This window comes from Miniopterus natalensis, chromosome 2, assembly GCF_054644295.1.
Source record: "Miniopterus natalensis isolate mMinNat1 chromosome 2, mMinNat1.hap1, whole genome shotgun sequence".
Lineage (NCBI taxonomy): Eukaryota > Metazoa > Chordata > Mammalia > Chiroptera > Miniopteridae > Miniopterus > Miniopterus natalensis.
Window position 1 is genome coordinate 25,128,385 of NC_142082.1, and position 72,089 is coordinate 25,200,473.

A 72,089-nucleotide genomic window follows, 5' to 3' on the forward strand; every position below is an offset into this window, starting at 1 on the left:
CACTGAGCCACGCTGGCTGGGCTGATTGGTTAATTCTTGGTACTAGAAATCCTTATATTCAAATACAGGCACCTGATTTTTTAGGGTCACTTTGGAGCAAAAAGTGAAGGTAATTACTATTATTTTTTTGTAAGTCAAAAGTATACCTATTTTTTGGTCAGATAGGCAAATATATTTTTTGGTGTGCTGCAGAATATTAGATTATTTATTAGTTTATATGTCATGAGATGAAAAAGGTTGAAAATCACTGGCTTAACTGAAAACTCCACCCATAAATGTGGTCCTGGGCTAAATGCCTGTCATAGGAAAGGCTATGTTTTACTTGGGAACACAGATCTAATTGGTAGATGACAGTGACTTAAAAGCAGCTGGTGACATGACACTCCCATTTTCCTTTGAAGGTTACAGCATGGTCACTTTAAAGTTGGCAATAAGGATGCCTTTTTAGGAAACGATGCAGCATTATGAGATACTAGAGAATTGGGTGGTAACAGAAAAACATTTGGCAGTACAATTACACATTATCTTTTTGATACTCTCTGGAGTCTAAACATTGGTTTTACACTGTTGCTGATCTGAAAAGCAGCATAGGCAAATGTCTTGAAGCTTTTGCCTTTTGTCTTAAAGTACTGTTAATATGGCAATGGCTCACTACCAGGAGTTTGCTTTTCCAGAAACCTAAAAAAATCATAGATGATCAATGAAGAAACTGAATGAAGAAATATTTTAGTCTGATGGGCAAATTAAGTATTTAAAAGTTACCTTCATTTTTATTTTGAAAATGATTAAAGTTCAGTCATTTGAATTTCTAGCCCCAGCTAAAGAGAAGGGGAGGCGTAAAAATAGGCAGGTGTGATGACTGACAGAGAAGAAAAGCCATTTAAAAAGAAAAAGAGCACACGATTTGAGTCTAAATAGTAGGTAGGTCATGGCCTCTAAGTGCATGGTTGCATTGAACCAACATTCTCTGTGATGAGCTGAAACAGAGAATGGGGCCTGGATGCCTCATTACAGTACTCGGATTCCTCATCTGTAGAAAGCCTCATGGTGGGGGATTCACAAAATGAGAGCTAGTGTTTTCCTGCCTTGTATATTATATATATCTCTACGTTAGCCATTGCATTTCTCTGTTAGAAGGTAGAAATATCTGGGAATCATTTTAGGTTAAGCAAAAAGTTCCGATGTTTAGCCCTGGCCAGGTAGGTCAGTTGGTTAGAGCATTGTCCCAATACGCCAAGGCTGCAGGTTTGATCCCAGGTCAAGGTATATACAGGAAGCAACCAATGAATGAATGCATAGATAAGTGGAACAACAATTTGATGCTTCTCTCTTCCTCCATCTTGTAAAAGCATCTGGAATCAACCATGGCAGAGCTGATTGAAATGACAGACACATTTATTGGGGTGAAGGAAGAAAAGTTTTCATAGTTTTGCACATTGGCAAGTGATTTTTTGTGTGAAAGATGTTAAAATTTTTCTCTTAGGAAACATATTTTTCAAAGTTTATATAAAAAACTGACTAAATCTCTAATCTTTAAACTTTTTTTTTTACCTCTACTGAAATCGGCACAAGATAAGATCATGGTGTGATTCGTAAGTGGTAACTGCATAGGGAAAGGACATCTTTCATTAGTAATTTTAATACAGATGTGTGCTTCATTTATAGAAATTCTTTCAAGCCCTCATCCTGACTTCAGCAGGCATATTATCCTACTTTTTAAAAGAAAATGTTGTATCCCAAGGTATTTATTCACAGCTTCATTAACAAATAAGGTGTTGTACAGAAATGAATTTTTCAGGCACCTTACATGCTCCTTTAAACACTAATTCAAAATGATATATGCATCCCTATGTTCACTGTGGCTTTATTTACAAATAGCCATGATATGGAAGCAACCTATGTGTCCATGGATAGACAACTGGATAAAGATGTGGAACATATTTATAATGGAATATTACTCGGCCATATAAAAGGATGAGATCTTATAATTTGTGACAACATGGATGAATCTAGAGGGTATTATGCTAAATGAAATAAGTCAGAGAAAGACAAATACCGTATGATTTCACTTATATGTGGAACCTAAAAAAACAAAGTAAATAAACAAACAAAACAAACTAACTCATAGACACAGAGAACAAACTTATGGTTGCCAGGTGGGACTGTGGTTGGGGAACTGGGTGAAGGAGTTAAAAAGTACAAATTGGCAGTTACAAAATAGTCACAGGGATGTAAAGTACAGCATAGGGAATACAGTCAATAATATTGTAATATATTTGTGGTATCAAGGTGATTACTAGACTTATTAGGGGGATCATTTTGCAAACTGTATAAATGTTTAACCACTATGCTGTATACCTGAAACTAATATAATATTGAATGTCAACTGTAATTGAAGAACTTTAAAAAAAGAAAAAAATACAACATATACCAAAACTTATGGGATGCAGCAAAAACAGTGCTCAGAGGGCAATTTATAGCTGTAAATGCCTATGTTAAAAAAAAATCTTAATCAATAAACTAAATTGTGCACCTCATGGAGCTAGAAAAAGAATAGCAAACTAAGCCCAAAGGTAGCAGAAGGAAATAATACTGATTAAAGTGGAAATGAAACAGAGACTAGAAAAACAAAAGAGAAAGTCAACAAAATCAAAAGTTGATTCTTTGAAAAGATATACAAAATTGACAAACCTTTAGCCAGTTTAAGAGAGAAGACTCGTTACTAAAATCATAAACAGAAGGGAAATTGATAGACTTTAGAGAAATAAAAAGTTATAACAGGATACTATGAACAACTATACACCAACAAAATTGAATAACCTAGATGAAATGGACAAATTCCTAAACACATACAAATTACCAAAAATGAATCAAAAACAAATAGCTGTAACAAGTAAGGAGACTCAATCAGTAATCAGAAACCTTCCAAAACAGAAAGGCCCAGAACTAGATGGCTCCCTTGGTGAAGTCTACCAAACATGTAAAGAATTAACACTAATTCTTCTCAAACATTTCCAAAAAAACAGAAGAGTAGAAAACTCTTCTTAATTCATTCTATGAGGCCAGTATTACCCAGATACCAAAGCCAAAGACACTGCAAGAAAACTACAGACCAGTATCTCTTATGAATAGATATGTAGACACCTCAACAAAATATTAGCAAACTGAATTCAGCATTATATTAAAAGGATCATACATCACAACCATGCAGGATTAATCCTAGGATTGTAAGGGTGGTTCAACATACAAATATCAATCTATGTAATATACAACATAAATAGAATGAAGGAAAAAAACTGAAAGATCTTACATAAATGAGCCAAAGATGGCCCCTATATATCAGTCCCTATGTTGTTTACTTCTTCATAGAAGGACAATATGGTTAGCTCAAGCCCACGAGCACCAAATCAAATTTTTACATTTGCAATTATTTTAAATAAAGCCCAAACAAGCACATCTGTAGCCATTTAGAGCTTGCCTGTTCTGCATACATGCCCGCAAAACTACACCCAGCATCCACTAGCATAAATAACACATACTTGGGGCTATAAAAGACTCTAGGCTGTTGCTGCACTTCGGACTTCTCTAACCTAGAGACTCCTTGCCATGTTGCTACTACATCACTGAGACATGGGAGCCCCCTCTAATTCCCTTCTCCCGCTCTCTTCCCCCTCTGAGTGGTAGCCTCACACTGCTGTCTGGAAGGGGCTACCCCTTCCTACAACCTGCAAAGCTCAGCTCAAATAAAGCTACCCCAAATAAAATGTGCTACTGCCACCTCGTGGTCGTTTTTTCCTTGACTAGCCCTGAAATCCTAGAACTCATTACACCTGGCCATCTCAACTGAACCAAAAAGGCATTAGACAAAATCTGCACCCTTTCCTGATTTCAAACAAACAAATAAACAACAAACAAACAAACCACTCAATAAGTTAGAAATAGAAGAGAGCTTCTCCAACACGATAAAGGGCGTCTGAAAACTCACAGCTAACATTACCATGAATGGTAAGTAGCTAGAAGCTTTCCCTATAAGACCAGGAGTAAGATGAGGATACCTGCTTTTGCCACTTCTATTCAACACAATGCTGGGATTCCAGCCACAGCAGTTATGCAAGGAAAAGAAACAAAAAGATGCCAAACTGGAAAAGAAGTAACACTATCTCTATCCACAGATGACATGATCCTGTTATGTAGAAAACTCTAGCTACACACACACACACACACACACACACACACACACACACACACACACACGTCAAAGCTAATAAATATTCCGAATACAGTGAGTATACAAACATCAGTTGCATTTCTATACACTACGATTAAACAATTCAAAAAGGAAACTAAGAAAACAATTACATTTATAATAGCATCCAAAAGAATAAATTCCTGAGGGAATAAATTTAAGCAAGGAGGTGAAAGACTTGTAAATGAAAACCATTACGGAAAGAAACTAAAGACATCAATAAATGGAAAGACAGCCCATGTTCATGGATTAGACATAATAGTAAGAAGATACAAAAACAATGAAATCCATATCACAATCCCAATGGTCCTCGCCGGTTTGACTCAGTGGTTAGAGCTCCAGCACGCAGACTGAAGGGTCCCGGGTTCAATTCCAGCCAAGGGCATGTACCTCAGTTGCAGGCTTGATCCCCATCGCGTCGGGGCTTGTGAGAGAGGCAACCAATCAATGTCTCTCTCCATCAATGTTTCTCTCTTTTCCTCTCCTTCCCTTCCTACCACTCTCTCTGAAAAGCAATGGAAAAAAATATCCTCAGGTGAGGATTAAAAAAAAAACAACCCAATGGCATTTTTTTTTTTTTTTTTTGTAGAAATGGAAAAAAACTACCCTAAAATTCCTATGAAAATTCAAGGGACCCACAATATCCAAAACAGTCTTAAAAAAGAACAAGGTTGAAGGACTCACACTCCCCAATTTCAAAACTTTCTACAAAGTTACAATAATCAAAACAGAAAGATACACTTATGAAACCAATGGAACAGAATTCAGAGCCCAGAAATAAACCTTATTTACTGTCAATTGGTTTTTACATGGGTGCCAAGTCTCTTTAATGGTGGAAGGACAGTCTCTTCATGAAATGGTATTGGGAAACTGGATATCCACATACAAAAGAATCAAGTTGGACCCTTAACTTACATTTATAAAAATTAACTCAAAATAGGTCAAAGACCTAAACTTAAGAGCTAAAACTATTCTAACATTAGAAGAAAACAAGTAAAAATTTGCATAACCTTGGATTTGGCAAATTTCTTAAATATGACATTGAAGCACAGTCAACAAGAAAAAATAAATTGGATTTGGTTGAATTAAAAACTTTTGTGTATCAAAGAGCACTATCAAGAGAGTGAAGACAACACAAAGAATGGGAAAAAATATGTGCAAATCATATATCTGATAAGGGTTTAATATTCAAAATCTATAAAGAACACCTACAATTCAACAACAAAAAGATAAACAACTCAATTTTAAAATGGGCAAAGGGCGCTGGCTGATGTGGTTCAGTTGTTTGGGCATTGTGTGGTGCACCGAAAGGCTGCCAGTTCGATTCTCGGTCAGGGTACATGCCCATGTTGCAGACTCAATCTTCAGTAGGGGGAGTGCAGGAGGCAGCCGATCAATGTTTGACTCTCACATCAATGTTTCTCTCTCTTTCTCCCTCTCCCTTCCTCTCTCTCTAAAAATCAATAAAAATATATTTTAAAGAATTAAAATGGGCAAAGGACTTGAATAGACATTTCTCCAAAGAAGATATACAAATGACCAATAAGCATAGGGATAATATGCTCATCACTAGTCATTTGGGAAATGCAAATTAATCCAAAATGAGACACCACTTCTACCTAGTAGGATGGCTATAATAAAAAAGAAACAGTAAAAGGCATTGGTGAGGATGCAGAGAAACTGAATCTTCGTGCTTCTATGGTGGGAATGTAAAATGAGGCAGCCACATGGAAAATGTTTGCTGGTTCCTCAAAAAGTTAAGCACAGAATTATCATGACCCAGCAATTTCACTCATACACACACACATATATATACATATGTATGTATATATGTCTTCAAGAAATTGAGAACAGGGACTCATATTAATACACTCATGTAAATAGCAGTATTATTCAAAATAACCATAAGGTGGAAACCTGTGTCCTTCAACAGATGAATGTATTATATATACATACATATATATATATATACACACACACACACACACACACATATGTATATATATATATAAAATGAAATATTATTCAGCCATAAAAAAAAAGCTCTGATAAAGGCCACAACTTGGATAAACCTTAAAGATATTATGCTAAGTAAAATAAACCAGACACAAAAGGACAAATATTGTATGATTCCACTTATATGTAATTACCTAGAATAGGCAAATTCAGAGAGACAGAAAGTGGAGAGAGCTCACCAGGGGCTGGGAGGAAGCATGAGTGGAGAGTTGCTGCTTAATGGGTACAAAGTTTCTGTTTGGGGTAATGAAAATAATTTGGAAATAAATGCCAGAATTATACACTTGAAAATGGTTAAAATGTCTATCTGTCTATAGCTATATCCACACATACACACACTTTATTTCCTGGAGCAGTTTAGATTTACAGGAAAATGGAACAGAAAGCAGAGTTCCCATATACTCTCTGCTTCCCTACCTCCTCCAGATCCCCATCTTGAACTGGTGCAGTACATCTGTTACTGAAAGTGATGCATTATTACCAACTAAAGTCCACAGTTGTATATATGTTACCACAGTAAAGAAAACAAAACAGAACAAAAATGGATGGGGCATGTCACAGGAGCCAAGATGAAAGAGCTCCCAATGGCCAAAACTGAAATAATTAAAGCCACACAATAAATAATATTGCATAGGATTATAACCTAAAATATAAAATACACATACATGAGTCCATACTGGTAAATGGTTGAATAAATAAAAAAAGACAAATTTTCATTACAGAAGAATTCCAAATATGTGCAGATATAGCCCCCTCCAGGGAGTGGAGCTTAAACCCCTGGTCCTACTGAGGGTCACCTGGACTTAGTGATTGCTTTCAAATAGAGTACAGAAATGGAAAAACAGTAACTTTACAGTGGAGAAACTTGGCAGACACCATCATAACCAAACAGATATCGAGAGTATATGGGAACATCATCTGTGATAAGTTGATATCGTGTAACCCGAACATGATGTCATCAGATAGGTACTTCATATCTGTGGAATTTTTTCCCTAAACACATAACCCCAGTCCAAATCATGAGAAATACATGGAATGAACTCAAACTGAGGGACATTCTACAAAATATCTGACCAGTCCTCCTCAAAACCATCCACATCAGGAAAAACAAAAGATGTCTGAGATACGGTCTCAGTCAAGAGGAGCCTAACGAGATAGGACAGCTAAGTGTAACGTGGCCCCTGGATGGGATGCTGGGGCAGAAAGAGGGCATTAGTGCAAAAACTGGTGAAATCCAAATAAAGTCTGGAGTTTAGTTACTAGGAACATAAAAATGTAGGTTTCTTAGTTATGGCAAAGGTTCCATGGTAATGTAAGATGTTAACAATGGGAGGAAACTAGTGAAGAGTATACAGAAGCTCTCTGTACTCTCTCTGCAGCTTTTCTGTAAATGGAAACTCAGTCCAAAGTAAAAGTTTATTGAAAAAGAAAAAAAAAAATACATATTGGATGCTTTACCTTCTTTATTCCACTATGAATAACTATTTGGTAGGATCAGAAAATATCTGTTGCAAAGGTGTGCTATCCAGTCTCTTAAGGCAGGTCTCCGTTCCTAAATGTAGAGGTATAGTCTGGATTCATGTTAAGAAATAGGAAATTCTTAAGACATGACACGGATGTGAGGAACACTGACCTACTCTACTCTAGGAAAAAACAGAATCAGGACCCACTTGGGAATCACGTACTGTGGTCTGACATAGATGTCTCTAACATCATGTCACTTTCATTCATTTCAATTTCAAAGGTTTCTTCCAAAGAAGGTCTGGAATCTGGAGTTTTCCTTGAGGTTTCCAGTGGTGTAAGCCCCGTTTCTTCTGTAGTCTGTTTTTCTACTTCAAATTCCCTGAAATCCCACGGAGGTGAGATAATGTTTTTTAGCGTCTTCATTGTATGCACATCAAAGTCATAACATTTTAATTTGTCTTTAATGTCTGCTCCTAAAAAGAAACACCATAATAAGAATTAAGAAATTCCATTATTCCACTGTCATTTCCATTATTACACAACACTGCCTCTATCATTTAAGTCAAATGGTACTTTTAAGAACACAAGTATAGCTCAGAAGGAAAAAATGCTGCCATCATTTTCCTCATCTTCTTTTTATTTTTATTATCATGGGAGACAACTGGGAAGACTTCTAGAAGGACATGCAGTCTCAAGCTCCAGCATGGCTCAATAGCCATCCATTCCCAAAGCCCCTTAAATACTGAAAGGACCCTATGGGCAATGTTTTCTCAGCTGTTACAGACAAGAACTGCCTATTGGCATTTTGGCATTGGTATAGTCACAAATCTTACGCATATAAAAACCACGGTGAAGGGAAATATATTTTCCACATATCAAAATCGTTAGAATGAAAATAAGACTTTCAACAGATGTATTAGGTTCAATCGTTTGACATAAACAAAATGACAATTTTACACAGTTCAAACTAATAGGCATTTTGACAGATAATGACATATAAGCCTTCTAAAATTAAAAATAGTACAGTATGGTGACTATAGTTAATACTGTATTGCTTATTTGAAAGTTGTTATGAGAGTAGATCTTAAAAGTTTCAGCGTAAGAAAAAAATTCTGTAACTACATATGTTGACATGTGTTCACTAGACTTACTGCGGTGCTCATTTTGCATATATACAAATACTGGGTCATTATGTTGTACAGGTGAAACTTGTATGTTATATACCACTTACACCTCAATAAAATAAAAAGCAGTACAGGACATAAAATCATAGAGATTTCTAGTAGTGGATGGTACACTTGGAAATCTCCCCTGTACACTTGTGAGGACAGGCAAAATGTCCGTCTTACTCAATATCGTATCTCCAGACCTCACTCAGCTGTATAGGAATTTTGCATTTAAGCCTCACAACTCGACCAAATGAGGAAACTGAGGCTCAGGCATGCCCCAAAGCCACAGGGCTACTGAGTGGCAGAGCCAAAATTTCAATGTAAGGTCTTCAGGTTGCCAGAGCTCAAGCTTCTTTTTTGTTTTTTGGCTTTAAAAAACTGAGTCATAACCAACAAACCATAAAGTGTGCACTGGATGAATTCTCACATATGCATTAACCCATATAACCACCACCAGACTAAAACAGAACACTTGTGGCTCCTAGGAAACCACCTCATGCTGCTTCTAGTGAGTACTTCCCTTTTCCAAGCTAAAGCAATCACTGCTCTGATTTTTCTATCATCATTGATTAGTTTTTTTTACTAATCTTCATACAAATTAAATTAATCAGTATATATATATTTTTTGTCAAAATCTGTGAGATACATCTATATTACAACATGATTCAGTGGTTAGTCCTTTTAATTTTAATTGTGTAGTATTCTATTATATGAGTTTACCATAATTTATTTCTCCATTCTCCTACTGGTTATTTCCAATTAGGTGCTATTAAGAATAAAGCTGCTATGAACAATCTTGTGTGTGAATTTGGGCTTACTGGGGCTGCCCTTGTTTCAGTTAGGCATATATCTGGGAGGAGAACTGCCACATCATAAGGTCTGTATGGTAGATCACTGCCCTAATGCCCCTCAATGAGTCACAGCTCCTGGCACCTTTGCTGCTCTTGAATAACCCCCTCCCAGACTGACTCAGCACTTAATCACATGACTCGATTTGATGAACAGAATGTGATAGAAGTGATTTTGTGTAACTTCCAGCTTTCAGGTCTTGAACTTTACCTCTTGTCCTTTAGAACCCTGAGACCACCATGCTATGAAGAACCCTGGGATAAAAGACCCATGGAGAGGCCCAGCTATGTCAGCTGAGGTCCCCACCTGTGAATGAAGCTATCTCAGATCATCAGGCCTGCCAAGTGCCTGCTGACCATAGATGCATAACTAAATGAGACCATCAAGAGCCAACAATCGACCCCAAGAACTTTGAGAAATAATACATTTTTGTTGGAGTGGTTTGTTTAAGCAGCAATGGATAACTGATATAATAGGTCTGTTTAACTTTAGTGGATATGTTAAAAAGTTTTCCAAACAGGTTTTATCTGTTTATAAAACTACCAATAATCAATTACACACAAGAGTTCCAGTTGCTTCATATCATAGCCAACACTAGGTACTATCAGTATTTCTAATTTTTAGCCATTTTGGCAGGTGTGCAGTGGTGTCTCATTATGATTTTAATTTCATTTCTCTAATAAGTAAAGATATTAAGCACCTTCATTTGCTTTGTAACTATATGGATATCTTCTTTGATGAAGCTCCTGTTCAAGCATTTTGCCTGTTTTTGACTAATTTTTTTTTTTTAATCCTCAATTGAGGATATTTTTTCCATTGCTCTTCAGAGAGTGGAAGGGGGAGAAAAAAAGAGGGGGGGGAACATCAGTGTGAGAGAACACATTGGCTGGTTGCTTCCTGCAAGCGCCCTGGCTGGGGCTAGGGATCAAGCCTGCAACGGAGGTACATGCCCTTGGCCGGAATTGAATCCAGGACCCTTCGGTCCGAGGGCCGATGCTCTAACCACTGAGCAAAACTGGCTACTAGGACTTGACTCATTTTTGACTGAACTTTTTCTTACTGATTTATAGGGGTTTTTTGTATTCTAGACACAAGTTCTTTGACAAGTCTGTGTGTTATGAGTAACTTCTCCCAGTGTATCACGTGCCTTTTCACTCTCTTAATATTAGTGTTTTAATGAATAGTTCTTATGATTTTGTCCTGCTAAAGAAATCTCTGCCTACCCTAAATTCCACATCACTCAAGATTTAACCTCACTGCACCCTCTTTACCTTACAATGTTTATGACTGAGTGTCCAAGTACACCAATTCCAAAACTTAAGACATACTTGTCATTAAAAAATAATTTAAAGAATTATAGAGCACTATAATGTGAATGTAAGCCAACTTAATATTGCAATGAAATGTAAATATGCTATACCCTGCATTATGAAATATTAAGGCCAGAGCCCTTTATTTATTAGGAAAATGTCTCTAAGATTTTTCCATTATGCGATTAGATTAATTTTGTATATCACAGTGCTATGCACATCTTCTGTAATAGTATTTTGCACAAAGCAAGTACTCAACTTTAAAATGGATGAATACTTAATGAATCATTAATTCTCACAGCATTGTTCCAACAAAATTAATGGAGTTTTTTGATATTAATGTAGTTAGAATCGTTAGAAAGATAAACTTAGAACCTCACACAAAAATTTGAGAAAACTAAACAGAGATATATAACAATCTAAAAAATGGAATATAATATCAATGATAATAACTGTAATCTTACCAATATAAGCTTCAGAATCACCAATGTACATTTCAATGCAATGACCAAGCATTGTAACAGAAAATGTGTCATCTCGCCTAAGACCAAGGGCCTGCCAGAAAAGAGTCAGCATGGTTATTACAAGAAAACGTATTTCCTTCTCTTTGTTTCAAAATATTCCTGCTAAACCCATTCAATATACTCCAGGGAATCTCGAGTGGGAGGAGAGAGAGGCTGTTAGTGGGGATACAGCTAAAACAACAGTAGCCATGAGTTAACAATTATTGAGTTTGGGAGACAGATACGTGGAAGGTTGTTATATTATTCTCTGTATTTTTTATGTTTTAAATCCCCTGCTTCCAAAAAAATTTTAAAAGCCTCTGTGTTAAATCACAGAAGAGAAATAAATTATACAATATTCAAATATACATATTTGAAAATCACACTAACTAGAAAGCTTGCTTAATCCACACTTCTTACTAGCTCAGTATTCTAGTTATCACAGTGGCACCTCAGGATATCATCTTACCTGAAAATCTCTAACCAACCCTTTAAAATCAATTATGGATCTATCACTCATGATTTATCTTTGAAATATTACACTTTTTCATTCTTTATCTTTCTCCAAATACTGTTATTTCATCAATTCTAAGGTCCACATTTTTTCAAATTCTAACATTTCTGAACTTGGGATGTCCTACAACTGGTGGTTTCTTACTACTGCTGCCAGCTGGCTGCAGCTGTGATGAGGTGTCCTGTGAGAGCAGCATAGGCTGTTAACAGCACAGACTAGACCACAAACCTTATGAGGGAAACACAAGATACATGATTTGTGGTTGTTGTCTAAAAACTTTCTGTCGACACTTTCTAGCAGCATAAGATTTGCAGAGTCAATGTCGTTGGCTAGAAGGAACCTGAGTCAATAGCAGGATGTACTAGCACAAAGACACTACTTTGGGAAAACAGGCATATTGACCACCTGGTACAAAAGTGATTCAGAAGAACCAAATTCTGAATGTGAAGAACTGAATATCTTAACTATTTATTTCACTTATATTTCCTTTTTTATGTAGGTCCTAGAGTGATCCATGATAAAAATCTATATCCTAATATACCCAATAGTGCATGTTTTAAGTAAAAAAACCCTAAGTAATAGGAAAGTATTATGTTAGAGTTTAAGTGGCAGTATTTGTTTTGTTTTGTTTTTGCAGTCATCTTGCTTATTAATGGTGTCTTAGATTTGATGAAATACAGCATATGGATTAAGGAGAGATTCTTTCCTTGTAATGAATGTAGACTGTTTTGTTCATCTATTAAAGCGATCTATGGTAATTAATTATAAGTCATAAATAAAAAGATGAGAATTCCCCCAGGGTTCTCACTGTGTAATATAAATTTCTGTGCTCCCCTCCTAGACTAAAGCCCAGCTCAGACTGGGCTGACACTACTGGACACTACTATGTCTCACTGCACACATAAGACAAGTCTCACATTTGTTTCTAATTTGATGAGTATTGCACAGTATGCTTTTCTCTGCAGAGAAAACAATAAAATATAAGATCACCTAAAGAATTTTAAAATGGTGAAGTAACAAAACATTGCTTAGAAAAATTTTTTTTAAAAAAAGGGAGCAAATGCTAACCAGATTTAAAGTTAAGTACAAACAAAAGACATACTGTATGGAAATAGTCCACAGCATTTTCAAAGTTGCCCATCAGACTATGGATATACCCTATGGCAGAATAGGTAGATGCGTTTTGCGGAATTAACACCAGTGCCTGACGGTGATAATCCAATGCCTCTGCATACTTTCTGTGAGAGAAGGAGTCGGGGAGGGGAGGAGAATGGGAAGAGAGAGAGAAAACAATTAATGGGTACAGTAAAAGCACTAAATTCCTAAGTGTAAGATGAAAATTCACCTATTAAAAACATAAGCACTTTCCTGTATCAGAATAACAGTCTAGACTGTTAACTGGTAAAAGTACTTCATATCCACTTTTGTGTATCTTAACACCTCCCTGACAGTCCTTTCTTCCCTGCCTTGCTTGCTCAGCCCTCGAGGGTAGTCCTGCAGGGATATCAGCAGCATTCCTTTGGATGCTTAGTAGGAGCTTGGAACCAGAACCTAATCCTTGGCTCTTGGGACTGTGCCCTGTCACACTGCAAGGCCTCCTTGTGTGAAGTCAAACCTCCTACACCAGAGGTGGTGAAAAGCAGCTCGAGAGTTTTGCTTTAAGGTCCAAAGGAGTTACTTAGAACAGCATTTTCAAAAGTTCTCTGGAATCCTTTCCCTGTAAAATCTTTTCTGAAAAAAAGGTTTTGTGCTCAATAAAGTTTGGGAAATGCTGCAGCTCATAATGCACAGTAAAGACTCCAAGAAATCCTGAAACAGAAACCCAGCAACCTAGAGTTTACCAAACTCATTTAACCAAAGAATCTATTTTTCAACTGCCATCTATCTGTTTCTCACACCACAAAACTGTTATCAGGAGGAAAACAGCATGCAGGAGGCAGCCAATCAATGACTCTCTCATCACTGATGTTTCTATCTCTCTCTCCCTCTCCCTTCCTCTCTCTGAAATCAATAAAAGATATATATGTGTATGTGTGTGTGTGTGTGTGTATAAAGGAAAACAGTGAGTTAGAATACAGACATAGTTTTAATGAGATCCTACTGTCCTAATTCTTCTAAATTAATTGTGAACACTACAATTTTTTTACTCTAAGAAAGTAAGTTATTATAATTCTCAATATAATTACTAAAAATTATACCAACAGAGGGAATAAAAACTATTTTGGTGCTTATTATATCTGAGCAGCCAAGTTTGAGAAAGATAGAGGATCTAATAAAATAAAAATATGGAAAAGGTTACGCAAAATTAAGTACACTTTTAGTCACAAAGAATATTTCTGAAAATGTTCTACTTCACTTACTTAAGTTTTCTGCAGACATGCCCCAAGTTGTTCAACAAAGGTTCCCATTTGTCAACAGTTACCTGAAACAGAGCAACATCAAACCCATGATTTATAGGCGTCATTCTTCAGCTTGACCTGTTTGCACCGCATGATTTCACATTTGTATGAGAGTTGGACTCTCTCTGGTGCTCGTACAGCACTAACCAGGAGTATTTGTTGGTTTTTCCATCTTTCTTTACTACTAATGAGACTTCCTGAGGATATTATTATTATTATTATTTTAAATATGTTTTTATTGACTTTTAGAGCGAGAGGAAGGGAGAGGGAGAGAAACATCGATTGGTTGCCTCCTGCGCGCACCCCTACCCAGGATTGAGCCCGCAACCTGGGCATATGCCCTGACCAGGAATCTAACCGGTGACCTTTTGGTGCATGGAAGGATGCTCAATCAACATTGGCCAGGGCTATTATTATTTTCAAAAAATATTTATTGATTGAATGACTTTAGGGAGAGAGGAAGAGAGAGAAACATGGATTTGTTGTTCCACCCATCTATGCAATCATTGGTTGATTCTTATATGTGCCCCAACAGGGGATCGAACCTACAACCTTGGGGTATCAGGATGATGCTCTAACCAACTGAGGTACCTGGCCAGGGCCCTGAGGACGTTATTTTATTAGCACAATTTTGTCATAGAGCCCATCTATTTTGAAGAAATTCAAATTTTTATCTCCAGCCCAGAGCTTTCATTCTACCTACTAAATATTTCTATTTAGAAATCTCACAAGCACTTCAAATTCAATGTGCCACCTGCTAAACTCTTATCTTCTCTCTCTTGCTATACCAGCTCCCTAACCTCACCTTCTCCTGATGCCCTGCCCCTCAGTACATGGCACCCATGTCGTCCCTCACCCCTCCAGGAATCACCAAGGTTTGTCAGTCTCCTTGGTGTAATTACAACTTCCCATTAAAAAACTCTTGTCTGGGCCCCAATCAGATAAGTCTGACCATGCTGCCCTTCTTAAACCTTTGTTGTCCCACCCCCTCAGGATAAGGTACAGACTTTAACATCACCTTCAAGGCCCTTAACAGCTCCTGCCCCATTTCTTTCTTTCTTTTTTTTTTTTTTTTTTGGTAATCCTCACCCAAGGATATTTTTCCCATTGCTTGTCAGAGAGTGTGGGAGGGAGAGAGGGGGAGAGAGAGAGAGAAACATCGATGTGAGAGACACACATCAATTGGTTGCCTCCTATGGGCAACCTGATGGGGCCTGGGGATCAAGCCTGCAACCAAGGTATGTGCCCTGGACCAGAATCAAACCCAGGACCCTTCAGTTCACGGGCTGATGCTCTCCACTGAGCCGAACTGGTTAGGACTCTGTCCCATTTCTTGACATTCTCTGTCAACTTGAAATCCAAGCCATACTAAACTAGCTCCACCTTTGCAAATGCCGCTTCCTATACCTAAAATACCCTTTTCCTCACCTTTCCTAGTTAACATCAATAGTCCTTTAGGACTGAGGCGAATGATGTTGTATCTAGGCCTTCCTGACCTGCCCCTCTATGTGGTTTCCCTTTACATCCTTAATCACAGCCCTATTTACACTGTATTGTTGCCAGTTTACTTGTCTACATTCCCCAATAGGTCTGAGGGCAGGAAATATCAAACCAATTCCCTATTGCCTCTCAATGCCTCGCTCAGAGCTTAAGACACAGTCGGCATGCATTTAATAAGTCTGAACTGAATGAATAAACAGACCTGAGCCACACACTCTAACTCCTTTGAGCCTGGCTCTGGGAGGCACAGCTTGTATGAATTAAAACCAACCCTTTGTGATTCTTAGGCATGACTGCTTCCCTTTGGCTGTTTTGACATTTTCTGTAGTTGATAACTAAAGTCAAACAATATTTTTCCCCCTTTCACATATCTTTTTAAAAGACATTCTGACAGTTTAATAGTACTGTGCTTTTTACTTAAAACTATTCCTTTAAATTTCTGTAAGACTCCCAAAGTGCCTTCTGATCATCGAAGAATACAGTTTCAGTTTTAAGTGTCATTTAAGACAGTGTACCTCAAACTTTCCTGTGTATGGGGATCTTGCTAAAAACTGCAGATTCTGATTGAGTAGATCTGAAATTTTGCATCTCTAACAAGCTCCCAGGTCATGCTGATATGGCTGGTCCAGTTTGAGAACCAAGGTCCTAAGGTATTCAATTCTATGAAAACTGGCAAGGTGCTAAGTAGCAACCCTATATTAACAAAAACACATGTATTATCCAGACCATGCCAGGCTGAGCTGTGGAAGAACCTGTTTATATACATACATGTACAAACACACAGAAATACAGTGCTTTTAAGTTCATATGACAAATAAGAAGAGACCAAAATAAACAAAGCTGTGTTTACAGGGCAGGAAGGCCAAGGGAGCTGTGTCTGTCTCAGTAAAGAGGAATTACAGCCAAAGAAGATGTGGACTGTGGGCAAGTATGCCCAAACAGAAACGGGATGTATCTGGCAAGTGACAATCAGATCAGAATAAAACCAAATAGGTATGAATGAAAAGAATCAGGAACCAGAAGAGGAGCAACATGCAAATCCCTTGCCTCCAGAAGTTCACAATATCTAAAATTGTTATCTTAAAATAATACAGTGTATACACATTCATGTTAGATGGAAGGTTAATTCATGAGTGCAAACTCATAGGGTACATCTTTCATACGATAGAACCTAGTAAAATTTTCAAACACTGAACAGTTTAAATATACACTAAGTACAAGGTAAGGAAAAACAATAATAGGTCTGAACTTGAAGGATAAGTAGCCCCATTTCAGCAAAAGGGGGATTACGGCTATATTTACCCATGAATCAAAGATGAGGCTCTATGGGGTGCTAGAGGACATATTCTGTACATGCTATAGTGCCCACCAGTTTCCATTAATCATAACACATTCCCTATATCAAATAATCATAAAATATATTCTGGTTACTCACACATATCAAAACTAGAGCCTCTTAAGAAGCAAACGGCCAACACCTGCCCTCCTCTCAATTAGAAACAAACTCACTTTGTACCATGTAGTAAACAGTTAATTGCCTGACAATTGTTATGATAAATACCAGATTATATGATAAATATTAGGTTACTTTTTTCTAGGCAAGACATATTGTCTATATTATATTGTCCTTGTTTAATAGTAAACACACTCAGGAGTGTGAGTGTGTGAGTATATTTACAAATATTACATAAAATACCTCATTTCCAATTGCTTTTATTTTTTCCAAAGCATCTAGAAACCATTTTTCTGCTGTTTTCCATCTAAAATAGAAGGAAAAAAGATTGTAGGTCATTCAAAGCTAGCAAGTGTAAACATTTGACGAAAAATTTGAATATCTTTCTAGTAATACAAGAGTGAAAAGAGGTAAACCTCTGTAAACAGTATAGTACAATTCAACTTTAAGTCAGATGATAGATGATTAATTAATGGCATTAACATCATAGCAGTTCAAGATGTTGGGAGATATAGTCAATTCTCATTATTCTCTGTGTTCTGTAAAGTCACTGTGCATACCATGTCAGTGCATACTGAACCACTGCTCCCAGTGGAAATGCAGGGCTTAGGTTCCCAAACCTCTGCTCACATTTTTTCACCAAATGTTCAACCTATAATCTGTTTTATATATGCTTGTGTTTAGTGATGTCTAACTTAACATATATTGTTGACTCATTAACAATGAACTCAAGGCACTAGAACTCATGCCTTAACAAAGTTTATCTAACAAATGTATTTTCTCTAAGGTACAACACGGCCTTCTTGTGCTTAGGAACATTAGACAGCATTTCAGCACTACACTCGGGAGCCATTTTAAACAGTGAACTCACCAACAAAAAGCACAAAAATGTGGCACAAAACAGAATGTAAAAAAGAACACTTGTTTACAGTAGGAGAGCGGAAATAAAAAGGCAGAACATCATTTGTTTGACCTTAGCTGGGAACCTGCACATGTCTGCATATGTGAAAGCACCTTGATTGACTCTGGGGTTAAAAATAAGTTGACTGTATATTAAATTACTACTTTACCTTATTTTAAAAGCTCCAAACTTTCTTTTATAAACACTAGATAATCCAATTTTTAGAAAATACACACACCACAACAAACCACTACAGTAGTACTACTTTACTCTTTTAAATTCACGTATAATTTAGTGCAAAGGGCTATAGATATTTTTCTTTTTGAGGCTACAGTAACACCTCAATCGATCAGGAAACTCAGATAAGACCATTCTAATTAGTTTAATTTTGGGATTAACTGGTAACTAAACAGAAAACATTTTTGTTTCAAAACTATGGAAAATTTTTCTCAGATGCATGACTCCAACTCCTAATCAACAAGAAGATAGATGACTGAGGAGTCTGCAGTGCCCCGTGGCATCCTGCGGGGGTCAGTGATTTGACAGAGTTAGCAACAACTGTCCAATCTTAGAATTTAGGAGCTTAATAGTCCACATCAAAGGGAACCAAAACCTGAGGTTTAGCATTTTTAAAGAAATCCAAGATAACACTTTCTATTTCTCTTTTTCTAACTGCCCACCTCCTTCTGCTAAGAGTACACTTTGAAAAATAAAAATCTACTTAAGAGTCACTCTGATCAGTTAAATTCTAGTGATTGAGGTTTTAGTCTATTTATAAAAAAAAGAGAAGGGCTTTTGGCCTTTCAGTACTTACTCTCCATTTTGAAATGCAACCACGCCAACTTCATGCATAACAAAAGGATCTTCTGGTGCAATGCTCAGAGCTTGGCCAAAGAATCTCTCAGCCAATTTTGAGTTATTGGTCAGTCCATACTCTAATCCAATATACAGCATTGGCAAATGACACCTAAAAATATTGGAAATTTTCACATATTCAACACCAAAAGCTATCATTTAGTAGAAGTTAATTTACTGACTTCAAATCCTGCCTGCAAAATAATTTTAATATTGGCAAAAACAGAGCATTTCCTTTTTTTCTGAAACTTCATTTACTAATATTTAAAGAATGTCAAATGGGCTTTTAGACTAATCACCTGCCACTTCTGGAAACTTTCAGCAACCTACCCTTTATTTTCCATTATTCTACAGTCAAACCCCCAAATCCTCTAAGGCAGAATAGCAGCTCTGTGCTGCCTGCTCTCCTACCCACGCTAACGCCACGGCCCAAGTCCAGACTGTACTCCTCGTTCTTCTTACGGAGTCAGTAACATGGAACCGCCATGACTGTGTTTAAGTCCACTTCCTGCCCTGGCCAGTGAGGCTCAGGGGTTAGAGCGTCGGCCCTTCGGTCCAGGGGTTCCATTACCGGTCAAGGCAACGTACCCAGGTTGCAGGTTCGATCCTGGCCTGGTCAGGGTGCGTTCAGGAAGCAACCAATGAATGTGTCTCTCTCACAGAGATGTTTCTCTCCTCTCCACCAACCTCCCTCTCTCCTTCCCACTCTCTCTAAAAAAAAAAAAAAAAATCAATGGAAAAAATATCCTTGGGTGAGGATTAACAAAAAAACAAAGAAACAAAAAGTTCCACTTCCCTTCATGAGCTGCTTCTAACTTAAAGGGCTCTCCCTTGTGTGGATGCCCTTATATCAGTTATTAACAGTTCCATGCCAGAGAACTATGTCATGTTTATTCCATTTTCATATCCTCTGAGACAGTTTTAGGCAAAGTACCAGTGATTACCTTAAAGCAAACAAACACAATTTTTCTTTGCCGATGGATCTAAGAATGTCAATAAATACTGACCGACTGGTTGGTATGTGCTTTGATTCTAATCTAGAATCATGACTCAAGATTCTATGTTCTACAGAAAGGTCACGAAGAACACTTTAAAAGTATTTACCTGGAGGAAGTATTATCTGAAATGGCAGAGTAGAATCTACTCCTCCATGAAAACAAGAAGAACACTGCGAAAAATTATCAAAATAAACTTTTTCAGAACTTTGGAAGTTAACCAAAGGCTTACAACAATGTGAGGAGTGCTTATACGTGAGCAGTGTTTATTCTAGGAAAACAGCTGAGCCTCAGCAAGAACAACAGATTTTATGATGTAACTTGTCCCATTCCCATCTCCCTTTTCCTAGCTCTACACTAGCCTTGAAAATTAGCAGCCCAGCAGTCAATGGAGAGAAAATGAGCATGGAGATCCTAGAACAGGCCAGAGAGAATTGTCACTAATTGACCCATCTGTCAGCTCCCTGGAAAAGCCCCATTCCTAGGTTGGTTTTCTTTGACCTGACTCATAGCCAACTTAGTGAGATAAGCTCTTTCCCCAGGACATTTGTTGAAAACAATCAGTGGTAACTGTTTAATATTAACCTGAGGCAGCTATAACAGTTGAGGCAAAGAAGAGGCTGGCCAAAAAACTTAAAAGGAAATCTGGGAATGAGATGTGTGTATGGGAACACAAAGATGCGTGTCTGATTTGTAGCCAGAAGTACCAATGGCCTGGGACTTGTGATTGGCATCTGAAGTGGGGAGGGACAGTCCTATAGGACTAAGCCCTTAACCTGTGAGTTCTACATTAAATCTGGGTAAGTCATAAGAAATGAATTGACTTGTAGGATCCAGTTGGTGTCTAGAGAATCAGAGAATTGGTTGTTGGTGTTGGAAAGCACCCTAGTTGGTATTAATCCAAACAAGATTGTGTTAAAATGTTAATCATAGTTCCCAAGATAACCACACACACAAAAAAAAACACTCAAAAATATAAGTGGAAAAAAAAAACGAATTAAAATGGTAATTACAAAAAATATCTAACACAAAGAAGGCAATAATGAGGAACAGAAGAACAAAAAAAGACAAGAGATACAAAAAAACAGCAAAATGGCAAACAAATCCTATCTTATCAGTAATTATATTATGCATAAATGCATAAAACTCCATCAAAAGACCAAAAAATTGGCAGAACAGATAATAAAAGCACAATCCAACTATATTTGTTCATAAGAGGCAAACTTTATTTTATTTATTTAAAAAATATGTTTATCTTTAATGATCCAAGATTTTTGCAGGATACACTGATATATACCCAGAACTGGGTGGAAATACAGCATTTTAGCAGTGCTGCTGCCAACCCAGTGGAGGGGCTGTGGGGGTGGGGGGAGGGTGACTGGATACTGGCTGGAGAGACAGCCCCCCCACCAGGTGAAGCCAATTCCAACCTCACAGGAAGCCTCTGTGCCCTATCTCCATGGAAACCAGCCTAGCACTGGGACACTGGGATGAGGCCCTAGGGAGCCTATACGAATATCTCTGACAGGCATTTCCCATTAAAAACTACCAGTGTCCTCCCCACATAAAGCTACTGCCCAGCTTCCTCTTTTCCCTATCAGCCACCACCATAGAGGAAACAGAGTGACCATAAAATGACAAAAGTGATTGTACTCCCTATTGGAGAAGAAAATGGGAGGAAGAGCAGCAAGGTGGCTGTGGCAAATGAGGGTGCCATCATTGCCAGAGGGCGGAGTGCAACCCCACCCCAGAGGTACCCTCTGTTGCAGTGGGGCCACTGCTGCTGGGCATAGAAAAAGGCAGGGCTTCAAGGGTGCTTCTTCAACTTCTAGAGCTGTCCAAGGTTCAGGTCAAAAGGGGATGGGGCCCAGGAAGGCTCTGCCAGCCTAGGAGGCAGTCACACCACCACCAAAGACAGTACTACCTGCATCCTGATGTGGTGTCAGGGACATGGGCCCACACACCTCCCTTCCGGGAGTGTAAGGCTGTCAGACATCTAGGCTGAGAAGAACTCCAGGGAAGACCAAGACAGGGTGAGGGGACAAGAAAATCTTCTCCAACTTGGCATCAAAACAGAGCAAGTTCAAAGAAACAAAACCCTGATTTGTACAGCAGCTGCTCCTGGCCAGCTCAATAACAGTGGGCCTTCACTCACTCAGGGTTGGCCCAGTAGAAAGCTGGGCAAAGCTGGGGTACAGCCACCCTCAGGGCAGTGCACAAAATTCAGAAAAGTGAATCTACAGAATACAGGAGAGAACAGCAGGGCTAAAGCCCTGCTTCTCTCTGACACATCCTCCACTGGCCCCATAGGAAAAGCATCTTTCAGGCTGATTCCTGGCAGGGGAGACAGCTCCCAGGTAGGTCTCCAGGGAGGGAAATCTAAAAGGCGTCCAGAAGGAACATGTGAGTGTCCTCTGAAGGCCTCCAACTGGGCTCTTCATGTGACACAGAGAGACCACCCACCCCTCACAGCCAGGCTGCAGCAACTGAGCTTCCCTGTCCCTTTTGAGAGGGGAAGGAACCAGTACTGTGGGGCCCAGGCAGAGCACCCTGATTGCAAACAGCAGGGTGTTCAGCAGGAGTGAGTGTCCCAGGCCCTCAGGCACTGTGTGTCTGGATGAAGGAGAGGGCATCCTCCTTGGACAGCCTACCTGGGTCCTGGGGCTTCTGGGAGTCATGTACACAGATGCCATCCTCCCACTCCCAGAAGAGCTGGCCATAGTAGCAGATGTGAAATGGAGCAATGCCATCTGCAGGGAGCTCATAGGTAGAATTCTTGGTTTTCTTGTTATAGAAGAACTTCCTCTTAAAGCTTTTGCTGAATCCCATAGTCCATGGCTCATTCACTGTCCTGATGATACAGAGACCAGCAGGCACAAAGTGCCAGTTGTCCCATCCTGTGTAGCTGAGCTTTAGTTTGCCACAGGAGCCCCTGATGATTCTCATCTCTAACCTGACAAAAATCTCCATTTCCTCCAGCCTGTACACCTCCTTCACCCTGATGGGATTCATGTCAGGCTGACTAGGCTTGGAAACAGATTTCACAAATTTCTCAGCAAGCTGAATTCGCTGATTAAAGTGCTGCCCCACACGTCGCTGCCATTCAGCACAAGGACATCAAGGATGTGGATTGCACTAATTTTCCACTGGGCCTTCCCCTCCCCTTTCAGCTCATGGACAATCTCCACAGAGAGCAGTGTCCTGGTAGCTCTGTCTTCAGGTCCAGCTTGACCCAGCAGTCTGACTAGTGGTCATCCCACGTGTAGATCTGTGACTTCCCCAGGCCGAGAAAGAGCTTTCGCTTGCTGCTGGACACCATGCAGCGGTAGTCGAGCACTGGACGGATCTTCTCTAAGGTTCTGGAGGTGAGCAGCGTGGGTTTATAGCTGAAGATGTCAATCTTGGTGCCCTGGATTAGCTCAAAGAACTTAGATTTTGGGTCTAAGGAAGAAGGAGCAACTCGAGCCTGGTCTGGGATCTCCCAAAGATGAAGGCACTGTTTCCAGATCTCTGCCTGCTGAGGCTCAATCAGGGTCGTGTCTTGAACAAAGGCATGGATTTTGGTCAAAGCTTTGATCTGCAGACTACAGTGGCTCTCATTGGACCATATCATGTAGTCAATAAATTCATGGTCTCCTTTGATCACCTCCAAGGGAACCACAAAGTTGACATCAGACTTGGTGTTTCGCAGCTGGTTGAGTTTAATATTGACTGAGAAGAGGTAATCCTGCACGACATCTATGCTCACCTTTAGGCCCTTGCATACCACATACCTCCCTGAGTTGGCAGGACAGCTGGTAATTGGCTTAGAGAGACATACTCATTCAGCCCAACGCTGAGTGGTGTGAAAAGGCCAAAGGTTCTACAGATGACCTGTCCTCCTGTCTGGACAACAGAGAACGCTATGAGGAACTGACAGAGCAGCAGTTGCTTTCTGAGGATCTCTTGCAGGTTCTCCTGTCCCTCCACCTAGAAACTCCCATCAGCCATCAGAAAGTGGATACCCTTGCGATCTGTGTTATCCAGAACAAAATTCTGAAAAGCAGTGATGTTCTCTGGGTGGGTGATGTCTCCATCTTCATCGATCCCACTTTTGCATTAGTAAGGTTCAAAGAGTTCACAGGAGGCTGAGTAGAAGTCCTCCAGTGTAAAGTTGTCTGGGCCCTTCAGTCATGCCAAAGCTCTTCGCATGCCCCTTCTTTCTCCACAGACGTCAGCAAAGTACAGAAGCTCAGCTTCCCAGTCCTTCACCAGTGGTTTCCCATAAGAGTCCCAGAGATTTGCAAAAAGGCAATCAAATACAAAATCCACATTAGCCGTCTTCATTGCCGCCCTGGTTAGGAAGAAGACTCCTTGGATCATCTCATAGGGACTGGCCCAGGTCTGAGCTCTCTGCAGCTCCTCTCCATCCAGGACATTAAACACGCTCTTACACAGCACACTGTGAAGCAGGTTTTCCCCACAAAACTCTGTTTCTTCTTCAATAATCATCTTTCTCTTTCCCACAACCATCCAATCGCTCATTTCCTGAGTGTCAGGAATTTCACTGGTACATTCTGGGAAACACAACACCTGCTCACAGGCACTAGGCTCTGGTTCATCTCACCAGTCCACATTCAACTCCTGGTCAAAGCCTTGCAACGTAAACTCAAACCTCTTCAACTTTTCTTCAACTTTTCTGATTAGAGGCCTCAACAATGTCCTTCTGACCCTGGCTGTTTTTACCCAATCCTTCCCCCTCCCTTCTGAAGCCCATCCTGGCCATAAGCTTCTGGGAGACACTGTTATACACGGAATAGCAAGAATAAGTTCCCTCCACAAGACAGTCTACTTTGAATGCATCATCAAAAGAGTCAGAGCAACATTGTTTCCTCTGGGTCTCACTCAGACTCACTGAGGCTTGTAGAACATACTTTTGCTGCACAACTGACTGAGGAGACAGGTTCATTATCAGACGTAGAGCTGGGATTCAGGGCAAGCTCTGCAACTCTTTTCTTCTGTTTCTTGGTAGGGGCAGTACATTCTGGATCATTTATCCTGAGGGGAGAGGGCAAGCTGCCAGGGAGCGGAGTGGGGGTGGGGGAGTATCAGGCCATGGCTGCCACCACTGCTACCAGGCCTGCCCCTGCTGTTGTCAAGAGACAAACTTTAGATTCAAAGACACAAACAAGTTGAAAGTAAAAAGATGGAAAAAGATATACCATGCAAACAGTAACAAAGAAGAGCTGATGTGACTGTACTAATATCAAAGTACACTTAAGACAAAATTTATTACTAGAGACAATGCAAGACCCAATATACATGTAGCAAAAACTGCTAGAATTAGAGGGGAAAATAGGCAATTCAAAAATAACTGTTGGAAACTTCAGTACCCTACTTGCAATGATGGATAGAATAATGAGGCAGACAACATGGAAATCAAAGACGTGACCAACACCATAACCCAATTAGACCTAAGGGATAGCTATAGTACACTGCATCCAACAAGAGCAGTGCACCTGGAACATTCTCTAGGATAGACCATGTCAGGTCATGAAACAAGCCTCAATAAATTTAAAAGGAATGAAATCACAGAAAGTATATCCTCCAACCACAATGGAATTAAATTAGAAATCATAACAGAAGGAAATGTCGGAAATTCACAAATATGTGGAAATTAAACACATTCTTAAATAACTAATGGCTCAAAGAAGAAATCACAAAGGACACTTTAAAGTATTTACACAATTTCATTTACCCAAACACAGGGCAAGTTAAGAGAATGCAAAGCTGTTTTGATAGGGAAGTAAAACTGAGAGGAAAGTAATGTTTATCTTGATAAGCTGATTTGAAAATTTAATTAAAGTTTGTCTAGATTGGGGGACATTAAAGGTATTAATCATGTCATTAGTTATCACTGGTTTTTATTCTTAGCTAGCAACTAATAACTCATAACAACTATTCTGGATTTGAAAGAACCCAGAATAGAAAAATAAATAAATAAATAGCAGACCCTAGCATGTGCTGATAATAAACAACTCACAGTAAATTATTGAGATTTTTTTTCTGACAGTATCACAGATTGATAGGTTAGGGGTATATGCAGACACTGGAGCCAAGCTTCAACAAAGCACTGAAAAGGTCTCACACATCTTGGTGGACAGGATGGAGAAACCTGGACCATTAGGGGGATCAATAACTTTAACCTGGAGGGTTATTTCTAGTTATAAGTGTTATGGACTGAATGTATGTGTCCCTCCCAAAATTAATATGTTTAGACCAAATGGGACTGCATTGGTTAAATATGATTATAAGATCACAATGCTGGGACCTTTATAAAAGGAAGAGACACCAAAGCTCTCTCCACTATGTGAAGACATAGTGAGAACGCAGCCATCTACAAGTCAGGAAGACAGCTCTTACCAGCACCTTGACCTTGTACTTCCCAGCCTCCAGAACTATAAGAAAATAAATTTCTGTTGTTTAAGTCACCCAGTCTGTGATATTTTGTTAGGGAGCTATGTCCTTTACAATATTTTCACTGATGACTAGACTTAAAAGTCATGTATCAAATTCAATATAACTTAAAAAAACCTGGGGATCATAAATAATTTAGATGCAGAACTGGGTGCTAAAATTAGTCTGATAGTCTGAAAAGGTAAATCAAACCTAACAAGATGAAATTCAAAATAGATAAACATGTGATCCTACTCCTGAAGACAAGCAAACAAATTAAAGTAGCTAACTTTTATTGAGTGCTTTTTACATGGCAGACACTGTTGTAAGTCCTTCACTGGTATTATCTCAATTACTCCTCACTATAAGCCTAAGAATAAGTATTGCTATTATTCCTGTTTTTCAAGAGGGTACATAACTTGCCAAGATCACCAAGCAGTCTGACTGCAGACGAGACCTCTGAACTACTGCACTCCCACCTCCTCTCCACAGAGATGGAGGCAGCGGGCAGCAGGGGTAGTAGGCATGAAAGAACACGGCAAGGTGTGACTAATGCTGAGTCCAAAAGAGTCAACAGGAATAACAGCAATACTCTACTCCCCAAGGCACATACTCTTAGGGTACACTTACATTAATTTATATATTATATTAGTGACTCTAATCTCATGTAAAGTTTTATGTCATTTCAGAACTATTAACAAAAGAAGTTCTAAAAGTAGAATATATTTAATAGTGATTTCAATCTAGAACATTGGCAAATATAGTCCTGTACTACCATTAAGCCACATCAAAAAAACTTTTGGACATAAACAGCATACAAATAATTTTGCTTATGAATACTTTCATTCTCACATGAGCCTGTGAAAGAGAGCTTCCTTCCTCATTTACTCCCTTAGCCTAATTTCCTAGTTCCCTTTTGTATTGGTTAAGATAACCTGCTAGGCAAAAATCACTACACCACCTTCTTTCTCCCTCAATTTCCATAGTTATTTTATAATCATAAGCCAGTAACAAGATGCAAATAAGATATTTTTTTTTAGTTTCCTAACCAAATGACAGTGATAGTAATAGAAATTTCATTTTATCAGCAAAAAAGAAAATCCTTTCACTAAGTTTAATCAATTTGCTTTGCCATACCCTTTCATCAGCTGTGCTGCTGTGAAGTAAGCAGCCATTGCTTGGTCATGTTCACTCTCAACTGCAAACGAATGTCCATATGCTATCCACGCAGGCCCGTAGGTCTTCTCGAGTGTCGTAGCTTTACTAAAATAAAAAACTTCATATAATTAATATAATATTTCTTCTTAAGTTGTTCCTTTTATGTAAGCTGATGGTTTCAAGGATATGCAACTTAAATAAATGAAACACTAATGTAATTAGTGTTTAAATATATTAAACACTAATATAACATTTGTGTTAATTCATTTGAAATAAAAGAATGTTTACTAGTACAAACAAAATTTTAAGAGATTTTAGGTACTATAGTTGAACCCATTAGCATTCTGTATAGAATTTATAAATACTACTTAACCCAGGAGCTTCATCTCACAACCGAGTAGGTAAATGGTGGTAGCAGCAACCATTTAGGGCCTGTTTTGTGCCAGGCACCATGTTAGATGCCTTATATGCATCATCTAATGCTAATAACTTGCAAGATAAATTATTATTTATATTTTAAAGACAAGTATACTGAGGCTGGAAAGACTGACATCCTACTGAAGGTGGTAGGAGATTCACCCTGGTTCCATGAACTGGACTACTTAGTCTTAAATAGTCTTAAATCAGTGGCTCACTTGTGACCCACAATAGGAAACAAAGCAAACATCACAAAACATGGAAAATATACAGGGTGAGAGTGACACTTCCTAGCATTTTACTTTCTAAGTTTACTGTCACCCAAATGTTCCCTGTTTCATGTAGAGCCCATCACTGAATACGCATATTAATTCAGAGAAGCACTGCTCAAAGAACAATTACAACACACATCGTCTTCCCACTCCAGGAAAGAGCACAGCAAGGTTTTCTAAAACGCTTTACACAACTAACCAGAGAGTTCTCCCTATTTTCTTCCTAGTGCAGAATCCTTTTGTGTCATTTTACCAATTTTCCTAATAATGGGTACAAGTATTGTATCATCCCTATTTTAAGAAAAAATTAGAGAAATTAACTTTCCCAAGGGATTATGGCTAGTAAGTCACAGAACTTGGATTAGAATTCAAGTCAGTATCCAAAGTTTATGCATTTCCCTTAGATTCATTTTCTTTTCTTTTTTTTTCTACCTGCTCTGTAAGCACTTTGAAGATTCATTTTCTATGTTGTTTACATGGAGGAAACCACAAGTATCACTATATTTTAAATCTTTAGTAATCAATTCTTCACATACAGACATTTTCCTGTACTTGAATAATTAAATAATACTGATTAAGTAGCTTAATTGGGCTGCACGGAGTTCCTTAAACTAAAACCACAGTGAGTCCTTATATAAGCCAGTTCACTATGCCAAGAACTCTGTTTTATAGTCACATTTAGTGACCCTAATCTCACGTAAAGTTTTATGTAATTTCACAACTATTAACAAAAGAAGTCATAAAGTAAATGTTTAATAGTATCTGTAAATGAAAAACAGAACTTTTCAAACTACTTCATATTGTTCTGTATTATTTCACATTTATAAATTAAAAACTTAAATAATCATAAGTTCCTTAAGAACAAGATCTACACTACTGATTACTTATTACTTTTATCTCCCTCATGACATCGTATAAAAGCAAAGTACACAGCTTATGCAACTGAACTGAATCTGCCAAAGAAAACATCTGTTCCTTTATACTGCTTTTAAATACTTTCTATTTATTGCATTAAAGCAGATGAGCAAGAAATCTCTTTCTACAGGTTCATTAGAGAGTGAGGAAGACAGTAAATTCATACCTGAGATATCTTCTGGCATGTTCATTCTTATGACCAACCATGAGATAATAGCATCCCACTGCAAACCAAGACACCTACAAAGTTCAAAATTTACCATGACCAAAGATCTGAACTTTGAATTAAAAATATCTAACAAATTAGGCCAGAGGGTGGAATAGGTGTTCCATCCTATATTCTAGTTCAAGTTAGAAGGGAACCAAATCTCCACAGCTCTTCCTCAAGATACCTTCACTCAACTTCCCTACAGCACTGAACACAAGACGAGGCTCCTGAACACACTTATTTCAAGTCCAGCCTGAGTCCTGGCCTCCCACCTGCACTGTGAGTCCTCCCTGGCTTGACCCTGGTTCTACCAGGTTCTACGATGCTAGCTGACATCTCTTGCACTAATTTTGCCTCTTTATAAATTATTTTCACACTGGTCTAGGGTGCAGATTCTCGCCTGAGACTTAGGCGCTGATTCCTGACTTTTGTCTTTTAAGAACATAGTTCCTGATTCCGCTTTCAATTTCTAGGTCTTAGTTCTGATTCATGGCAGTTTGAAAGACATGCTAATTCAATCAATGAACAATCCAGTAAGGTACCTTATATTTGCAGAGTGAGAAAGCTACCAAGCAATTATTAGCATTACTTATGAATGATGGGAGTGTGACTTTGACTTTCAATATTTTATTTTTCTGAATGTTAAGTATTTTAATAATAAGCATATATAATTTCTATAATAAGAAAAAAACAAAATTTTTGTTTTAAGTTATGTTTCAATACACTAAAAAAATACCTTCATGGATTGGGAAAGTTAATGCTGCTTCTATTATCATAAGCACTAGGAGATTCTGCTCCAACACCTCAAAATAAAATGTGTTTGGTTAAACTTAAATGTAAGCTGTCTAAATACTAGTCAAACATTTTCTTTAAGTTCAAGTAAGAAAAAGCACTGTAAGAAAAAAAAGATTTGTATTTACTTACAGGGTTGCTAGGATATAAATCCACCAATTTATGAGAAAGATAGAAAAGTTCTACATTAGGAAAAAAGGACAAAGAATAAAATTATTTATATCAAATGAATTTTAAGATATGACTTCCCCCCAGTTATAACTCTTCACAATCATGTACATGTTGCTCTCACTGCAATGATTTCATTCTTTTCTTTCTTTCTAGATACAAAATTCATTTACCCAAGGAAATACAGGAACTCTAGGGGACAGGTACTATGGCTGTTTCATTCAAATACCCCCACCCCAATTCCTCACCTGGTGCCCGACCACACGCAGGCACTGAGCACTTGCTGAGTGACTGGAAACTGGATGAATGACACATGAAAAAGCACTTCATGGTCCTTAAGAGATTATTTCAAAGCACCTCACCTATCTTAAAAACTCATGTCTTTACTCCAGGGGCCTATCATGGACCATCTCAATCACCCACAACCAATTTGGCTGACCAAACTCTCAAGTTTATTAAATCAGCCAGATGATTTCCTCTTGAGTAATGTGTGAGTCCTTCGCACATCATAATGGTGTTTCCTACATGCAGGCTTGAATTCATGAGACCAGGGCAGCCGGAGCATCTGCATCTCCAACAAGCTGCCAGGAGACGTGATGCTGTTGGTCACAGACCACACTTTGAGCAGCAGGGATTTGGAGTTAGAGTGCCTGGCTCTTTTTCCTTTTGACAGAACTCATTAGTCAGCCTAAAGGATTTAAGGGCGAATACAATCTAAACACAACTAAACGTTTCTAAAACGTTCAATTATGGAAAACATGAGCAAAAAAATTCTGCCCCCTTCCAACTTCTAAAAAGTTACTGATTCTTGACATATTAGTTTGCTTAAGAATTTTACCAAAAAAAAGAAAAAAAACCGCAAAACTGCTACCCAACACTTAAACCACAAATTCCATTGGAGACAAAGAAGCAGGGATAAAGAAATTGCATGTTCTGCTGAGATAACAGAATAGACCACTGGTCGCTTTGATAAGCATTTCTTCTCCCAGTGGTAGAACTCCTTTGTGTTGTTACCCATAATTTCAATTATCCAGGACTTGTGAGACAAAATTTCAAGAGTTAACAGAAAAATTCTCACCGTTTGCTTTATTCAGCTCTACAAGTGTCCCTATATGTACAGGTAAGCAATTTGCATGGAAAGGATCTTTTTCCATCACTCTGAAAGTTAAAGCAACACATTAATACCCCAGAAACAGGACGTAACAGCACTCATTATAATCAGCCATGCTTAAGTAGTCATTACAGCATTATGTACAATAATGTGGGTTATAATACTTGTTTTACTTTCTTAACACCATTATCTCCAGGTTGGTTCAGTTAAGACAATAATTAGGTTATAAATGAAAAGGGAAATTCTGGTTCATTTGGAAGGAATAAAAATAAACATCACATATATCTAAATCAACAGAACTCTAACATAAAATAAGTAGTTCAATTATTCAGAAGAATCAAAAACAATGCGAAACATAAAATAGATCATAAGTATTTGTTGCTTAAAATTTCTGTGAATTCAAGGATTTAAGCAAGCCTAAAGATCCATTAAAAATAGTATGTGTGATTTAGCTAAAGGACAAGTTTGAGTTATGTACACTGGAAAACTGGTGTAAGATGGCCTGGCTAGTTAGTGAACTGGACTAAGCACCAGTATCTACAGGATTTTATTAGTCTCTAACAAACAAGGGATTTTATAAAACTATATGCCAGAATGGTATTTTCAAACTTGCAGATTATCAAAGACTGAAATGAGGGACAGGTATACTCCCCAGTTAATGGAATAACCCTGAAAATATGTATAAACCTGTGTCTGTAAATGCTGTTTTAAAACAGCACCCGTGCCCAGCTGGGCATGGCTCAGCTGTTGAACATCGACCTAGGATTCAGGACATCTGGGTTCGATTCTCGGTCAGCGCACATGCCCAGGTTGCGGGCTCGACCCCGAGTCGGGGGCATGCAGGAGGCAGCCGGTCAATGACTCTCTCATCATTGATGTTTCTATCTCTCTCTCTCCCTCTCCCTTCCTCTCTCTGAAATCAATAAAGATACATTTTTTTTAAATAAATAAAAATAAAACAGCCCCCACTTTGGTACTCTGCAAAGTAGTAAAGGCAACTTAATTATCATCAATTTGTTCAAGATTACTCAGAAAGCATGTCCCATGCATTTCTTAGGTGAAATGGACTGAACTCTGTTTCTACACAAAAATGAGCAGATATACTTACACAGAAGTAAGCTTGTAGCACATTTTAAAATCACAGTTATAATAATGTCTTTCAGCTAAAGACACTACCACATCCAGATTCTCTTGCAAACCATCTACAGAGTCCGGGATGATAGTTTCACTCGGTTTATTATACTGAAACAGAGGAAGGTAAACATAAACTCAATAAGCTATACCAAATCAGAAGGCAGATTCAATTTGACCCAAGTGTTTAAAGGATTTACATAAGGACATGTGAGAGCCTCTGGAAACATTTTTAACTTCAAGACTCATCAGTACTCCTCTCAATGAGTTTAATTTTCTTCTCAATTTTATCACTGAATTCCATGGTAGGAAGTATTTTACAAAGTAGAAGTTCAGGACGCATAAGAAAAAAATCCTCATTTTCATGCAATATCACTCCATTTATCTGATAGTTCAATCTTTTAGTATAAGGAGTCCCTGGGAAGAAGACAGATATTTTTGGAAGCTTTTTAAGGAATCATATCATATATGTTAAATAACCTAAATCTATTCTTCAAATCTATTCTTGCAAATGTGCTAAATTAAAAAAAAAATAATTTCTAAAAATTTAACTACTAAAAGAATAGAAACAAAAATGAAAGAAATAAGATACTTGTATAATGCAAATATTAACTTTGTGTTTTTACTTACCTTTTTTAATTTGTTCTCAAATAGAAAACGTAGCAATTCCTGTTCTTCAGTACAGAGCTTACTAAGAGGTAGTGATTCAAGAAGTTCTTTTTCTTAAAAACATCGAGAAAAAAGAATGTTCTCACAATACTTATGGGGGAAAAAGTCAGCAATGAAAAATATTCTTCTATAGCTCTTGGTCTAAGGAAACCAAACTCCAAAGAGAAAACAAGATCAAAATGTACTAGAGAAAGCTAGAACAGTGGTTCCAGGCCCAGGTGATGAGAACAACCTGCAGCGCTATGCCATGAAGCCTTCCAGTCTGGTCAGCACCAGACTGACAGACCACCAGGCCAGTTTCCCAACCTCAGCACTATTGCACTTTGTGTAGATAAGACTCTGTGGTTTAGACTGTCCTATGCACCACAGGATATTTAGCAGGATCTCTAGCCTCTGCCCACTAGCAATCAGTAGCAACCTCCCACCTTCCCTCCATATCCCCAAGTTATGTCAATCAAAAATGTCTCCGATATTGCTCAATGTCCCCTAGGAAGCAAAATCACCTTGTTTGAGAATCACTGGACTAGGCTAAAATATTTGAATCCATTAATATAACATCCCCATTTTCTCTGTTTCTCTTGTTTATCTACCTCATATCACTGCCAATGCTCTAGGTCAGTGATTTTCAATCTTTTTCATCTCACAGCACATATAAACGAATTACTAAAATTCTGTGGCATACCAAAAAAATGTATTTTTTGCCGATCTGACAAAAAAATATAGTTTTGATTCATTCACACCAGACAGCTATTGTTGTGTTGGCTGTTGTCGTTTTTTTATTTGATAATCTAAGGGAAGAGAAGTCAGTGCCCCTAACTAAATAGTCAGGTATGGCAGGTTTTAAAATTTTTCTTGTGGCACACAGGTTGAAAATTGCTGCTCTAGGTCAATGGTTCTCAGCTCTTATTGGATCATCTGGGAGCTTTAAACCATGCCAGAGCCTCCCCACCAGAGATTCTGATTCAATTGGTCTGGAGTTGGGACCTGCACACTGATGGTTTTAAAGCTCCTCGGGGATTTAAAATGCAGTCAGGTTGAGAATCACATAATCAGACACTGAAATCTTGATTTACATTACCTCAAATCACTTCTCAAAAATATGGTCTCATCACATCACAATCCCTAAAGATTCTGACTGCAACAGAAACTGCACACTATTATATTTTGTAATGCACTTCACATTTGAAGACATTAAGGTAGCTAATAGGTGTACTTAAACCTAAATCTGTACATAGCCTGCTATTGACTCTACAGATTTCAGAGGGGGGAAAAAAACACCAAAGAATATCAATTGTGTTAAACATAAAAACCCCTGAGTTTCCACACCTTCTTGGGCTGTCAACATGTGGTGTGACGTCAGAAGATCAAATGCTTCAAAACAGTAGACATCGAGCTTCAAAGCTTCTTTATAGCTATAGGTAGCTAGGGTTCGGTTATCTAGAGCATCATAGATTTTCCCTCGTAAAAGACAAATAGAACTCTTTATCTGTTGGAAAAATATGAGTCACATACTAAGTCAATACTTTCAAACTTAATTTATCAAAAATTTTATATAATCTGAAGGCTGAGACTTTTTTTTTACATCTAAAAGGATTTTTCCATCCCACTGTCAGACATAGCATAAATAGAAAGATGAAGGCAAATAAAACTTCTCTAACCCATCTTCCCTAGGCTTTCCTCACTTTAACAAATCTTTATAGTCATTGCTACTTTTTTCATTACTTGTTCTTTCTCAAATAGGGTAATGATTTAGAGGCAGCAAAGAGTACACTTACATTGAATCAAACTTTAATACAGTTTGATAGGTAGATTTCAACAAAAGGATCTTAGTAAATATTAGAAAACTGGAAGCAATGTAGCATAGTGGTTAGGAGCATGGCTTTATGGAATTGGACAGACCTGAGTTCAAATCACAGCTCTGACACTTACTAGTGATCTTGGACAAGTGATGTAATCTCTCGTTTTCAGTTTCCTTTTCTTATCTCACTTACAGGGCTCTGTGAGTAGAGGTGACACTCTTTGTAGAGCTAGCACATGGTAAGGTGCTTACACAATAGTTACCTCACTGTTACCATTAACAAGAGAATAGAAATCTGATTGATGTTCCAGACTCTGAACCTCAAGAAACACATAGTGAGTTTAAAGATGATCCAGAGATGGGAAGCTAAAACTGGTAAAGGGATGAAAAAGATTCATCATAAAATCAAAATTTAAAAAATCTTAGACCTATGCAGTATCCAATGAATTTTTAAAGTAATTTTATAAAATAAATAATAATATATTTTAAATTAATGTATTTCTTAGCAGAGAAGTTAATGGATAAGAGGTCTAAAGAAAATAATACCAAGCTTCCTCACAAATGCATTTCTTAGAAAAATGAATGTGCACTTCTTAACACATAACAAACAATCCAAAAAAAAGAGAGAAACACCTAAAACTGTATAGTATTCCTACATTTTTGAGGTGAAAAGTAACCAAGCTCCTTAATAATTGTTATAAAAAATAACTGGAAAAATGGGGGACTCGATAGGTAACAGCTACGCAGTCCATGGTTTCTTTCTGAAGTAACAACGTTCTAACACTGATTGTGGTGAGGGTTATACAGCTCTGCAAACATACTAAAAGCCATGCAACTGTACACTTTAAATGAATAAACTGCATGGCATGTGGATTATTCCTCGAGAAAGCTGTTAAAAAAAAAAAAAAAAAAAAAGAATAACAGTCCAGATTAGTAATCTGACTGTGGATATCAATTATTACTATATAATCTCTGTCAGCAAGGAATTTGCAATTTTATGCAGACAGGACATATACAAACTGAAATACACAAACTGTGTTTAACAGAAACACCAAACCACCCCCTAGAAAGAAACAATCTACGATAATCAAAGTTATTTGGGGGTAGGTACAAACACTGCTGAAACACAGTAAGGGTAGAGGTTATGTATCTGTGGAGAGTAGTTTAAGGCATTGAATATGGGAAGGAAGATCTCTAGTCTGCCTAGTTCAGATTCAAGCAACTGAGTACATAATTATAGCTTCCAATTGATGGCTGAGAAATGCCTCAAAATCTTTTTGAATTTTGGTGGGCAAATTAAATAAGTTAGCAACCAAAGTATTTTAACATGGTTATACTCAAGTAAAAGAAAAGAATTTATCCTTGCTCATTCCTACTAACGTTACTGAAGCATGCTTATTACAATATTACTTACTGAGGACTGTGACATTTCCCAGTCATTGGAGGGGTCTTTCAAGCCACTTTCATCCTTTAAGTACTTCTCAAATAATCGTTTGTTGATTGGCTCCTCCATATCAAGAATGTCGAGAGCCTGCTGATGCTCTTTCGCAGCATACTATGTAGAAAACAGAAATACCATTGGTCAGCACTGACTTCTAGCACTAGATATAGACACAAATACTGTAGATTTTATTGATTTTTTTTAGAGAGAGAGGAAGGGAGAGAAAGAGAGGGAGAAACATCAATCAGCTGCCTCCCATATGTACCCCGACTGGGGATTGAACCCGCAACCTAGGTATATGCCCCGACTAGGAATGGAATGCACAACCTTTTGGTGTACAGGGTGACGCTCCAATCAACTGAGCCACTCAGCCAGGACAATACTATGGATTTCAAAAGGTTAATGAATATTATACCCATTCATTACTTAAATTTAAAATGTCTAAAGTAGAATTTTCTTCATGCACATAATTAGACAATCAATCTTTTATAGTAAACAATATTAAAGAATAGAACATTTCCTCACAAAACACTAATCTGCCAAACTCCATCATTAGAATTCTCACACAAATGTGAGGAATGCATAACATTCACATAGTTAAACTTTTACCAAATAAAAAGGAAACTGAAAGGATACTTACATGGCACCTAGCTGCAAGGTAGCGGCATGATTCATACAACTAGGAAAGAAATTAATCTATTAAAACAGTGATCAAGATAATATGCATCTTCACTCTAAAAGAAAACTATGAGGATGAAATAAAGAAAGCTATTTTCATAATTTCTCTTTTTACTCTTGCAGAGAAAAAAAAATCCAGTCTTTTTTAACCCATAGTCATCATAAACCTACTGTTTACTAGGCACCAAGGATTCGAAAAGGAGTAAAGACCTGCCTTCTAGGAGGTTATAGCAAGGGAGACATAAACACAGTATATAGTTCCTTTCTCGAACTATGAAAGAGGGGCATAAAAAGTCCCAGTCACTTGAAGAAGAAAACATCTGCAGGGGATTGGGTAAATGAGGAGCTGGTCAGCATTGTAGGCACTGAGTCTGCATAATCACCACAAGTCTAAGGACGTACAAGTATTCAGTACGACTGGAGCAAGTGTTATATGTACTGATGGTGGTGGGAAGTTAGAAGTAGATTGGTAAGAAACCATATAAAGGACCCTAGGAGTCTATTAATGCATCTAATTTTATCGTGTAGGAAATGGGAAATCCCTGAGTGATACTGTGAGTGACTTAATCAGATCTATGTTTTAGGAAGACCACCCCTGTGAGAGTTTAAAAGGCGAACTGGTGACAGGGAAGGTGGGAAGTGAGAAAAATGTTACTGAAGAGCCAAGAATAGAGACAAAAACAACAAACAGACAAATTAAAGGCCTGACATGTCTGAGTGGTAATGAGAGCCATCATTTCAGAGCTATTTAGAAAACAAAATTTTTAAAAACTTGGTGACTAGAGGTGGGAAGGAAAAACAAGGTGACTGAGATTAGAAAGAGAAAAACTGAATCCTTTTAAAGTTCATACAATCACTTACTTTGTCCAGTTTTCGTGACCGAAGTGCATGAGCTGCTCTATGATATTGAGCTGTCAGGTAAAGACATTGAGCCAACCAATAAATGTCCTGGGGTTCCTCTGGAGGGAAAAATTACATAATTGGTCATAGGTGCAAGGTAAAGTAGAAAGATTTTTAAAGATAGAGGAAAAAAAATTAGAATTTGTCACTTACCATGAGAGAGTGAAGCTACTTTATCTGCCCAAAATAGAGCACTTTGATACTGTTGCTGTATAAAAAAAAAAGATAATAGCTCTGTTATTTCAACTTTTAAACAGATCTCTAATATTATTAGAATGCTGTATAATAGGTCAACATCTCAATACAATAATTTTTTTATATGTAGTAGGGATCTAGCAATCATATATTTATTTATCTTGTACCTCAGCTAGGTGAGTTTTAGTTCAATGTTACAATAAAAAAACTACTGTAAGATCATTGATATATACAGTTCAAGAAGGCAGTTTTTAAAAAAAACAAACTTATAGAGTGCCAAGTCTATGCCAGCAGGTACTGGCATAAAAGCAGATATATAAATCAATGGAACAGAATAGAGAGCCCAGAAATAAATCCTCACTTATATGGTCAATTAATCTATGACAAAGGAGGCAAGGCTATACAATGGGGTAAAGATGGTCTCTTCAATAGGTGGTACTAAGGCAAAAAAATGAAATTGGATCATATACAAAAATAAACTTAAAATGGATTAAAGACTTAAATTTAAGATCTAAAACCATAAAACTCCTAGAAGAAAACAGGCAGTAAACTCTTTGGCATCACTCTTAGTAATATCTTTTTGGCTATATCTTGGGCAAAGGCAACAAAATGAAAAACAAATGAAATGGTACTACATCAAAATAAAATAGTGTTTTTGCACAGTGAAGGAAACTATTAACAAAATGAAAGACAACCTACTGAATGGGAGAAGATATTCACAAGTGATACATCCAATAATGGGTTAATATACCAAATAACCTAAGGAACTTATACAACTTGACACCAAAACCACAATCCAATCAAAAAATGGGCAGAGAACTTGAATAAACATTTCTCCAAAGAGGACATACACAGATGCCCAACAGTCATGAAAAGATACTCAATATCACTAATCAACAGGAAAATGCAAATTAAAATCAAAATGAGATATCATCTCACACCTGTCAGAATGGATATCATCCATAAACCAACAAATAAGTGCTGGTGAGAATGTGGATAAGTCGGGAACCCTCATACACTGTTGGTGGGCTTGCAAATTGGTGCAGCCACTATGAAAAACAGTATGGAGTTTCCTCAAAAAATTAAAAATAGAACTACCTTATGACCCAGCAATCCTGCTTCTGGGTATTTATTTGAAGAAAACTGAAACACTAATTCAAAAAGACTTATGCTCCCCTATGCTCACTTCTGGATACTTACAATAGTCAAGATATGGAAGCAACCTAGTGTCCGTCAGTAGATGAATGCACAAAATTGTGTGTATGTGTGTGTGCAATATTACTCAGAATAAAAAAAGAATGAAATATTACAATTTGCAAAATGTATGGACCTAGAGGGTATGACACTAAGTGAAATAAGTCAGAGAAAGGCAAATATCATATGATTTTACTTACAAGTGGAATTTAAAAAAACAAAACGAATGAACAAAATGAAAACAGACCCATAGATACAGAGAACAAGCTGATGGCTGCCAACAGGGAGGGCAGGTGAGAGGCGGGGAAAAAATAGTTTTTAAAACAGAAAAAGACTTATCAGCAGGTATCTAAAACAGTAGATAATTTAAAGGATTATTTTGCAATAACTAGTCATTAGAAGTGGTTCTCAATTTTTCTACAATCTTTGCCTCAGTCCTCCTAGATGCAAACTAGGAATTCAGTGGCCACTCTGGGAGGAGGAATGCTTAAATGATGGTTACAAATCTGCTCAATATAAGTGCCCCAGGGGTGGCAACCAGACCTGTCTCATTCCCCGCCTATCCCCAGTGCCAAAGAAAAGGTGTTCAGGAAACATTTGTTCAACCGACTTATGGTAAACCAAAATACAGCCCTCCAAAGCACTGCAAACAATTGGCAGCATCATTTCACAACCAGTCCTGAACAACTCACATTGAACATGCTTTTCTCTCCCTTGGTTTCCAATTTTTTGGGGAGCGCATACATTTTACTAAAACTCATTAAGTGACATCATAGACTGAACTGATGCCGCTGATTCTGGAGACACCTCTTTCCTTAAACACCGCTTACTGTTCACTGAAGGGCAGTACAGGGAACACAGATGTAGTTCAAAGTAGATTTGAGACAACAAGCTTGTTTGTATCTTTCTTCAACTTCCACTTAACAGGAAGTCTGTCTCGTGCGCCTACTGGGTGCCCAGGAGTTAGGCCGGCTGCAGAGCAGGACGAAAGCCCCGGGCCCGGCCGAGCCCGGCACCACCAGAGCCCGGACCGCAGCTACCCCTGCGGACGAGGGCTTTGGGCGGGCTCCCCTCACGAGTCCCGGGGCCGCGCTACCCGAGTCGGTCGCCCACCTGGTCCAGGTACTGCCGGACTCGCTTCCGCAGCCGCTCCAGGTTCATGGCCGCGCGACCGGCAGTCCGGCCGAGCACCCTCCGCCGCTCCGGCGCGCACCCTTCTTCCCGCGGCCCCGGATCCCAGCCCCGAGCTACGATCGCCTCGAACCCGACAGAACCGCCAGGGTCGGCGCTGCAGCCTCCGAGGTTCTTCCGCTCCCGGCCAGACCTCGTCCCGGAAGTCCTCCGCAAACGCGTCCCCTCCGGCGCCAGAAACGGGCGTCGCGTCCTTGGTTCCGCGGCGCGCTCTGGGCCTTGGGTGGCCGGGTTGGCGGCTGACCCTGGAGGCCTTTCCTCCGCGACTCCAACGCCCTGGTGCGCGCCGCCCAGGTTCGTGTCCCCGCCTCGTTCACTGAGTAACTCGTGCTCCGCGGGGCGCGGGCACCCGGGGTCTAGGCCTGGTTTGAGTTCAGCCCCATTTCCCTGGTGTTGGGCGAGCCGCGTGGTTCCGACTGAGCCTCGTTTCCTCCCGCGCGTGAAGGTGACGATACCCCCGGGGCGGATGGCGGGGGTGGAGGGGGCACGTGATGTGTGAGCTTTACCGTCGTCCTCGCGCCCAGGTGTCTCCTTCAGATTGTCTTCGGACAAACAAACCCAAAAGGCTCCTTCCTCCACCTCGGGTAGGGAACACTGATCAAAAACAAGCGAAGTTCTCAAGTGAGTTCTGTGGGCTCCGCCGAACCCCCCTGCCCCCCACATGACTAACTCCCTCACCCCCCGGCCCGGGGCTCAGCAAGAACCTTGTCAGGTCGGTTTAGGCAGAATCTGAAGACAAACACTGGGGGAGGATGTGAGAAGAGGAAAATAAATAGAATTTATCCTGTATGAGCCAAACCAGCCCTGTGTACGTGAACATTGGGCAGAGTTCTGTGTTTCCTAATCTCCAGTCACCACCTAAAATGGGTCTCAGGAGGTTCATGTCAAGGTGTTGGGCACAATATTCCCTCCACTTGCTCCCTCCCACCTACAACCTTGACCTGAATGTACCAATCAGATGTCACCACTCAGGTGTCTGCTAGGGACGTCACTAGCCCAGCAGGGTGACATGGGCAGTGGACAGGTGGCTTACCTTATGCTCCTCAAATTGCCTGTTTCTCTGCAGGAGAAATTTCCACTGCCATCAAAATGCGACAATGAAGAATCATGTGTAGGAAGAGAACAGGACACTGATGTCAGTCAAGTCACATTTTGTATTAGACAATAATAAATTTTTATCCGAGGAGTTCTAAACCCATGATTTTTCTGGTGTGTTAACTCGTCTGAAGTCACACTGGCTGGGTAGCTCAGTTGGTTAGAGTGTCACCCTGATACTCCAAGGTTGCGGGTTTGATCCCTGGTCGGGGCACATACAAAGAGCAACCAATGGATGCATGAATGAGTGGAACAACAAATCGATGTTTCTTTCTCTCTCTCTCTCTCCCTTTCCCTCTCTCTCTAAAATCATCAATAAAAATAAAATATATGCAGTTAACTAGTCTGAAGCCGAATACTGAAGAACAGCTGCATATTGATATTCTTATCCAATACTAAATTTTGTGAAATTGCGTATGTATAAATCTCTCTTTTTCTGGTGTTTAGAAAACGATTTCTTCCTTAAACTAATACATAAAATCCAGTCAGGAAGACAAGGGATGGGCTTTGAGTATGACCAGAATATTAAATATCAGGTAGTGTCTCAAGAATCTAAATTACTCTGAAATGAAGAGAGAGCAATACTTGCTCACTGAGTTGAGAAGTGATGTGATATTGTTACCACAGGAGAGTAATTTAAGATTTGGTAGACTCCTGTTGGCTGAAATTGAAAAAATATTGAAGCTTTGAAATAATTATTAAGAGGCAATGATTTGCAAACATGTCTGTTGTCATTTTACAATGACAATTCTATAAATTTGGAAATAGCTTCTAGCCAAACATTAAATCTCTATTTACTGTGCATTTCTCCATGTCTTGATGTGCTTGCTGCAGGCACACAACTGAGGGTCTTAGCCAAACACCTACCTAAAATCTGGTCAGTTGGATCCATCTGGGCTCTGATGGGCTGCCAGCGCCTCCAGCAGAGGCAGGCAGTGGAAGCTCAGTGTGCAAGCCCTTCCACCTGTTTGGACACTGGCATGGAAAGGATGCTTTGTCTGATAATGCAAGACAGAGGCTCATAAGGAAAAAACCACAAGTCTTCTTGATGAATAACTGTCCTCTGAATTTACCTCTATCCAGATAAATAATGGTTGGTAAATAAATGTTTGTTAATTTAAATGGGAGCTGTCTGTTGGTTTATAAATGTGTAGCTTGTGATACTTACTCTTAAGGAAAGTGAGACCCTGCAAGGATAACTTGCCTGTGCAATGTCAAAGAGCCAATCAGCACCAAACACAGCTAGTTCGTAGACGTTGGACCAACAATGACTTCTGTTGTCTTACTTGTTAGTGATTCTAACTGTGGGGTTTTAAGGCAAATGCAAGTTCTGGGGGAAGTATTTGGGGGCAAATGATCATCTCTGAATCTTCAGAGTATTGCTGATTGTTTGTTTCTGTGACACTATGTTCTGTGACCCTACTAGAGCACTGGCAAATGGATTATTTGTTTGTTTTGCCCAGCCTCTCACAGTTGAGTGTATGTAGTATATTATTTTAAGCATATTTCCATTATGGGATACTATTGGTTTATCTACTGATTTATTCAGTTGGTTAATGTTAGGGCCTGTGACTGGGAGCAGTGCTGTGTCAGTGGGAGTCACAGTTAACGCCTTCCCATGGGGCTTTACAGGAACACCAGTGTCGGTATAAGAAACGTCCAAACCCATAGAGAATTTTTATGAGTTTATTTGAGCTGAACTGATGACAATTGTCAAGGAACAAAATCTAAAAAAATGGAGAAACTGCTCCAGAGAATGGCAGTTTTGCAGCATATTTTATGCATTACAGTCAAAGGAGATGTACGGGTGATTACATGAAATCCATTCGTGGTAGATTGAGGGGCCAGGAGAACACAAGGCAGGGGGAAATCTCTGGGATCGGATAAAGAGGAAAATAGAAAAGGCATAGTTCTTTTACAATGGTGGGTCCAGGATAGTTAACAATTAACATTTACAGCACAGAGATGGTATGCAGGAACAAGGTAACAGTGCGGGTTCTGTGGTCTCATGCTCTGGTACCAGTGGTCGTGCCTTGAGGGGTCTGAAAAAGATTACTCTCTGACATTTCAAAGGTATGTTATCTTAGATGCAAAAGGACAGTAGACAGGCTGATTTAGAGAAAAGATTGACTTTTGTCAAGGAAGCTATAGGCCTAGGGCATGACTACCCACCATGACCCACGTTTAGTTAGGAAGTTTTTAAATTACATTTATTGGAGTGATATTGGTTAATAGGATTATATAGGTTTCAAGTGTACATTTCTATGATCTGTATTCTGCATTGTGTGCCCACCACCCAAAGTCAAATCATCTTTCGTCACCATATATATTTGGCCCCCTTTACCCTTTACTGTCCCCCAAACCCTTCCCTCTGGTAATCACCATATTGTTGTCTGTGTTTATGAGTTTCAGTTTTATATCCCACATATACTAGTTAAGAATATTTATGTTCAGACCATCCTATGTGGTTACTTTCAGTTTCTGAGTTTGTAAGGCCTACCATGCAGGCCTCCCCTGAGCTTGTCAGATTTAGTATATGGCTCCTTCTTCCACAATGGGAATTATCCACTCTCTTGCCAGGGAGCCATCTTGCTGGGGAACTGGGTCTGAGGCTTGGGAAAATGAGCACCTTGACACATCAGCACGGTATTTGCTCTGTGCAGGGGCAGCTTCATCAGGGAAAATGCCCTCAGTTTGGGGGGGGATGATCTTACTCTGCCTGTGAGGTTAAGTCCAGCCAGGTAAAGGGATGCCTGGAGAGGCTTTACCATGTGTCTTTGTCTCCAATCATCACCTTCTGAAACTGCAGTATTAATATGACTGCAGAGCTGCCTGCAGCAAGCCATGTCACCTGGGCATAGCATCTAGTTCATCCTAGCAATCAGCATATCCTGACACGCTGTCTGTAGGACATAACAATGACCTTTACCTCAGGGTAAATATCCAATTCACAAATGTCTTCTCTAGCTGTCTAAATGTATCAAGTTAAGTGAATAAATCTCCGATGTTGTGTTCGGCAGACATGAACCTTATTATTAGCCAAGGGGTGGTCATCAGTCTCAGTTTGGATTTCAAATTCAGAAAAGCAGCTTTTAATATGAAGTATTCCTCTCATTGCTTCATTCACATGTATATTTTAGTCTCATGTGCCCACTGTTGTGCCAGGAGCTGGGGCGGTGACGAGGGAGAGGATAGAGCTGTAAAAACCATGAGAGGCAGTGAAAGAAGCACCTCACTGAGTGTTGCGCCTCATAGGGAATCACAGTGGGCCCTGGGAACAAGGCCTGGCATGTCTAGCGGGGGCGTGGAATGGGAGGAGGAGGGTGTTGGGGGCACAAATTCCCATGAGAAAGTGCCTGCCTTGCACCAAGAAGAAGAGAACGGTGTCATCACCAGATGCGGGAGGCAATGCAAGATGAATCTCTACAAGCACACCTACTAAAATAATCGTGACTTCCATTAATTTCCCTCATATATTTCCTAGTCAGTGTCCCACAATTTACTGCCCCTGGCTCAAGCCCCTTTGTCTTGTCACATCTCCACAATTTATTGTTCTTGGTTCAAAAATGTAATAAACGTTGGGGCTAATAATAGTCTCTTCAGGTTTTCATTTTCCTGTTGAAGACTCCCATGTATGTGTGAGAATATGAAATAAATTTGTAGGCTTTTATCCTGTTAATCTGCTTTATGATAGCTTAAGCCTTAGGCCAGCCACAGAATCTAGCAGGGTAAAAGGAAGTCTTCCCCTTTTCCACAGCTCTCACTCCTACTGCTTCTTAAACATGACTTTGTGAAGATTCTTGGGGAATCTAATATTTTTTTTCCAAACTGAATTTCATCATTTGGAAACTCTTATTATAAAACAACAGTCCATAAAACTTTGCTGGAGAATTGCTGTGAAAGAAGCACTTGGTGATTGGATGCATTCTTCTTGACCAGGCCTCAGTGTTCGGGGTTACTAAGTACTTATTAGTTAAGGACAATGGATTATGTTGCTGTAATTTACACTTTGATGAAGATATTGAGGAAAAATATGAGAAAAAAGGATGTTAATTACAGGAGTTGAAGTATGGGCTTCTTAAAACTCCTCATCAAACTTGTGGAAAGAGAGAAAACCTTTTATTGCCCTTGAGTGATTTGGAAATGCTTTGTGGTTTGCCTCTCGCCCAATGAAGCATCTGCCTTCAAGTTGGAGCTGCAGTTCCAGAAACCACCGCTAGTGGGCGCGACTTCTCCATGCATCCATTGGCTTTTCCCTAAGGTCTGTGGGGACCACCGCTGGCCTGGGGCATTTAATTTTTGTGGCAGTCCCTGGCCAGACAGGTGCCTGGTCAGGCTAGGGACGTCGGAAGTTTGTCATGAGGTCCAGGTCATAGAGCCTGAGAATCAATGAGGACTGCTAGTGTTCTTTTGAATTGAAATTATTAAAGATTTTGTTGATCTTGGTGCAGTCATCAATTTTAATGGAGACTGCAGCCAAGAAATAAAGAGAAGGCTGTGACTCAGAAGGTCAGCAATGAAAGAATTGGAAAGATTGCCAGGAGTAAGGAAGTGGTAGAGACCAAGGCTAAGATCATACACACTCTCGTCTTGTTACTATGTAGGGATGCAAAAGTTGGACAATGAAGAAGGCTGGTGGGGGGAAAATGGATTCATTTGAAATTTGGTGTTGAGGGAGAGCTCTAAAGATACCCTGGATCCCCAGAAAGATGAACAAGTGGGTCCTAGAGCAAATTAAGCCTGAAACATTTCAAGCGGCAAAAACAACAAAACTGAAGCTGGCCTACTTTGAGCACATTATGAGAAAGTAGGGTTCTTTGGAAAAGACAATGCTGTTGGGAAAAATGGAAGGCAGCAGGAAAAGAGGAAGACCCAATAGGAAATGGATTGATTCCATAAAAGAAGCCATAGGTGTGAGTCTCCAGGAGCTGGCCAGGGCTGCTGAGGACAGGACATGGTGAACAGAGTCGCCAGGAGTCGGAACTGACTGAACAGCACAAAAACACACAGGGTTCTTGCTGTTTTAGCCACTGTTTTGAGGGTCAGTCCTATTTGTGGTTTTCCCTAATTTACTAAGGGTTACGTAAAAATTAATGTGGTCCTTTAAAATGTATTATTGTCTGCAGTATAGGACAAATGTATAATTTAGGACATTATAGTGAATGTTGAGGGGAGAAGACAAACACTACACAACAGACCTAGTTGATAAATACCAGGAGCTACAGCAGTTTCTTGAGGAAAACCAGGCCTCATCAAATGGCTCAAACTCAGCGTGACCCAGAATAAGCCCATCTAAGGACCAGAAAGCACAGAGCAATTTGCTTTTTTCAAGTTATCTTCAAACTCAGCCACTCTTGTTTCCTGGTGGATTAAGCCCGTGTCACAGTTTCCAGTTTCACTTCTGTTTCTATACTCACCCTTGGTGTTCTATGCAATCCAGTTTGTGGAACTCACTTTAGCTCACAGGAGTTTGCTTCCCCTGCCAGGCAAGTCTAACCTTCAGGCCAGGCAACCATTTCTGGAAGTAAGAAGTTATAGACCTTCAGCACAAGGAAGGCCTGGATGCTCTATCTGGCCACCCACATCTGCATTTCCAGAATATTCTCTCACATTCAGGACTCTATCTACTTGACAACCAGAGGGGGTTTTCATGTACTCCAAGACCTAAAGAAGGGAGACTGTCCTTTAAAGTGTGCTCCTGTTTCTCTGTTTGGGATACAGGGGATATAGGAACCCTAAGGGCAGCCTTATATGGTCCTTTCAGGCAACTTTGGCTGATTTAGCAGCAAGCAAGAGGGTAAGTAATGTAAAACTTGACAAAATTGGCCCAGAATAGGCTTTGGAGTTTCTGGCAGGCCCACATCTCACTGTCCTTGAGAAAAGGGAGAGTGTCCACTGCATTATGGAGCTCTCACTGGGGACTGGGTGGTACAGAGGAGGAGCCCAGGGGTGCAGGGGGAAGGGGTGTGCATTCTCAGGCCCCCAAGTGCAGGGTCAGGCCCTGCACACCCTGAGGGAAGCACCTTCTCCACTCTGCACAAGGCCTTTCCCTGCCTCATCAGCACCTGCCTGGGCCACAGCGCCCAGCGTGGCATGGCTCTTCCAGGCATGGCTCCCCCTTCTCCTGCCCCCCTTCTCTTCCTCTTCTTTCCCCTTTCTCCTCCCATCCCCCCTATTTCTGTTTATTATATTTATGGAGATTTAAAAGTATTTCAAAGTTTTACCCATTTAAGCTAATTTGATGCACAGTGTAATATGGGACTAATACATTTCTTCACCTGAAAACATACCTGGTATGTACATTACTTTTTCAAGTTATCTTCAAAATCAGAGCTTCTGGATGATCAATTTTCACCCTTAAGGGTGTGTATGGATAAAACCCATTTGCCATCTAAAGACCCTCTGAGCAAGGTCCAGGGAGAAAAGAGTTGAAGTCAGCCTGTAACAGGAAGACTTGCAAAAAGTCTGTTTGCCAATAGAGAGCTACTTCTTGACCACGCGGAGTAACTTGACTGTCTCTATAAAATGCTGGCTTTCTGGGGGGTGGCAGGTGGGAAAAGAGATTTATGTTCTCATGACTAAATAGCAAGGCTTCCAGTTCTGTGATAGATTTTTAAAATTTCATACCATTGGGGTTTTTCAGAACAAGGTTGCCGAGACCAAGCTACTAAAACACAACTCTGGGAGGAGTGTGCTCATTAGGGCGAGGGCCAAGGCACGGAAACACTGACTGTAGTCAGAAAGTGCTGCTGACACCAACCCTAAGTTGCCACCTCGTTAAAAAGGAAGTGCAGATATGAGGGCTTGTAAATTGAGTATGCAGTCTCTGCTAAGAGGCCATTTCTCTATCAAATTTAGCCCTTATCTGGATGCTTTGCACAGTGCTGTGCCCAGTTTGAGGCTTTACAGTAGGAAAGGGATGTGGCAACTGGGTGAGGTTCTGAAGGTGGCCCCTGCAACGCACTGAAGGCCACGCCCACAGGAGGGAGCCAGCTTCCAGCACTACTTTGCTCTACTGGGGAGGGGGTCAGACAGGCTGAGTAATCTGCTCAAAGTCACTCAGTAAGAGAGCTGAGGAGTCAAAATTCACATCCAGGTCTTTCTGACCCCAGGTCCATGATTAAACACCATGGTTTAACAGGGCTGCCTTCGAGGGACCGCAAAGGCCCTGGAGGGATTCCATTTAGATATAGAAACCTGAAAAGAGACTCACTTGATCACCGAGAGCTTTAAAGGGTTTGTGTGTAAAGGAATAAAAAGTACCTTCTTGTTCTCTCTCTCTTTTTTTTTTTTTAGCAGAGAATTCAACCCTAATCTATAGCTTGAATGAAACATAGCGAAGACTAATTAGGTTCCATGACCTTAAGGAGGGGTCCGGCTCTGTGAGGCTGGGACCACATCTGTCTTCCTCACCTGGAGTCCCAGGCTGCCCTAGTGCCTGGCACATGCACAGAGTTTGTTGAATAAATGAATGAATGGGTGTATGAGTCTCTCAATCATATTTTTGAAGCACTGACTCTAAGATAGATGCTCACTGTTGTGGAACAGGTTAAGCATCATCTTACCTGAACAGGACAGGGAAGAAGCCATTTCTGAGACACTCTCAGCTATGCTTTATTACTCTAAGCTAGGCCCACTGATCCCTTTTACATCTCAGGTTATGTATCTTGGAGTCATGTTGTAGTTGAGGAGTTTCCATCTGATTTATTTAGATATTTGTTAAAGTAACAGTCACAGGGTTTTAGGGTAAATGATACAAATCCATCTGGGAATCAAAAACAAATACACAACAACACAAAATATGGTAGCAAAATAAGTATTAATAGCTAGAGAAAAAAAAAAACAAATACAAAACCCTTGAACTGCCCCGGCTAGTGTGGCTCAGTTGGTTAGAGTGTCGTCCCATGTACCGAAGGGTCACAGGTTCGATTCCTGGTCTGGGCACATGCCCAGGTTGCAGGTTCCATCCCCAGTCGGGGCATGTGCAGGAGGCAACCAATCGAATTGATGTTTCTATCTCTCTCTCTCACATTGATGTTTCTATCTCTCTCTCCCCCTCTCCTTTCCTCTCTCTCTAAAATCAATAAAAACATGTCCTTAAAAAAAACCCAAAAGACAAATGATAAAAACCCTTGAACTCCCAATATTACACTGCATAATTGTTTCCAGCTATCAGCCTAAGAAGCATGAAAAATAGTTTTGCTGCCTCATCTGGCCAGCACATTGTATAAATACATCGTGTTTTAGAATGCTGCCTCATGCACATTTACAGCTGTCCTCGGGGTGATAACAGTGGGGAGGACGGTGGCTTGGTCATCGGGGAGCCCATGGTGGCCTTGCTGTTTCCCCATCACTGCTTCTCACACTTGTCTTCTTTTCCCAATTTGTGTTCTGAGCCCTTCTTTTCAGCTTCACATTTTGGGTCCAGGCTTGGATGTAGCTTTGCTTAAAGTTCAGATTAATTTCCTACTGGATCAAAAATACATATTGGCCCACCAGAGAGGCTCAGTGTTTGAGCATTGACCTATGAACTGGGAGGTCATAATTTGATTCCAGGTCAGGGTACATGCCAGGATTTTGGGCTCAATCCCCAGTAAGGGGAGTGCAGGAGGCAGCCAATCAATGTTTTCAATGTTTTTCTCTTATCAATGTTTCTATCTCTCCCTTTCTCTTCCTCTCTCTCTAAATTCAATAAAAACATATTTTTTAAAAATACATATTGGAGCCCGGCTGGCATGCTCAGAGGCTGAGCATCAACTTATGATGCAGGAGATCAAGTTTCTATCCTTGGTCAGGGCACATGCCCAGGTTTCGGACTTGATTCCCAGCAGGGGGCGTGCAGGAGGCAGCAGAACAATCAATGACTCTTATTATTGATGATTCTCACTCTCTCCCTCTCCCTTCCTTTCTCTGAAATCAATAAAGATATATTTTAAAAAATACATATTGGATATAAACACCTCCCTTAGGCAAGGACAGTAAAATATCATTATACTAGAATGCATGGGAAATGGAATAGTATTTCAATTCATTGACAACTCTAATTTCTATTTAGAATTAATCATATAATCTTTTTTATTTTAAAAATAACAGCTTCATTGAGACATGATTCTATGCCATAGAATTTACCCCTTTAAAGTGCTTATTTCAGTGTTTTTGGTATATTCAGTGTTGTGAATCATCATTAACTTCAATTTTAGAAGAATTTTACAGCCTTTCCCCCCAAACCACATACTCCTTTGCTATCATTCACCAATTCCCCTTCCCATAGTCTCCGGCAATCACTAATCTACTTTATGTCTCCAAGGATTTGCCTATTCTGGGCATTTCATATGGATAGAATCTGGCTTCTCTCACTTAGCGCAATGTCTCCAAGGTTTATCTTACCCAATGTAGCATGCATCCGAATTTTATTCCTTTATATGGTCACATAATATTCCATGGTTATATCACATTTTGTTTATCTGTTCATCAGTTGATAGACATTTGGGTCGTTCTTACTATGTGGTTATTATAAATAATGCTGCTATAAACATTCCTGTACAAGTTTTTATGTGGGTATGTTTTCAGTTCTCTTGGGCTTATACCTAAGAGTGGAATTGTTAAGTTTTATGGTAACTTTATGTTTAACTTTTTGAGAACCAGGTACACTGTTTTACAAAGTGGCTGCACCATCTTGCATTCCCAGCAGCAGAGGATGAGGGTTCCAGTTTCTCCACATCCCTCGCCAACACTTGTCATTTCCTGTCTTTTGATTCAAGTCAACTAGCAGGTGTGAAGTGAGGCCTGGTGGTTTTGAGTTACATTTCCTTTATTGGGCATCTTCTCCTGGGTTTATTGGCCATTTATACATCTTATTTAGAGAAATATCTATCTAAGTAATCAGATAATCCTTTATTATTATTATAATTTTGTTGTTGAAAATCTTTCTAAAATGCATCCAAGTTCTTTTACACTAAACCAGTGCATCTATACTTACACCTTGAACTTTGTCTGCTTGTTGGTGTTGGATGTGCAGGACTTTCAGGATGTCACCCACATCCCAGAGTGTTTTTCTTTCTTTTATTTTCCTCATTCCTCCCTGAAGGCTGTTTTGGGAACCATCTGAGGATAAAGTCTGGAGTAGTGCGGCCTAGTTGTGCAGGTGTCTCAGGGAAGGAGGTGGAACAGGGTTTCTTTCTCTGCTATGAAATCATTTGGACTTGGAAAAGGGGAAAATTATGGCTCACCGCTATCTCCTCCAGTGAAGAGTGTCCACTTATCCTTACCTTCTATAGTGTGTGGGGGCTACAACGCACATATCAGTATTTCATCTAAAATGCTAGTTGAATTCTTAGAGTTTTATTTATTTGCACAATATATTTAAAGTATAATCATGCAAACAACCCATCAAGGCACGGCCAATACAATCACAAAGTATTCCCAAAGCTTATATATAGCTCAAGGGGTAAATTGAAAAGCCACCTCAATAAACACAGTGATGGATTTTTGTGGTTTAAAATAAGCCCCATTTAATTTTTTTCTATTATCTTAAATGGTTAAAACCTTTAAGTAGAACCTATTGGTTTTTATTCAAATCTAACTATAAGCCTAAAACAACAAATCCCTCTTGAGAGCTATGCTGAGTCATTGATATATAGTAGACTTTCAATGAGCACTTGACCAATGACACAGGAATATTTTAATAATTAAACTCTTGCCCTGCCGGGCGTGGCTCAGTGGTTGAACATTGACCTAGGATCCAGGAGATCATGGTTCAATTCCAGGTCAGGGCACATGCCCGGGTTGTGGGCTCGATCCCCAGTTGGGGGCATGCAGGAGGCAGCTGATCAAAGTCAACTCTCTCATCACTGATGTTTCTATCTCTTTCTCCCTCTCCCTTCCTCTCTCTGAAATCAATAAAGGTATATTTAAAAAAATTTAAACTCTTTATTCCAACTACTTATGTAAAAATGTCGCTCTATTCCTAGTTCTATACTCTCACAAAAATAATTGAAATAACTTTAACAGCAATCTCTACTTTTCCGTTATCCCATTTATTTCCACACCCACCTATTATATTATAGTATATAATAATATATAATAATATAATATATACTATTCAGCCATAAGAAAGAGTAAAGTCTTGCCATTTGAGACAATATGGATGGACCTCAATTTCTTTAACCATGTATCACCGATGGACAGTTAGGTTGCTTCCATGTCTTGGCTATTGTCCATAGTGTTACAATAAACATGGGGTGCAGATATCTTTTTGAGTTAGTTTTTTTAAATTCGTGTTGTAATCCTGCGTGGCAGATGCATACAGTAAAGAAGGGAAAAAAGAAAGAATTTCATTGTTTGCCAAGTAAATACCAGGCACTTTTATAGTCATTTTTGCAGACACTACTTATTTAACCCTGACATGAGTTCTGGGACAGGGTTTGTATCCTCTCTTTACAAAGCAGAAATGAAGGTGCTGAGTGAGCTTGGAGGCAGCCTCATGCCCCTGCGTCTCCACCATGCCCCCCTGCATTTATCATGTGAACATTCAACTGTTGCTCCTGGAGATCACTTGTGCTTTATTTTTGTTTCCTTCTCAGGTATGTGGGTTATTTGGGGTTGAGGCACTAGATTAGAGTACTACATACTTCCAGTTAACTGAGGGCTCCAGTAAATTCCGGGATGGCTAATGGATTTTATTGGAAGATTTTATAGAAATCTCATCTTGGTAAACACAGTTACCAAATTAGTTAAGTAGTTTCTTACTTTGGAGTTAGGGATAAATGAGGATGATTTGAAAGAGTGAGGATAGAAAGTTGAAATACTTCCTTCAAAATATTTGAGGTATTTTTCAAGTTAATATTTAAACTAGCAATAAATAAATTAATTAAGATTGAGACATCCAGGAGAGCTGGCAGCGGATCCCTCAGCAAGTGGAGAAACTTACAGTGTTCCCTGGGGAGATGCTGTGCGGAGGGAGGGGAAGGAATCTGGACGCTCGGGAAGAAGGGCAAGTCAATGAGAGAAGCACATTTTCTGGAAATTTAAAGGTAAACTGTGGTGTATCCTGTCTGTACTGGACCAGCAAAGGTCCCAGACCCAGCTGACCCGACACCTGGGAGGTGGCATCTGGTCTTTAGACAGCTGGTAAAGGGCAGCTACTGGGATTTCTTTGGGCTACTTTCCAACTCTCTTGTCCTATAAAACTGAGTTCTTTCCTCCCTAAATCTGCAGTTTTCAAATAGCTGATTTTGTTTTTCCTTTTAAAGGGAAGAGCCCTATATAAAAAGTGTCCTGCTACCCTGCCCCTGATGTTTGCAAGGCTGGGAGGAAGGGAGCTAGTTCAAAGCCCTCAGGCCTGGCAGCAGGGAAGGGGGTTTTCTCCTGAGGAATCCCATAGCCCGCCCCTCTGCCTCTGCACCTGTGACCCCCCCCCCCACTCTGAAGCAGAAGGCCCTGGAAACTTATAAGAGGGTGTGGTGGCCGCTCGTGACAGATCTGCCTGTTGACTTGGGGCACTCGGGTCACAGTTCCCACTTGGGAGGCAGTGAGTTGGCGGTTGTTGCCTTACGCTTCCCATGCTTGTCTTCTCGGGAGGAAGGAAAGCACAGAGCAGCGATACTTCCACCAGGAGGCCCGGCGCTGGGACGCCTGCCACCCTGGCTCCCTGCCTCTGGTCTTTGTCAGAGCCGAGTGCTTCTCAAGTTCTCTTTGTCAAGACACCATTCCTCAGGACTGCATCACAGGGACCAAGCCTGAAACGCTCAGGGAGGCTGGTGACACTGCAAACAAATCGGTCTCTAGGCTGCGGCTGCCGAAAACCCTGTTTCTACAGGCTTCTTTTCCCCCTTTCTTTGTTTTGCTTTATCTTAACATCGCTTGGGCTTTATCTGTTTCCTGTTATGTAAAAGGAGACTTTCAAGAGAGTCAAAGTGAATGAATGAAAGTTGGAATTGAAGCATAGGTTCCAAGCATTTTTTTTACTCTGTTGAAGAAAACAATATAAATGGGGGGAAAGTAAGGAAATGAAAACAAAACAAGTCAGAAATGAGAGCGAACATGATTAGCATGTCAATAAATATAAATAGATGGAATGGAGGGGAGAAAAGCCTGTTCGACAAGAATGGAAAACGAAATCACAGTGTTCTGCTTAGAAGACACAACCTGAAATAAAATGGCATGGAGATATTAAAAAATAAAATAATATAAAAAAAACAAATTTGACAGATATAAACCGAAGGAGGGCAGCAGAGATAGCAATACAAATAAAAACAGGATCCCAGTGGAAAAGGGTCCCCGGACACAGCTCACTTGAAGAAACATAGCTTCAGTGACTGCTGAGGAGGCCGTTCTTGCTTCTGTGCTAGCGAGGACCTAGGAAATGCTCTGTGTTCTGCTGGGGGCAGGCAAGCCCCTGGAAACCTCTGGAAACCAGTTTGTAGGAAGTATGAGGAATATGAAAAATTTCTGATAATGCAGACTTTTTTTTTTAACTTGCAGTAAATTTGGGAAAAATGAACTTTGATCTCTAACTTACACAATGTCTAAAAATTCCATATTTATTAAATTCTATATTAATTAAAGATTTAAAATTAATCAAGAAAACTGTAAAAGATTTAGAAGAATATTTTTCCAATCTTAGCTTGAGAGAGCCCTTTCTGTGTATGGCACAAGAACCTGATGCCATATAGCAAAATAGTGACAGATTTGACTACCTAATATAGGTGAAATTGTTACTCGTGGGGAGAGGTCTTAATTCTCACCTGATGCTTGTGGGAATGGAATTCTTGCAATATCCCAAGAAAAAGAATTTTCTGAGACTCGCATAGGAGAACAAATGATCTTTATTTGCATGGAATTACACCCTTGTTTCCGAGGTCTCATTTCCCTTCGTCCTGCCAAGGAAGAAGTACAGCTGTGTCTTCGGTAGGGCTAGAATCAGAGTCAGTGTCCAGAGTTTCTGTTCCACGTTGGGACAGTCCAATTCAGGATCAGGCTAGCTTAGCTTGTGTTCCCTGCTGCAGTTCATCAGTCCATTGCATGTAAGGTCCAAAGGGCCACATGGCTATGGAGGAAACATGGGCAAATGCAAGAAAGCAGGAATGAGAGAAACCCAGGAGCCAAGAGCCAAGAGAGAGAATTCCTTTGTTTAGAAAATTATGTATTCCCAAATTTTCACCTGCTTGCAGTGGACATGCCAATTCTGGCCAATGATATGTTCCTACGTGTGACTGATAGGCATCTTCCCTAGTCACCCCAACTTCACTGTGCATGTGTCTATCTCCCCTTTGTTGGATCCTTTCCCCCAATGATCTGCAGGGAAATGGGACAGTGGTTCCCTGGAAAGTGTGAATTTCCAGCTTCCTGACGAAGCTGCCCAAATGTCATGCCTATAATGTCTGGCCTTCCCTCTGCTCCTTTTGTATTATTAATAACTAGCTATTATTAATTACAATGGTATCAAAATGATAAGTAATAGTCACACTGATATTTGTGACACTGATAATAGAAAAAAGTCATTATTGATAATATGTAAACAGTTACTACATATTAATAACTAAGAGACATACCCAGTAGGAAAATGATGAAAGGGTATGAACAGACAATTAATTCATAACAGAAGAAATCAAGTGAGATGAGATTGTAAAATGTGTATGATACTGAGGGTTGGCAAGAGTGTGAGGATGCAAATAATTTGCTGCTACTGTATGTGGAAGTGCAGATTGCTGGACCATTTTGGAGAGCAGTTGGGCAGTATCTGAAAATTATATGCGCATACCTTTTAATTGAACAATTTTACTTCTAGGAGTATAAATTACAGAATTACATACCAGCCAGGATGATTGCCATAGTTTCATTAGAATAGAAAAAAACTGGGAACAATCTAAGTTTCCTTAGTTAGGGAAATGACTTAATAAATTAGGGCACTTCTGTACAAAAATACGTTCTAACAGCTCAGAAAGAATGGAAACTATCTTTTTGTACTGACATGAAACTATTTCTAGGATATGTCATTGGAGCGATTTTCAACTGGTGTGTCACAAGAATTTTTAAAACTTGCAATACCTGACTATTTAGTCAGGGACACTGACCTCTTTTCCCTTAGATATCAAATTAAAAAATGACAACAGCCTACACAACAATAGCCGTCTGGTGTGAATAAATAAAAATTGTACCTATTTTTTGTCAGATCAGTAAAATGCATATATATAATTTTTTGGTGTGCCAGAGAATTTTAGTAATTGGTTTATGTACGCCATGAGATAAAAAAGGTTGAAAATTGCTGTGCTACTGACTGAAATGAGCAATTTATAGAAAACTATTTTTGTTTAAACAAACAAATAATGAAATTGAAGATTTGAAACAAAATATTCAACTTTTCAATGTAAATTGCAAAACAAACTAAATTTTCTGAATGTCTTAATAGCTAGTAATTGCTTATTAGTTAAGCATCTTTGCAAAAGATATTTGTTTTCTCCATGCCTCAAGATTTTGTAAGAAAAGTCCAAGGCAAGCAGGCAGGAAGGATAGGGCTTCTCAACGTCCCTACCAGGCAGGGAAAAAAGTGCTGGTAGAGCCAGCATCAACTCCAATGCCTATGGGATTAGCAAGGACCGAAAGGAGCAGGATCCTGGGGAAGGAGCATGGGATGAATCCTGTGGGGCTGGAGCATGCTCAGGGGGGTGGGGGCTTGGGGCCAGGAGTGTTTATTTAAACTTTTATATCATCCATTTTTCCCTATAACTGACCAAGTTTCAAGGGAAAGCAATGTGCCGAAATGTCCCACTCCAGGCAAGGGGAGTGAGTGAAGATTTTACAGGTCTTTCCTTTGATATATTGGGGCATTCATTAGCAAGACGTTAATGACAAAATTAAATTTTCATTTTTCTTCATTCAGAATTATGGTTGTTCCAGCAAAGAGGATAAGATAAAGAGGGAGTTCAGAGTTTAACTTACCTGGCAAACTCTTTGTAATTACTGATTTTCTTTGCTTTTCTGGATGCAGTGTGTGCCAGCTGATCCAGGTTTGTCACATGATTTCCTAATGCATACTGTCCTTCTAAGTTATTATTTTTCACCAAACCTTTCTCCCACAACCTATAATCAGTAGACTGAACTCATTTTTATCTGCTCATAATTTTTGTGTGTGGATGAATTCATCAGTTGAGCCTTGTCCTGTGTCTTCTATTACTAGGGTATGACCATTTGCTATACCCTTGTTGACAAGAGAATAAAATGCCCTAAAATAGCAAAGAATCAATGAGCCCATATGTTTGATAAATCTGAGGAAGTAAAGGGAAATTTGAGATAGCTATGGGTTTAAAACGAAAAAGAAACCACAGGTACCTTTTCCCATGGCCTGCCTGCCGACGCCCAGGATGCTCCGAGAGGGCCTGCTGGTGCTTTTCAGTCCTTGCCCAGGCTTCTTGCCATTTTCGAGCTTGACACGATGGCTCTGAGTTTGTGATCTTTCCCAAAATGATTTTGTTTTCTCTTTGCTGCACATTGCTTTTCCTTTGAACCCTGCGAAGTTCCTGTTCTTTCCCCCTCTGTTTAGACTAAAACAACAACAACAAAAACACCATAGATATTTCTTGGAGTGCCGAGAGAGTTAAAGCCCAAGACAGAGTTCTCATTCTGCATTCAAGAGCGAGAGCCTGAGTGCCAACTGGGCAGGCAGGGCTCCCAGAGAGGGAGTGTTTGCTCTCCTTCACTTGTTTCCCAAGCACGTAGTAGCCCGTCCTTCTCTAGGTTCCTGGACTGGGCGATGCTGGGCTTCAGAGATGAACTAACATAGCTCTGAACTCAGGGACCTTATGGCCCAATTAGGGGAGATGACATGTAGAGGAGAAAAGGCAATGCAGTGTTGTAGATGCAGGTGGGGACACAGAGGTGGGAATGCTCAGGGCTTCCTTGATGGCAGTGGCGAGAAGTGGCAATCAGAAGTAATGCTGGGACGAGGCTTGAAAGAATAATGGGTGTCACCAGGCAAGCAAGGAGAAGAAGGGCATCCCAGGTGGGGTGGCTCATCTGGGCAAAGTGTAATGGGAGGTTGACAGAGGCTTGTGTGCAGCTCAAGGAATTCTGACTTATATTGAAGGCCATGAGAGTCATCAAATGGCATTAGACCACATTGAAACATGCATTTTAGATCACTGTGGAGAAAGGGTAGAGAATGGGTAGGAGGGAATGAGACTGGAGGGGGCATTAATTGGGAGTCCTCTGCAGTGGTCCAGGTGAGAGGTGAGGAAAGCCTGAATCGGGTGGCTCCATCCAAATGGGGAAGGGAACTGTCAGAGAGGAAGATCCAAGAGCAGCTCACTCCCCATCAGCTGTGGGAGAGCCAAGGAGCAAGGAGAGATGAATGAAGCACAGGCTTTAGGATCAAGTGACTAGGCCAATATGGGGAGAGTTGTTGAAATAGGGAATAACAGTGGAGCATTATACACCATCAAAAGATTTATTGAGCACTGTTCACCGGTGGAGCTGGAACTTGAGCACATGTTCTAAGATGGGTCGTGAAATTACCTGTTTAGCTGATGCTCAGGGTGACAACAGGGCCAAAGATGTAACTGTGTGAAGAAATCTGCAGCATTAGACTGTGTTGAAGTGAAGGCAGGGATGGGGAAGGGGCACCAGAATTTACTGATAAGGAGGAACTTTTGCCATTTTTATATTTGTTTTCATTTCCTATAGTTTTTTGTTCCTTATTTCCTATATTCCTGTCTTCTTTTATGTTTAATTGATTCTTTTTTCCAGTGAAACATAACTTGAGTATTGGTTCTAACAGCTGTTTTTTTGTGGTTTCCTCAGGATTTTCTATATGGAAGATCATATTATCTGTGAATAGAGACAGTTTTATTCTTTCTTCCCAATTGGGATGCTTTTTATTTCATGTCCAATGAGTCTTGAACTTGCCCACACTCTGCTGCAAATGAAGCCAGTTCCTTTTGGGGACAGATCAAAAGCTCCCTGTTTTATGGTCTGCTTCTCTCCCTGGGTAAAATCTCAGCACACTGGAGCTGCAATGGGGACAATGGTAAGCTTCTCTCTGAGTGATAGCTGGGATTAACTGTTATCCTAGGCCCCTTCATTGCAGCTTTAAGGTAAGCAACACTTAACAACAATTTTATACTCTGGTTAAATATCTGTCTTTAAAGCAGAAAGTGATGCCAGATCTAATGTAAACTGTCCCAGGAAAATGGAGGTTGACGCATAGCTCCAAGTTTTAATGACAGTGACTGGACAGTGGGTGAAACCAGGAAGCATAGGATGTTCCTGACACCCAGGTCAACTCTACCTGCCCCAAACCCCCCAGAGTGAAGCTGAATTTCAGGTAAAACTTTGAGTCATGGACCACAGAGAAAAAGGCAACTCTCTTGAGAGAGGCCGGAAATGCCTCACTCTTGCTCTTGGGCAACTCTTCTGCTCAGGCCCTGGAGCCAAGAGCTCCAGGTCCTTCTAGGCTTGGTGCTGGGGTCCCAGTTACCTCCTGTGTGTGTAGTTGTTTCTGCTGTCAGTCTGTCCCTTGGTCCTCATGATGCAGGACACCTTCTCCAGCAGCAGGCGGTTGTCCCTGTCAATGACGGAGAGCCTCTCCTGCTCCAGCTATGTGCAGACACACAGGACCCTTTAGAAGCACCAGCTGCATCTGTGCTATTACCGTGCACAGATTTATTCAGAGGACTCCTTCAACCCCACACTTCCTTTGACTTGAGCACCCTGTGGGTTTTACATTGCCCCCCAAATATCAGCAAACACTGCTGTAGCAAGCTTCTGCAATGAGTGTGACATATGCAATCTCCTTTGTCTATGAATTGGAAGACATTAGGATGGAGCCAAATCTCATATGCTCAGAGGGGAAGTAACAGTAAGGATGATATGATTCTTTGTGAAATTAGGTCATCCTCTAAAACTCTGACCTGTGACAGTGACACTACTGAGGAAATCACTTTATATTTTAAGAAATATATTTTATACTGTTCAGAAGAAGAAAAGATTTAAACCTAGGGGAAACAACAACTCCTCTTGCTTTAGGTTTTTTAATTGATTGCTCTACTGAGTTGCTCTAAATTGGTTACTTAGTTTTTGTTCCACCCATTTAGGATATTATTACTTAACAGGTACATAGAATGCACACAGCATTTTGCTTTCAGAGGCATTACTATCAGCATAACCATGTGATTTTTACTTTCACTAGATGGCTTAAGCTTCAAGAAATAAATATTCTGAGGTGGCCATGAAATGGCTTGGTATAAAGAAATAGTGCTAATTAATTAATTACTATAGAACTGCACTGAATAAATTACCACTGTGAATTTCCTCTCCTCCCCCCTCCCTCCCTTTCCTCAAGACCTGATGGATCAACAGGAAGACTAGAGGAAGATTTCTGGTGCAATTACCCACCAGCTTCATTCAGAGCGTGACAAGGTTAATTGGTTGCCTAGACAGCATTTTGTCTTTGATAGTAACTTGTTTATTCCTCACTGAGCCTGCCTTTGCCATTTTCCTGGGTTTTTAAACTGACGTTTTTTAGTTAGCTATGGGGGTAGCTGAGAGGTAAAACTGAAAGGTACCTTCAGTTTCTTGAGGTTCAGGTGGAGGTGGCTGAGAGACAGCGGGGCACGGGTGTCCACGAGTGGCTGGGCATCACGGACCTAAGCACAGGGAGGGCGGTGTGACGGCAGGCACACTGGCAGTAGATAATTAATGTGAGCTTAGGTTGTGTAACTTCTGGGTTGCTGGCCCTGGGGATGTGTCTAGATCATTATACATGGCACCGAAGATTCCAAGTCGGCCTGTGGCAGAAAGTTCTGAATGAGGCTCAGGACTTGATTCAGAATCTGAATATCCCCTGGAGGAACAAGGCAGCCCTCAAAAATAAGCCCATCATGCCATTTTCAAGGGGAGAATTAAATGGGTTCATTAACCTTAACCACCAGCTGACATTTCTATTCTGCACTCCATTGCCGAGGCCTTTAAGACAGTGAATTATGTTCCTGTATCCACCTCAGCCTAATCTCTGAGCCTCCAGCAGTATTTTCAGGATGAGCGCTTTCAACATCGATTAACTACAAAATGATCCCTGCAGAGTTTCCTATCAGAAAATGTGCCAACAAGAGAAGAAATTTATATTTTAGAATGTGACGGACTAAATGCATGAGGGCTGTTTACCATTTGCAATAAGACAGAATCCCCCCAGATTCTATATAGATACTTGCTTATAGATATCACTAACTACTGGGACCTATTAGTTGATAATCTGAAAGCGACAGCATTGGGAGGCTCCACCAGCTGAGTCTGCCTAAAACGATAATGTGAGCATCATGCACTCTGGGAATCAGACCACAGTGATGGGACAGAGCACGTTCGGGGAGAGCCAGGAGAGGCTGAAAGGGCTACACAGTGAGAGGGTTTGAATAATACACTCATTTTGGAATGTTTTTAAAATTTCATTTTGTTTTATAGTATGTAAAATATTTACATTGCTCCAAAATCAAATATGTCAAACAACTTCTTTTTCCAAGTGGTCTGAGCCCTATCCCTATTAACAAATCTTCTAACTTTACAGTTACTCCTTTCATTTCTGAAAATATAAAGATATATATTATGTATGTATGTGTAATGATATCTGTGTGTGTGTATGTACATTTACCATTTTTTTTAGATAGAAAGGGCACATTTTACACATTTTCACCTGTTGTTTTTTTTATTTCCAAGTACATTCTAGAGAAAGCTTTATAGTAATATATACCGATGTCTCTCATTCATTTCTTTTAATTAAAAAACATTTTTGGAGTGAGGTAGAGAGAGGAAGGGAGAGGGATAGGGAGATAGAAACATCTATGAGAGGAACATCATCGATTGGCGGCCTCCTGCACGCCCCTGCACGGGGGATCGAGCCTGAAACCTGGGCATGTGCTCTGACCGGGAATTGAACTGTGACCTCCTGGTCCATGGGCGATGTTCTACCAACTGAGCCACACCGGCGGGGCTCTCATTAATTTTTATAGCTGCATAGTACTCCACTGTGTGAAAGTATCTAATTTATGCACCCAGCTCACTTTTGATGGGCATTTTGGTTAGTGCCAATTTTGCTGTTGCAAATAATGCTGCAATTAGAATCTTTCTCAATTTCTTTTTGTATCTTTGCCAGTATACCTCTGGAATGGATACTTAGAAATGGGACTGCTGGGTAAAGGAAAAATGCGTGTATAATTTCATTAGACATTGCTAAATCACCCCCAACCCACCCCCCCACAGGGCTGTGCCCTTTTGCCCACCAGAGCACTACCGACAAGTTTGGGGACTTCTGCCAATCTGATAGTTGAGAAATGGTATTAGAGTGCAAGTTTAATTTGCATCTCTATTACCAGTGAAGTTGATAATCTTTTTATTTTGTTAATCTTCACCTGAGGATAGTTTTTCCATTGCTTTTCAGAGAGACTAGAAGGAAGGGAGGGGGAGAGAGAGAAAGAGAAACACAGATGTGAGAAAGACACATCTACTACTTGCCTCCTGAACTGTGCTCAAGAGTGATTCCTTGACCTTATGTGGCTCCTAGCGTCTCTCCTTGACTGGCTCCTCCTCTTTACTTCATGCCCTGCCAGGTAAGATTTGTGGCCCTCCCTTTCACACCTTGGCCAAGATCATTGGTTCCCTGGTCCCATGCCCTGCTGCTGGCCACGAGCCACATTGGGGTGAGCCAGCACCCCACTGTGAGACCCAGCAACCGTGTGCTTCTGGGACATCGCAGAACTGCACGGGCCGGTGCTAGGTGACGTTATGCTCCCCGACCACACCCGGGCCCATGCCAAGCTGTCGGCACCCTCGCCATTCAGCCAGTCCTCCACTTTCCACAATGACTATTTCGAATCTCCCTTGTCTTACAGTTTCTTAGGCGCAGAGCCTGCTCGCTCACGTAAACTGGGTGTGTTTATCAACCACCGGTCTCTTACCAGGAACGATCCTAGTCCCTGGGATACAAAATGAACAGCACAACACCCGTGGTGTTTACATTCTTGTCAGTTATTCAAAGAGGTGATGCTAACTGATTTATGCTGTTACTGTCGTGCAAGCCCTTTTCAGTCTTTCCCTAGCAACAACTATTTACTAAGCGAGTGCTCTAGCTGCTGAGACTGTCATGGGGGCAGGACACGGCCACCACCCTCCCAGACTGGCAGAAGCAAACAACATAAAATGATAAACCAATGATGGAGCGGCGTCAGACAGCAGAACAAGGGGGCACAGAGCCCTGAGGAGGTGCGTGCTAGAGAGGGCGCAGACAGAGCTAGGAAGGCCCGAGGCCTAAGGAAAAAGGGTGAGCCCTGGAACAGCCGGCCGAGAGTGCTCGGGGGACTCTCAAGGGGGACAGTGGGTTTAGGGCCCAGCTGTGCATGTGGGCACCAGGCCAGCCTTGTAGTAAGTGCCACCCGAGCCTCCCTGAGGCCACCATGTCACGTCACAACCCAGGCAGGCAGAACCTGAAGGAGCAGAAAGGCCCGCCTGTGCCTGGGTCTTGTTATCCTGCAGAAACCTTGGGTTCACTGCCTGGGGGATCACTGCAGATGATCACAGAGCAACAGTCTGTTCCAGCACATCCTCTTCGAGCATTTCTTAACCTTGGTGAACAACGATGTGGAGGCATAACCAGCCAAGCACTGGGTAGTTGGATGGCTCCTCTGAGGTCCCACAGGCAGGAGACCAGGGCGAGCCATTTGGGAACCACATAATCACCTTCTCAAAAGTCGTCCACATTTGCATCAAATAAAATGGAAATAATAATGAATCTCCTAATGGAGATAAAAACTTTTTTTGGCCCTAGCCAGTTTGGCTGAGTGGTTAGAGCGTCAGCCCACTGACTGAAGGGTCCTGGGTTTGATTTCAGCCAGGGGCACGCACCTCGGTTGCAGGCTCGATCCCTGGCCCTGGTCAGGGTGCGTGAGGGAGGCAACCAGTCGATGCGTCTCTCTCACATCGATGCTTCTCCCTGTCTCCCTCCCACTCTCTCTGAAAAGCAATGGAAAAAATATCCTCAGGTGAGGGTTAAAAAAACAGCAATAAAACCTGGCTTTTTGTTCCCACTGGAATATCCTGTTTTGATAGGGGAAAGGGTCCCTTGGATCTTTTTGTCTTAAGATACTTTTGAATGATTTAAGAAAAATTAAGTACTTTATAAACATATGCCTTACTTGAGAAAGGAATGGTCCTAAAACATGACACATGAAAACCATGATCTATTTAGTGGAATTTTTATTGTATGGCAACTTATGTGACCGACTTTTTAAGGAAATGTCACTTCAACCATCCATCTCTGAAAAGAAAGTTAGCTTCTGGTTTCCAATAACTATGGAATTTCATAGCTACTGCCTTGGGGGGCCTCACCCCAAGCCATCAGGGCCTGACAGTCGCCTTTCCTACCTTTTTCCTGTGATCTTGGTAGGCTTTCTCCCATGTGCTCTGCAGGCACTCACTTCTGCAGGGAAGCGTCAGCCGGGGTGCCCTCCGCATCTCAAACACCACCACCAACCTGCTCGGGTCAGAGAGAGACTGGGTCAGGCTGAGGCCCAACCCTGGAGAGGGCTGTGTTTGCAGGATCACATGACCGTCGTCAAGGTATCCAAGCTCAGGAGAGAAGAAAGGGCCAGAGGATTGCCCCTGCATGCTTAGCAAAGAACTGAATATTCGAATTTCCACTCCAAGGGAGTATTTTCTCAAGAGAACTTGAATAGCTTAGCAATGCCACTGGATGACCATCCCTTGCCTCCCCCATGACAGGTCAAAGGATTTCGCCAACTAACTTTTCCTTCCTCCCCTCCTTCCTCTGCTCCTTGCTTTCTCCCTCCTCTCTCCCCTTGTCTTTTCCTTCCCTTCTTTCTCTTGTTTTCTCCTTCCTTCCTCCCTTCCTCATCCCCTTTCTCTCTTATCTTCCAATAACTGATAATAATTTGGACCATTCCAAATATTTTTATTTGCAATTTAGGTGGCAGATCTTCATTACTTTTTTTTTTTCCAATTGATTTGAAGGTTAGTTATAGAAAGTTTTAGCCATTTTAAGCCGTGCCTTGCTCAGTGGCTTCCATCTGGTTAGGATGGGTTTTCCGTGAGACCAGTGAAGTGAAAGTCATGCTGGCATACTTGCTGAGTCCAACTTTGTTGGAATCATATGCAATGTTTTGGAGATGACGTGATTAGAAGAATTGGTTAAAGACAAAAGAGCAATATTATTTCATTTCAGAATTCTAGTCTTTGTGACATTACAGTATCCATTACAGAAAATGTAGTGCAGAATTAATGAATGGGAACTCATTGTTCAGCTGTGTGTAAATAAAGAAAAGGGGCATTTTATGAGAAATCGAGCTCTGCCTATTAGCATGATTCAGTGCTTGTCAGCCTGAAAGAGAATTAACGGAGCTTAAATTGAAATCAGACTTGGAAAAAGTAAGATGTGAATAAACATAATATGATTGTCCCTCTTCCTGCTTTAGGCAGCTGAGTTACACTGTACTTTGCTGGTTGCAATGAGCTTCAAAGGTTTGGCCAAAATTTTGCAGGCTGGTAAAATGGTTGATGTACTGACAGTTAACAAGTTGTCTGGGTTTTTCAAAGAACTAATTTATTTTAGTTCAGAATTGTCCACAAGTATTAACTTTAGAAAACTATGCATTACAGTAAAAGATAGATGTAAGAATTACTACTTTAAAAAATACAGCCAACACTTTAAGACATAAGATTTCATTAAGAGTTCTTAGCCTATACAATTTATATGTCATATTCAGAGGAATTCCATTAAAATAATCTCTTTTACTCAATTATTATCATTGATCAAGTCCAATATTAAGTAGATGTTCAATAATTATCTGCTATTTTAATGGAAATAATGATAATGTTAATGAATGATTCCCCAACTGAGATTTTTTTTTTTGTTCAGACTGTGGGGCTGGTTCTATATGATTCTTGTCTTTCCATTTCCTAGAGCCTGTTTGTGACATATGCTGAGAAATTTCTGACAATGCTCAGACTTGCTGCCAGTCATCTGAAGGGGGAAAGGCAGTGCTCAGTCCAGTTTGCTCACATTGGTGTGGGCAGACCATGGATTGAGTGCAAAGTAGAAACTGGAGGGTTTTTTTTTAAATAATGGGAGCACTCATAATGTTTTTTAAAATATATATATATCTTTATTGATTTCAGAGAGAGGAAGGGAGAGGGAGAGAGATAGAAACATCATTGATGAGTCATTGATCGGCTGCCTCCTGCAAGTCCCCTACTAGGGGTTGAGCCCACAACCCAGGCATGTGCCCTGACTGGGAATTGAACTGCCACCTCCTGGATCATAGGTCGATGCTCAACCACTGATCCATGCCAGCCGGGCACTCATAATGTTTTGATACACATGTTGTTTTCAGTGTTGCCTGTCAAGTAAGAGTCTTAGTCATCTATGTTTATTCTTAACTGACTAACCACTCAACTAACATTTGCTACTTGATTAGACTTGATGGTAGGCCCCTCCCCCACAAAGGATCTAGAAAAATTAGACATGCGCCCCATGAACTGTAGCTATCATCATCAACTGCATGGTCTGGATTTCAATGCACCCACCCTCTCAGGCTCAAACGAAATTTTGGTTTTTACCATGTTTTTAACAAGATCAGGCCAGAAAAGTCAGTTACCTGGTAGCTCCTTGGAATCTATCCTGAAACATCGATAAAAATTCATACACAGCAAAGAATTACATACTCATAAAAGTGAAAAATAGCCCGACCGGGCGTGGCTCAGCAGTTGAGCATTAACCTAGGATCCAGGCGATCAGGGTTCGATTCCCGGTCAGGGCACATGCCCGGTTGCGAGCTCGATCAATGACTCTCTCATCATTGATGTTTCTATCTCTCTCTCTCCCTCTCCTTTCCTCTCTCTGAAATCAATAAAAATATATATATTTTTTTAAAAGTGAAAAATAGAGCCCTAGCCGGTTTGGCTCAGTGGATAGAGCATCAGCCCGCCGACTGAAGAGTCCTGGGTTCAAAACCAGCCAAGGACACATACCTCAGTTGCAGGCTTGATCCCCGGCCCTGGTCCAGGTGAGAGTGGCAGGCAACCAATTGATGTGTCTCTCTTGCATCCTTGTTTCTCTCTCTCTCCCTCTCTCTCTCTTCCACTCTCTCTGAAAAGTAATGGAAAAAATATCCTTGAATGAGGATTTTTTTAAAAAGTGGAAAATGGAAAAACCTGGAGTTCAACTCATAATAAGTGATCATTTCCACTAATGTTCTTTTTCGTGTTCCAGATCCAGTCCATGATGCCACTCTGCATTTTGTGAATTTTTAAGTAGAGACTACTTTTTTATATTGAGCCAGGTTCTTATACCCTGCAGAAAATAATACCAAAGTCTATTTTGATTTGATTCTTCAGACAATACCCTTGTGTTCAGCTTCAGCCTTAATCAGTATTTTGGTCCAACATTGACTTGAATATTGAGTTTATTAGAAATGCCTTGAAGTGTTACCACGTGATAGGTACCCTGAATGTGTAAAGGCTATTACGTAGAACTGACTGTTGTATCCTTTATAGTACGTGGTATAAAGCCTCTGTGATATACTATATATTCACTCAGTCCTTAATATTCATATGTTTGTGTGTGTCCCATGACTATAGCTTTATGTTCAGGCTTTGATTTTAATGTCCTTCTACCCTCTCGCAAGAGCAATGAGATAAAACAAAGCAACAGACTTCATTCTTCTTCCCCAGCACAAAGTAGTTTAAAAACAATCTCAAATGACTTCATATTCATTAGGCTTTTGGAGGACAAATGTGCTCATAAATATTATGTCACAGAAAAAATGAATGTGCCCTCTGTTGAGTGTGGTTAACTCAAAAACCTTAACTAAAGAACCAGGATGCCTGCTTCCAGTGAGGATGGCCAGGCTACTTGCCTTTCACCGAAAACAATGGAAACCCCGGAGGTTGTCTTCAATGCATCAAGGAGCTGACAGAGGTTCAGGAATTTCCAGGTATGGTCAAGGAAATCAGAGCCCTGAGCCAGCACACAGGGGGCCTCTTCCTGGGGGTGCTCATGGTCCTGCAAGTTGGGGTCTTTGCAGGTGAGAGAGACAGGTGGGGAGACTGATAGTAGACAAAGGCTGCACACTCAGGAAGCAGTGAATCAGAAATAATTCTTCCCCCCAAGCAACTGCCAGGTTACTGTAGAGCAGGGGCAAAACGGGGGAAAGTTCCTGCAGCAGTGTTTGCAATGCCGAGGCAGCCAAAACGCCCTCAAATAGTGTAACTGGCTTAAGTAGCCCTGGACTGACGATGTCCCAAAATGCAGAGAAAAAGTGATGACCCTGCCTCCAAAGGCCTCAGACTTTCCCAATGCCTTCCTGGCATAGCATTTATCACAGCTCGAACCAGCAGAAACCTCGGAACGGACTCCCAGAGATAACAGATACTGACATCACAAGGTACAGATTATAGGACAACTACACTTACTGTGTTTTAAGGAGAGGGAAAAAAAAAAAGACAAAATTGTAAATACCTACAAGTACAGGAAATCACAAAAATTTTCGTCACAGAAGGAACATTTATAAAATGTGACCATATGCTGAGCTGTAAAAAAGTCTTTCAAGTTTCAAAGGGCTGCAATCACACAGATAATGTTGGCAGTGGGATTGAGCTAGGAATTAACAACAAATGATAACAGAATCCCATATATTTGGAAGTGAAGCAAGGCAGTTGTGTGTTTTTTTTTAATCCTCACTGAAGGACATGCTTAGAGAGAGAGACAGAGACAGACAGACAGACAGACATCAGTTGCCTTCCGTATGTGCCTCCAACAGGGAATGGAACAGCTAACCTTTTGGTGCACAGGACAGTGTTCAACCAACTGACCCACTCCAGCTGGGCTGAAGCAATGCAGTTTTAAGGCTAAGAACATGACGGATGTGCCTGTAACCTTCAAGAGGTGCTTTTAGTATAAATTGGGTATATTTGTTGGGTGTTTGATTACTCATAAGGAGTTCTAGTTGTCAGTAATTAGTAATGGTGGTGTTAACTGTAGCCTTAGTTATGCAAACGCTTCTCAAGAATGTTAGTCCTGAAAAGATTCATTTAGTTCTATTAATCCTACACTGGAGATGTTTTTAGGGAATTAATCCACAAGAGAGGAAAAGCTATGTACACAAGCAATGAATTTTAGTGTCCTTTATTTACTGCTAGTGGAGAGCTGCACCTGTGGTGGTCACTGTGGGACACCTGCGCATATTAACAGGCTATGATATAGTGCAGCTGATACTCTTACGGCTGGAAAGATTATAAACACAACAAAGCAAACACCAAATTGTTCCTCTTATAATATGTAAGAATCAGGAGTGTTCACAGAGCTTAGAAGACATCCTAGGAAAGTTCATTTGTTATAGGTGGGAATAAAAAGATTTTTAATTTCGAAAATGGATTTTAGCATATTTGTGTGGTTAAATTTTTTAAAAATCTATTTGATGTGCAGATTAGGCCTTGATCACACCATTTACAGCCCACCCCCTTCTCCCTGGGATACTTTTCTTATCCAATGAGCTTTGAGAATTCAACAAACACATAACAGCCCCCCTAAAACCCTCACTTACCTCTTCACAAGACAGAGCCTCTAGTAAAGCAAACAAGAATCTCCTTGGCCTCTGATGTCTAAACAGCGCATTCCTGGGTCCTCACATTTTCTGGTCATGTGGTCAGTGAATGTGTCTTTGCTTAATCCGCCCCACGCTGTTTTCGTGGTGCCTGACTGTCTTAGGGCATCTGCGGAGGAGAGACCACATATCGGGAAAGCACTAAACTCTGTGACAGTTTCAGGGCCACAAAGAATTCCTGGGAAGAACGTCTGGAAAGGATCCTAAGGGCACTAGTCCCTTTTCCTTCCTCTTCTCCCAAGCCAGCCTTAGTGGAGAGGTGATTTGAATTTTCAGCCTGCTTTTACTGGGAAACCTGGGCAAAGCCGATTCCTCTGACAGTCCTGCCAAGAGCTCCCAGCTCCCAGTGTGAGGAAAGCAGGGGCACAGGACCCACCGTGATCAGAACGGATGCAGAGATGGGGAGCTCTTTCCCGGGGTCTCCACCCCAGTTTACTTTTTAATCTGGCTATAGAAAGCAGTGAGACCTTCAGAGCTTTTGTGTGCTTTAGAGGAGCTATTTTTTGGTTGCTAGTTATTGGTTCTCAAGTCTGGCCTTTGGTGAAGCTCAAGCCATCAGCATGGGAGGGTGGCCGTCGGGGGCGAGGGGGCAGGGGGCGGGTGCTGGCTGGCCCCCCCAGAGGAGTGCGCAGAGCAGCCAGTGCCTGGAGGAGAAGCCGGGCGCTGCCTGCCAGGAAGGCCGCTGGGCCGCCTTTGCCTGGACACCGGCGTGGCTGCCAACAGCGTCTCAATAGCTCTTGAAGTTTGGGCTCTGCGGGGGGCACGGACTAAAGCGGATGTGTGTGTGTTCTGAGCCCGGGGGGCGGAGGACCAGCCTGGGAGATGCTCCAGATGCCCCCGAGCACTTCAGGAACCCGAGGAGGGAACAGGGCCCCAGGGTCTCAACCCCACTGTCCCTTGCTGCCCCTTTAATTCGGATGTAACTGTAAAATAAATAAACCATTTTCTCCATCATAAAAACAAGGAAGCAGTTCATGGGTATTTTTGGCAACACAGCCTTCCCTTCAAGAAAAGGGAGAAAATGAAACTGAAAAACAAACTACACCCTCTCCCCCAGCGTAGAAGGGAAATGAAATGTGAGAAACGTGAAATATTCACCCGAGCAGTAGCGATGCTCCTTGACCTTCTAGTCTAGTGGGAGCGCAGCTCTGGACCGGAATTGCTCCCGTGGTCCTGTGGCTCACCTGCGGCTCAGGACTGTGGGGTGCTGCTCTCCTGGCACATTTGCAAGCGATCAGAGGAGACTGCGAACGCGAGGCCTCATCTGGGTGCGGCCTGATGACCGTGGAGCCTTCTCTCTGGCAAAGCTGGTCCCTGTAGCTCCTCAGTCTGTCCCATCTTAAAATGCCTCGCGCCTGCCACAGCCTCCCCACCCCTTCCCCTTCTCTCCCTCCCCCAATATTGCTGATCAGGATTCCCACTATTTTAGAGACAGTGATTTCCACTTGGTGCTCTGGATGGAAAGCAATCTCGTTAGAGTTACACTCCC

At 40.5% G+C, this 72,089-nt stretch overlaps 2 protein-coding genes and 1 pseudogene across 2 annotated transcripts; all 3 read right to left on the bottom strand.

The window, feature by feature from the left end:
• Positions 1 to 7,664: 7,664 nt before the first annotated feature.
• Positions 7,665 to 40,853, bottom strand: CDC16 (cell division cycle 16). The gene is made up of 18 exons (XM_016195568.2): positions 40,770 to 40,853; positions 38,421 to 38,475; positions 38,229 to 38,326; positions 37,330 to 37,368; positions 36,663 to 36,803; positions 34,777 to 34,936; positions 33,412 to 33,503; positions 32,759 to 32,892; positions 31,618 to 31,697; positions 30,504 to 30,553; positions 29,538 to 29,611; positions 27,747 to 27,872; positions 19,139 to 19,291; positions 17,667 to 17,730; positions 14,432 to 14,493; positions 13,174 to 13,309; positions 11,519 to 11,609; positions 7,665 to 8,199 (listed from the first exon to the last, which is right to left on the bottom strand). Exons 1-18 carry the CDS (start codon positions 40,815 to 40,817, stop codon positions 7,940 to 7,942), a joined length of 1,863 nt encoding a protein of 620 aa, XP_016051054.1. The 5' UTR covers positions 40,818 to 40,853; the 3' UTR covers positions 7,665 to 7,939.
• On the bottom strand, positions 21,588 to 25,246 carry LOC107523926 (cap-specific mRNA (nucleoside-2'-O-)-methyltransferase 1 pseudogene; annotated as a pseudogene).
• Positions 40,854 to 57,470: 16,617 nt separating the features above from the next.
• CFAP97D2 (CFAP97 domain containing 2) lies at positions 57,471 to 65,435 on the bottom strand. Its single transcript, XM_016195631.2, is given in 6 exon segments — positions 57,471 to 57,555; positions 58,272 to 58,470; positions 58,473 to 58,483; positions 60,415 to 60,533; positions 61,502 to 61,582; positions 65,346 to 65,435. Coding segments are annotated over 6 exon segments (585 nt in total).
• Between the last annotated feature and the right edge of the window lie 6,654 nt (positions 65,436 to 72,089).

Bases quoted from the DNA above. Each gene is read 5' to 3' on its own strand.
- CDC16 (XM_016195568.2), bottom strand. From the start codon at position 40,817: ATGAACCTGGAGCGGCTGCGGAAGCGAGTCCGGCAGTACCTGGACCAG. The intron at 37,369-38,228 runs GTAAGTGATTGT...TTTCTTTCCTAG, and splicing joins GGTCACGAAAACTGGACAAA to TTGTATGAATCATGCCGCTA. The intron at 13,310-14,431 runs GTAAGTGAAGTA...CTTCTCTCACAG, and splicing joins CATGTCTGCAGAAAACTTAA to AAAGTATGCAGAGGCATTGG.